The sequence below is a fragment of the Helianthus annuus genome, chromosome 1 (genome assembly GCF_002127325.2).
Source record: "Helianthus annuus cultivar XRQ/B chromosome 1, HanXRQr2.0-SUNRISE, whole genome shotgun sequence".
Taxonomy (NCBI): Eukaryota; Viridiplantae; Streptophyta; class Magnoliopsida; order Asterales; family Asteraceae; genus Helianthus; species Helianthus annuus.
The window spans coordinates 91009236-91081324 of record NC_035433.2 but is presented as its reverse complement, the minus strand read 5'-3'; the positions used below and the strand labels follow the sequence as shown (position 1 = coordinate 91081324).

Here is a 72089-nt window from a genome sequence, read left to right as displayed (position 1 = left end):
AAAAAAAAACAGAAAATTAAAAAACATAAAATAAAGAAATTGAAAAAAAATAAAGTTAAAAAAAAAGAAGATGATCTAGAGTCCATATTTTTCTCGAATTTTTTGGCGACGCATTTGCGCAAGGATCAACGCATCGCCTTGGAGGTGGTCGATAGGTTTGGACAAAAACTCAATGTCCTTTTCCATTTGCCTCGCCTCTTGCGTCTCGTTAAACTTTTTGGTTTCGGCCACTCGTTCTTTCATAATCTCATAACGTTGGTGGCCGAGGTCGCGAATGTCTTGGAGACGACGGTTCATCTCCTCGAATCTTCCTTTAACTCGAGATCGGAAGACGACTCGACCATTTTTTCCTGGTTCGCTTATCCTTTCTTCTACCGGCCGGTCGGGTCAACTCTTCTTGAAGTTCCTCGTCAACGTCCACCACCTCATTTAAATCGACATTGCGGGCATCCGATGTCGGAGTTGAAGGGTCAACGGAGGATGATGTTTTTGACCTTTTAGCTCGATGTCTACTACTAGACGTCATTGGATTAACTAGCGCCCACTTTGGACTTTTTCGTAGTAGATCCCAACACTTATAGTACGTGTTTCGTCCTCTCGAACTCCTCCAAAGTCCTCGTTAAAACCCCGACGTCACTTTCACCGCTCGGGCGAGTATCGTAGTTACGTTGGTAAACTTCTTGGAACGCGTGAGACTTGTTGTTGATGTCGGTCCATTTGCTAGAAATGGAATCTTTGTCCCGATGTTCGTCTTGACTCCACGTGCTAAAAAAGAGTGCACGAACCCTATCCCAAAAAACGGGGCCCGTTTGAAAGTTTGCTACAAATTAAAAAAAAAAGTAAAAATATAAGTTGTATGTTAAAAATAAAAGTAAAAAATAAGTAAAAAAAATATATAAGAGTTACCGGTTTCTTCGTCCTCCGAAATGTCGAGCCACGCCCGAGTAAACGTGAATTCCTCGTCCTTCGTCCATTTAATGGTATTTTTTGTACGTCGAGGTTCGTCCTTTTCCTTCTTCTTATGCGACCTTCTGCCGCGTTTCGATTTCTCTTGCACCGGTTCGGGTTGCATCTCCGGCACGACATCGACATCGGGTTCGGATTCGGCTTGTTGTTGTGACGGTTGCGACCCACCGGCTTGACCATAGCCGAAAGTGGGAGGCACAAACGGAATGGCGCCACTCAAGTAAGCCGCGTACGTTAAAAAGCTCGGGTCCATGTCTTGAAGGTTATACGAATGTTGCGGCTGGGTTGTGTTCGGGTTCGTGGGTTTTGCGGGGACACCAAAAGGGGGTCGGAATGGATGCATGATTGTATAAAAAATAGGAGAAAGTGGGTTTTTTTTATATAAAAAATAGGAGAAAGTAGGAGAGAAAGTAAGAGTTTTTTTTATAAAAAAATAGGAGAAAGTGGGTTGATATATATATAGTGGGTAAATTTTTGAATTAAAAAAAATAAAATAAACACATTTGACCGTTGGCAACGGTCCAATCTCGCCCCCCAATACATTTTCAGCGTTTTAAATAAAACGCCAAACACAATTTTTTTCGAAAATAACACCCGGAAACGCCGGGTGTAATGGGGGGGGGGTGTTATCCGGCGTTTTTTTTTTTTAATTTTTTTGAAAAACCACGCCCCATTACGGGTTGTCTTATAGCTTTAAAATACCTTGTGTATTGCACGAGTTAATATATATATATAATGTAATCGATTAACAAACACACTGAGTAAGCTATGTAGTTAAATGATGAATTTGATGTACTTTTACTACAATTTTAATTTGTTTTTTATTTATTATTAGGTTAGAAACATGTGTATTATACGTGTTAGAACCACTGAAATATTAGATGATTTTTAATAAGCGGAAAAATAAAATAAAAGAAATAATAAATAAATAACTAAGAGAGATTCGTGAAGTTTGTGATTTAATATTAATTTCTTATTTCTGTATCCTATTAAATATTAAATAATAATAATATTAACATTTATTAGAATAGATATGTGTGGGCGCTCGGGGGGGGGGGGAGAGTGAAAGTGCATTAATTTTAACGTTATTTTACTAATTTCGTGAAAATAATGTTAAAAGAGGGAGATGGTTAATCATACATCATGTGGTGGCGTTGATAGCCGAAAGATAAGGGAGTACATGCATTAATTGGCTTTTGTCTTAATTGCCGAGTGTTGTGTGCCTTATGTCCAAGGCTTGATACAAAACAACGATCAAGCTGGGGGTCTCACTAGAAACAGTCTCTCTATTCCTACGGGGTAGATGTAAGGCTGTCTACATCTTACCATCCTCAGACCCTACCATAACTTTCCTATCAGTGAGATTTACCGAGTATGATGATGACACAGATAGTCTTTATGATATGATTATTACGCTTTTAGATAGTGATGACGGGGGTAGCCCAAGACAAAATAAAATGACTAAAATACATGAGTGCTCAAAGGGTTAAAGGGTTCGAAGGTTGAAAAGTCGAGGAGGTGAAGTAAAGCAGTGTGAGAACAGTAAATAGTCACATCCCCGAATCACTTCATCAACCCACCAGCCGCAAAAGCAATGCAGGTCCACAGAGCACACTCTATTATCCAGGGGTCAAAAGGCTTTAACCCCCGAAAGGGTAAGCCCCTCACTGCAAGCAGGGTCACTAGTCAAATACATTCCTCTTTGGGAGATGCCTTCTCCTATATATTTGACACTTCACTTACTTCCTAGGACATTCCAGGTCAGCCTTGATTTCTCGAAATCTCTGGCCATACATCATCAGTACTTGCTTCTTGCAAGATACTTCCTATCACTTCCAACACACACATTCTGTTTGCTCCTTCACCCGAATCTGAACACATTTCAGAGGAGGATTCATAGCAAACAACAAGAACAAACTAGTGAGCCTCCTTCCACGTCTTGCAAACGTGGGGGGGGACCCCACGACCTGTGTTAGGCAAAGTTGAACCCTTCAACCCTTTTGCCTAACCAGCCCAGCTACTATTCTTGGTCTATTATTTGTTGCATCAAGTGTGTAGATTCATTTATTTTATAGTCTTCCCGGTTGTTCATTGAATTTATTTCAAGTTGGAATGTATAAACCTAACATCACTTGCGCACCATTAGAGACTTGGAGTTCAATAGATAAAATATAGGGACCAAAAATGTATAATGTGCATATCACATAAACTTTTCGTGTTATTAATTCTACAATTTTATATCAAAATTCACGAACTCAATTACAATTTTATTCTGTTACTATAGTTATGTATCCATAATAAGCTTTGAATATAGGCTTGTTAACTGTGATTTCAAGTTTTTCAATAAAGTATAGTGATCCATATGAATGCTAATGTAACACCAACATTCTAAAAACCCAACACAAAACTATTTTTATCATATAAAACTATATTTTCAAAAATGGTCTCAATGTTTTCAATTCAAAAGACAACGAGCCAAAACACACTTAATAAAAGTCACATGTTAACCTTGTACTAGATATTGGTTTAGGACTAAAAGTCACATGTTAACCTTGTACTAGATATTGGTTTACGAGTGTGGTACGATTGTTGGTATTATAACATTTACATGAATGGAAAGACCCATAACGAATCAAGGGTAACTTCATCATCGAAGCTAGGAACTTGATCAATAATTCATATAATGTAATCGACCTGAAATGTTTTAAACGTAAAAGTTTTGTCAATGTTAATTGATAACATATTACGTCAATAAATCCATTCTTTAAAATCAAATTATAAGACTCTTAGGGCGTACTTGTACTCTCTCTTCAAAATCCATTTTCAACGTATTAAGATTGTATTATAAGGAATGTTATTAGAAACCATGAACACACTATAGAGGTGGCCTATGGATACGCCATTTGGTTTACTCATATGTTGCTACAACAAATTTTCAAGCTATTTAGGCGAACACATGTTACCCTAACCCCAAAACTTCACATAGGTTCTTGTTCAACATATAACATTAAATTCTAGTATATTTAAATGATATACACCTTGCACACAATGCTTAAAGTTCGTAGACTCTAAACTTGCACAATTCTTGACTTGTTTTCAATAATATGAGATTGTTTGCTCCTTCACCCGAATCTGAACACATTTCAGAGGAGGATGTGACAACTCGGACTTTAGACTTGCTTTGATGTAACGTTTGTGCACGATATGTGATTTTATAAACCCGAATGATTAATTGATTTCATGATATATGTTATGTTATATGCATTATGTGTGTATGTATGTCGTATGTATGTGAACCGGCCACACAAAGCCCTTTGGGCCACTCCTTGTTCTCGGGTCCATTAGACAACCGTATGGGCTCGGCCCACTTCCCACTCGCATCACACACACAAAACCGGAACTAGGGGATTGTTTTACCACTTTTGCAAATCACACACACACACACACAAACCCTAGAAGCTTTGCTCTCTCTCTCTCGGCTTGCTTGAACCCGACGGCACCAAGGAGCACTCTTGCTCGGATCACACACCTCACTTGTAATCGGTTAGTGTATTACCTTTGGATTTGTGATTTCTGTTGTGCTATACGTGTTACATGATGTTATCCGGTTGGAATTGTATGATGAACAATAGTGGTTACAAGATAATATGTTAGGAATCGGGTTGAATGTTGATAAATGTAATCGGCTTCATGTTTGTTGTGAATCGGATTATTTGGATGATGATATCAGATTGTACGTGTGCTAATCGACTGATGTGTGTTCATGTATGGATGTTATGCTAAATTGTTAAGTAATGTGTATGCTAGTAATCGGACCGGATCATGCGAATTGTTAATGTTGTTCATATGGAATTAATTAGGGTTCTTATGATTTTGTGTTGCAATTATCCTATTTGATCGGTATCATGCTAATGATTTGTTGAAAATTTTGTTAATTGATCTGGTTACCGAAACTGACCAAACTGTTAGCTGAAATCACGGGATTTAATTGACTAAAGTATGGAAATCAGTTACACGTCCGGTTGCGACTCGGATTGCGAGTCGGAACCCCCACTCGAGACCAAAACCGCACGAACCGCAACCACGGTTGCGAGTCAGATTGCGACTCGTAACCAAACCATGATGAGCCGAGACTATCCGTTGCGACTCGCATTCAGCCGTTGCGACTCGTAACCCCGTTGCGAGTCGAGACCACCGTCGCACAGACACTGTTGGGCCTTCACTGTCACGGGCCCAATCTGTTGAGCCCAATGATTTGAGTTGTGAACTGTTTATTAACGGACTTGTATGTGTTTGCTATTTGGGCCGATTGGGAATCTGGACTGTTTTGTTATTGGGCTGCTTATGTCATTGGGCCGGGTATGATTGGACTTAGACAATGGGATTCTCACATGCTATGTTTTATCTGCTTACGTGCATACGTGTTTGCCATGACTATACGTGATTACTATATACGTACTATATACGAACCTGACTCGTATAATAACCATGATAGGACGTGAGTGACCATTTACTTGCTACTTGTACTTTCTGTGTATCTGCCGAGCAAACCAAGGTGAGTTCACACAGCCAAGGCATGGGATTCCCGGGTTGGGAATTGGGTTGGATATGTTATTATTGAAAGAGTTACTCGTACTTACGCATTCTCTAGACTATAGACCATCGTCCTCAGGTTAGTCAGGACACGTTACGTAAAGCCTACGTAACCCAGTATACTTGCCATATGTCTCCCGGGTCGGGAAGGACACGTTATGTAAAACCTACGTAACCCAATACCATCTACTGGCTTCCAGGTCGGAAGGCCACGCTGCGTAAAGCCTACGTAGCCCCACGCGTACCACTGTCCTCGGGGAAGGGCACGTCACGTAAAGCCTACGTGACCCTGTACGTTTTCCTGTTCTCGGTAAAGAAGAACACATGGTCGGAAGTTAGTCTAGTAAGTACCGTTAATGAGAAGCCCTCATTAACCAGGATAAACATGGGAAGCCCTCACCTTTATTACACACTAGTATGGGAAGCCCCCACTAGCTATACTTATGCATTACGTTATGAACTTACCTTCTGTGAACTCGCTCAACTAGGTTGTTGATTATTTGCTGCATGCCTTGCAGGACCTTAGGTATACTTGGGAGCTTGCACAGGGAAGGAGCAGGTCGTTGTGGGCAGATGGATCATGAACGTTATTGAACTTATAACTTTATTTGGATTTATTTTACATTGCTTCCGCTACTTAAAACAGTATTTGGTTTTGAAACATCAATCATGTCATGGTGACTTACGTTAATTACTTTTATTATTATTAAATGCTATGTTTGATATGATTGATGGCTTGATCCTGGTCAGTCACGCTCCCAAGCGGTGGTATTCCGCGAGTGGATTTTGGGGGTGTGACAGATTGGTATCAGAGCCATTGGTTATAGAGAACTTGGTTTTAATATGGGAAAACGTTTTTATTAAAACCGGACTATAACCAGAACAGTGCTCTCAACGATCCACAACGACGCTTCGCTCCACGTGCAAGACTCGACATTCTAGGTAATAAGGTTTATGTTTATTGCCTGTTTGCTAGAACTGTTTAGAACTTTGCTCGCATTACGCTTAGATACACATGCTTTGATTACATGAGAACACCTATATGCCTACGCTTTTCTGTCATCGCCCTACTCGCGAACCATTCTTACGTATGCTACTTGTTACTATGAAGATCATGTCTGGACGAATCAACATGACACAAGCCCAGCTAGAGGCTCTCGTTCAAGCTCAAGTTGCTGCGGCAGTTGCAGCAGCTCAAGCAGGTAGTATATCCTGCAGTATAGGCACACACTAGGATCTTTAGATCCTACATTAACTCTCGTATTTAACTTCGTCCTATTCGTACACAATAGGTCAACACGCGCAGCAGCCAGTCTGCACTTTCAAGAATTTCATGGACTGTCGTCCAAACTCTTTCAGCGGCACAGAGGGGGCAGTGGGACTCCTCCATTGGTTTGAAAAGTTAGAATCAGTATTCGAAATGTGCGAGTGCCCTGAGGCTCGCAAGGTCAAGTTTGCTACTGGCACTTTGGAAGGAATAGCACTGACTTGGTGGAACGCCCAAGTCCAGATCTTAGGGTTGGCAGCTGCTAACGCCACCCCATGGAACGATTTCAAGGAACTCATCAAGCGTGAGTACTGTACACGTGAGGATATTCATAAGTTGGAGGATGAGCTCTATAACTTGAAAATGGTTGGATCAGAAATCGAAGCGTATACTAAACGGTCCAATGAGCTGGCTGTTCTGTGTCCTACAATGGTGGACCCTCCGTACAAGCGCATTGAGTTGTATCTCAAGGGATTGGCGCCAGAAATTCAGAGCCACGTGACGTCGGCTAATCTCGAAAATATTCAGGAAATCCAACGCCTAGCTCACCGTATCACTGATCAGGCAGTGGATCAGAATAAACTGCCCAAGCGTGTTAATGCTACTGCTAACGTCACCACCTCAGTTACTCCTGCTACATCTGGCGACAGTAAAAGAAAGTGGGATGGGGATTCCAGCAAAGGTTCAGCATCTGTTCAGCCACAATCTCAGCAGCAGAAGATTGACCACTATCAGAGTCCCAGTCAGCAATCCTCTAGTGGTCACAGACAGAGGAGATATCAGGGTAGTCAACCCAGGTGCCACAACTGCAACAGGCATCACCACGGCCCATGCAACAAGGGTCGTTGTCAAAGGTGTCTTAAGATGGGTCACGAGGCCAAAGACTGTAGGAGTCCACGGCCTGCGAATCAGAATCAGCAGCCTCAGCAACCCGCTCCACAGAACCAGCAGCAGCAGCAGCAGCCACAGCGTGGAAACCGGGGATGTTTCCAGTGTGGGGCTGAAGGTCACTTCAAACGCGATTGCCCTCAATTGAACCAGAACCGCAACAACAACAACAACCAGGGCAATGGGCACAACAATGGTGGAAACAACAACAACAACGGCAATGAAGCTCGTGGTCGTGCATTTGTGCTAGGTCGAGGCGACGCAGTGAACGATCCCAACGTTGTCATGGGTAAGTTTCTCCTCGACAATATTTACGTTACTGTTTTATTTGATTCGGGTGCGGATACAAGCTATATGTCTGTGAAAATGTGTCAACTGCTAAAACGTGCACCAACACTTTTACCCACCAAACATGTAGTAGAGTTAGCTAGCGGTAAAAGTCTAGAAGCCACGCACGTAGTTCAGGGTTGTAATCTTATCCTAGCTGGTCAAGCCTTCTCCATTGATCTCATTCCCATAGTTTTGGGTAGTTTCGACGTCGTGATTGGGATGGATTGGTTATCCCAGCACCAGGCAGAAATCTTATGCAGCGAAAAGGTTATTCGCATTCCTCGTTCGGGTCAGGAACCTCTAGAAGTTCAAGGCGACAAGAGTGGTGCTGTGGTTGGCATCATCTCTTTCTTAAAGGCTCAGAAGTGCTTACGTAAAGGTCACACATCCATTCTGGCACTCGTTACAGACGCTTCAACAAAGGAAAAGAAATTGGAAGACATTCCAGTTGTACGTGATTACCCTCAGGTGTTTCCTGAAGACTTACCTGGTTTACCGCCTCATCGTCAGGTTGAATTTCAGATCGAGCTCGCTCCAGGAGCAGCACCCATAGCTCGCGCACCATATCGTCTAGCTCCATCGGAATTGGAGGAATTGTCAAAGCAACTGCAGGAACTCTTGGAAAAGGGTTTCATACGACCAAGCTCTTCGCCTTGGGGAGCTCCAGTGCTTTTCGTAAAGAAGAAAGACGGTACGTTCAGAATGTGCATCGACTACCGTGAACTCAACAAGGTGACGGTGAAGAACCGTTATCCTCTTCCACGCATAGACGACTTATTCGACCAGTTGCAAGGGTCGTGCTACTATTCGAAGATAGATTTGAGGTCGGGGTACCATCAGTTGAGAGTCCGGGATGAGGACGTCTCCAAGACAGCCTTCAGAACTCGTTACGGTCACTACGAGTGTCTCGTCATGCCATTTGGGTTAACGAATGCGCCTGCGGTATTTATGGACCTTATGAACAGGGTGTGCAAACCCTATCTCGACAAGTTCGTCATAGTATTCATCGACGACATTCTGATTTACTCCAAGAGTCAGGAGGAACACGAGCAGCATCTTCGCCTTATTTTGGAACTCCTTCGGAAGGAACAGCTGTACGCCAAGCTTTCTAAATGCGACTTCTGGCTTCGTGAAGTCCACTTCTTAGGCCACGTGGTAAACAAGGATGGGATCCATGTCGATCCATCCAAAGTGGATTCGATCAGGAACTGGCCTGCACCGCGTACACCGACAGAGATACGTCAATTCTTGGGTCTGGCAGGTTACTACAGACGGTTTATTAGAGACTTTTCGAAGATTGCACAGCCGCTTACGCTACTGACACAGAAGGGGGTTACCTATCGCTGGGGAGAGCCCCAGGAGACTGCTTTTCAACACCTAAAGGATAGACTTTGCAGTGCACCCATCCTCTCATTGCCAGAGGGCACAGACGACTTCGTAGTTTACTGTGATGCATCCATTCGGGGACTGGGATGTGTGTTAATGCAGCGCGACAAGGTTATCGCTTACGCCTCTCGTCAACTCAAGATTCATGAACGCAACTACACGACGCACGATTTAGAGCTGGGAGCTGTTGTTTTCGCGCTTAAGATATGGCGACACTACCTGTACGGTACCAGGTGCACGATTTACACCGATCACAGGAGTCTCGAGCATATTCTTAAGCAGAAGGATTTGAATATGCGTCAACGACGATGGGTCGAGTTGCTTAACGATTATGAATGCGCCATCAAGTATCATCCAGGCAAAGCCAATGTTGTGGCTGATGCCCTTAGTCGGAAAGACACTTTACCACGGCGCGTGCGAGCGCTACAGCTTACGATTCAGTCTAGCCTTCCAGCACAGATACGAGCTGCTCAGATAGAAGCATTGAAGCCCGAAAACGTCAAGGCTGAAGCCTTACGCGGCTCACGACAACAGATGGAACAAAAGGCAGACGGCGCCTACTATGTAACGGGGCGTATTTGGGTCCCACTTTATGGCGGTTTACGCGAACTTGTAATGGACGAAGCTCACAAGTCTCGCTATTCGGTACATCCAGGGTCGGATAAAATGTACCACGATATCAGCACCACCTATTGGTGGCCTAGTATGAAGGCCCACATTGCTACGTATGTTGGAAAATGCTTGACCTGTGCAAGAGTCAAGGTTGAATACCAGAAGCCAGCTGGTCTACTTCAACAGCCTAAGATACCTCAATGGAAATGGGAAGAAATTTCCATGGATTTTGTTACAGGCTTACCTAGATCCCAGCGTGGGAACGATACAATATGGGTCATAGTTGATCGACTCACCAAGTCTGCACACTTCCTGCCGATTAAGGAAACGGACAAGTTCTCCACACTTGCAGACGTATATCTTAAAGAAGTTGTCTCGAGGCACGGGGTGCCCACATCTATCATTTCGGATCGCGATGCACGATTCACGTCAGAACTTTGGCAGGCAATGCACAAGTCTTTTGGCTCACGACTAGACATGAGCACAGCATATCATCCTCAGACGGATGGGCAGTCTGAGCGTACGATCCAAACTCTAGAAGACATGCTTCGGGCATGCGTCATCGATTTCGGCAACGGCTGGGAAAAGCATCTCCCTTTGGTGGAGTTCTCGTATAATAACAGTTATCACACCAGCATTCAAGCCGCTCCATTCGAGGCATTGTACGGACGTAAATGCCGGTCACCCCTCTGCTGGGCAGAGGTGGGGGATAGTCAGATCACGGGTCCAGAGATTGTAGTGGACGCCACAGAAAAGATTGCACAGATACGACAACGCATGGCGGCAGCACGCGACCGTCAGAAAACCTACGCGGACAAGCGTAGAAAGCCATTGGAATTCGAGGTCGGGGACCGGGTTTTATTGAAAGTTTCACCCTGGAAGGGTGTGGTTCGTTTTGGCAAACGGGGCAAATTAAATCCGCGATACGTCGGACCATTTGAAATCATAGAAAAGATTGGCAAGGTAGCCTACAAGTTGAACCTACCAGCTGAACTCGGGGCAGTTCACAACGTCTTTCATGTATCGAACTTAAAGAAGTGCCTATCAGATGAAAACCTCATCATTCCTTTTAAGGAACTCACTATCAACGAGCGGTTGCAGTTCGTTGAGGAACCAGTAGAAATCACGGACCGGGATGTGAAGGTCCTCAAACACAAGAGAATCCCTCTTGTTCGAGTTCGTTGGAACTCCAAACGTGGCCCAGAGTACACCTGGGAACGCGAAGACAGGATGACAGAAAAGTACCCCCAGTTATTCGGGAACCAGGCAACCACTACTGAGGCTGAAGCTACTACTTCGGAATTTCGGGACGAAATTCCAGATCAACGGGGGGAGGATGTGACACCCCAGGAAAACCAGTGAACAGTACAGTTTACCTAGCTTCCTCAGTGAGTGCATACCAAATTTCGGGACGAAATTTCCAATTAGTTGGGGATAATGTGACAACTCGGACTTTAGACTTGCTTTGATGTAACGTTTGTGCACGATATGTGATTTTATAAACCCGAATGATTAATTGATTTCATGATATATGTTATGTTATATGCATTATGTGTGTATGTATGTCGTATGTATGTGAACCGGCCACACAAAGCCCTTTGGGCCACTCCTTGTTCTCGGGTCCATTAGACAACCGTATGGGCTCGGCCCACTTCCCACTCGCATCACACACACAAAACCGGAACTAGGGGATTGTTTTACCACTTTTGCAAATCACACACACACACACACAAACCCTAGAAGCTTTGCTCTCTCTCTCTCGGCTTGCTTGAACCCGACGGCACCAAGGAGCACTCTTGCTCGGATCACACACCTCACTTGTAATCGGTTAGTGTATTACCTTTGGATTTGTGATTTCTGTTGTGCTATACGTGTTACATGATGTTATCCGGTTGGAATTGTATGATGAACAATAGTGGTTACAAGATAATATGTTAGGAATCGGGTTGAATGTTGATAAATGTAATCGGCTTCATGTTTGTTGTGAATCGGATTATTTGGATGATGATATCAGATTGTACGTGTGCTAATCGACTGATGTGTGTTCATGTATGGATGTTATGCTAAATTGTTAAGTAATGTGTATGCTAGTAATCGGACCGGATCATGCGAATTGTTAATGTTGTTCATATGGAATTAATTAGGGTTCTTATGATTTTGTGTTGCAATTATCCTATTTGATCGGTATCATGCTAATGATTTGTTGAAAATTTTGTTAATTGATCTGGTTACCGAAACTGACCAAACTGTTAGCTGAAATCACGGGATTTAATTGACTAAAGTATGGAAATCAGTTACACGTCCGGTTGCGACTCGGATTGCGAGTCGGAACCCCCACTCGAGACCAAAACCGCACGAACCGCAACCACGGTTGCGAGTCAGATTGCGACTCGTAACCAAACCATGATGAGCCGAGACTATCCGTTGCGACTCGCATTCAGCCGTTGCGACTCGTAACCCCGTTGCGAGTCGAGACCACCGTCGCACAGACACTGTTGGGCCTTCACTGTCACGGGCCCAATCTGTTGAGCCCAATGATTTGAGTTGTGAACTGTTTATTAACGGACTTGTATGTGTTTGCTATTTGGGCCGATTGGGAATCTGGACTGTTTTGTTATTGGGCTGCTTATGTCATTGGGCCGGGTATGATTGGACTTAGACAATGGGATTCTCACATGCTATGTTTTATCTGCTTACGTGCATACGTGTTTGCCATGACTATACGTGATTACTATATACGTACTATATACGAACCTGACTCGTATAATAACCATGATAGGACGTGAGTGACCATTTACTTGCTACTTGTACTTTCTGTGTATCTGCCGAGCAAACCAAGGTGAGTTCACACAGCCAAGGCATGGGATTCCCGGGTTGGGAATTGGGTTGGATATGTTATTATTGAAAGAGTTACTCGTACTTACGCATTCTCTAGACTATAGACCATCGTCCTCAGGTTAGTCAGGACACGTTACGTAAAGCCTACGTAACCCAGTATACTTGCCATATGTCTCCCGGGTCGGGAAGGACACGTTACGTAAAACCTACGTAACCCAATACCATCTACTGGCTTCCAGGTCGGAAGGCCACGCTGCGTAAAGCCTACGTAGCCCCACGCGTACCACTGTCCTCGGGGAAGGGCACGTCACGTAAAGCCTACGTGACCCTGTACGTTTTCCTGTTCTCGGTAAAGAAGAACACATGGTCGGAAGTTAGTCTAGTAAGTACCGTTAATGGAAGCCCTCATTAACCAGGATAAACATGGGAAGCCCTCACCTTTATTACACACTAGTATGGGAAGCCCCCACTAGCTATACTTATGCATTACGTTATGAACTTACCTTCTGTGAACTCGCTCAACTAGGTTGTTGATTATTTGCTGCATGCCTTGCAGGACCTTAGGTATACTTGGGAGCTTGCACAGGGAAGGAGCAGGTCGTTGTGGGCAGATGGATCATGAACGTTATTGAACTTATAACTTTATTTGGATTTATTTTACATTGCTTCCGCTACTTAAAACAGTATTTGGTTTTGAAACATCAATCATGTCATGGTGACTTACGTTAATTACTTTTATTATTATTAAATGCTATGTTTGATATGATTGATGGCTTGATCCTGGTCAGTCACGCTCCCAAGCGGTGGTATTCCGCGAGTGGATTTTGGGGGTGTGACAGAGGATTCATAGCAAACAACAAGAACAAACTAGTGAACCTCCTTCCACGTCTTGCAAACGTGGGGGGACCCCACGACCTGCGTTAGGAAAAGTTGAACCCTTCAACCCTTTTGGCTAACCAGCCCAGCTACTATCCTTGGTCTATTATTTGTTGCATCAACAAGTTGGCGCCCACCGTGGGGCTACGCCACTATTTTTCTCCAAAAGACCTAGTAGTGTAGCTCCATTCTCCTGAAATTGCCATGTCAGAAAGTGGATCTCCCGGAGAAGTGAATCAAGTTCCTAACGCTTCTACTCCAGGTGTTAGTCAAGCCCATGCAACTACACCTGCTTCTTTCTCGACACCGGGAGGTACTCCTGAGTACCTAACTTTTAGTACACCTACTCCGTCCAGATCAGGGGTCCCATCCCCTAATGTTGGTGTCACTAGTGCCCCGTCGCATGTCGAACTTACCCCGAAAGGGGTCGCCAACAATTTCCTTGAGTTAAGGTCTCTCCTCAACCAATATATGAGTAGAGAAAGGGACAAGGGAGTGAGGATCCGTCTGGACTATGATGAGCCTGAGCCGACATTGTCTCCCGGACCTCCCATTCCTCATTTTGCATCTAGGGACGAGGCAGGTCCCAGTAATTCTCCAAATCCTAACCCGTACCTGTCTGCAAGGCCAAATCCTACAGTATACCCTCTCTTCTCGTCCCAACCTGCTCCAAGTGGTGCTCCACTAGGCCATGAGCTGACCCTTGACCAGCTCCTGCAGTCCCCAGTAACAAGTCTTCCACCCTCAGCGACAACTTCGTGGGAACAGGCCTTGTCGGTACTCCCTTTAGCACGAAGTGCTGTTATGAGCACTCCCTTGGGAGTTAATAGTTCTGTTGCACCTGGAAGCCTTCAAGGCTTCAACCTCATGCCCAAGATTATGGCCAACTTCCCGTGGCAACACTTTATTAATCATGTGCTAGCCACTCAAGGGAACAATAATGGTAACAACAATGTGGGTACAAGGGTTGAAGAAGATTTGGCCAAACTTTATAAACCAAGTAACCTTTCATGCTTTTCACAGCAGATAGCCGATTATGACTTCCAGACAAAGATCAAGATGCCGGCCCACATCAGAACATATGATGGGACGGAAGATCCTGAAGACCATCTTCAGATCTTTACTGGTGCCGCAAGAATCGAGAAATGGTCAAATGCTGAATGCTGTTTGATGTTCATGCAAACCCTTGTCGGATCGGCGAGAATCTGGTTCAATGACTTACCTGCTCGAAGCATTCGAAGCTTCGATGACCTCAGCAAGGGATTCCTAGCCAATTTCTCCCAACAAAGGCGATACGTTAAAGATGCTACAGTGATCTTTCAGATCAAGCAAAGAGATGATGAAAGCCTTCGAGAATTCATAAAGAGATACAAGAAGGAAGGTCTAACCTATGTGGGAGCAGATGAGAAAATAAGGGTGGCTGGTTTTATGAACGCCATTACATCTAAATACCTCACAAGGGATTTTAACAAGTCCCTCCCCAAGACTTTGGAAGAAGCTCTCGAAAGGGTTGAGGCCCACATTCGAGGAGAGGAGGCAGTAGATATCAAAGAACAAAGGAAAAGAGGAAACAACTGGCGAGGTAGCAGCCCAGCCAGAAAGAGAGGAAACTTTAACTTCTATGACAGACGCCAAAAGGGTTCAGACCATTGAAGGTCTGAAGGTCGTAACCCTTCCAGCAGGGAAAAAGGCATGAGTTTCACACCTCTCACCAAGACTCCTCAAGAAATCCTAGCAACAGAAGAAGTCAAGCAAAACTTTCGGGCTCCTAGGCCTCTCCCCAAAAGCAGAAAAAACGAGAACTCCACACAATATTGTGAATTCCTTGAAGAAAAGGGTCACCACACCAATGATTGCTTCCAACTTAAGAAAAGGATTGAAGAAGCTGTTAAGTCTGGGGAGCTTGCTCATTTGGTAAAAGGAGTAAGGGACAAAATGGCTGAAGGTAAAGGCAAGGAAGTCAATATGGTAGACTTTGATGGAAGGGTTCCATACAAGAGGCAACGGTTGGAAGCTTGGGAGCTTCAGTGTGTTTGTTTTCCCCCAACAGAGAAAGACCATCTTTCAAATCCTCTCGTAGTAGAACCAACTGTGGGAACATTACAAACAAGTAGGGCATACATAGACACTGGGGCAGCTACTGAAATCATGTTCGAGAAATTCTTCAATCGCTTGAGCGATGAAGAACGTTCAAGGCTTCAACCCTCTGGAACCTCCATAAAAGGTATTACCGATATACCCCTTAAACCTTTAGGGCAACTAACACTTAATGTTCATTTCAGCGAAGTTCAAAAAGAAAGAACTCAACCGCTTACCTTTGTGGTTATCAATATTCCCTCAAACTATGACGTGATCATTGGGAGGCCAGGACAGTGTGCATTTTAGATGGCTGTGTCCGTCGGCCATGGCACTATCAAATTTTCCACCGAAAGGGGAATAGCAACCCTTCAACCTTCTCAGGAAGCCTACATGGTTGAAGGTGAGGGTTCCAAAAGCGAAGAAGACAAGCAAAGGCTAATCATAAATCCTAAGTATCCTGAACAGAGAATAAGGGTCAATCCAAGCCTTTCATAAGAAACCCTCTCATATCTTGAAAAGTTACTAACACACTATAGCGATGTCTTCGCTTGGTGTCCGGAAGATATGACAGGGATCCCTCGGAGCATTGCTGAGCACGAATTAAGAATACCACCGGATGTCAAGCCCGTTGTTCAAAAGAAAAGAAGTTTGGCACCAGAAAGAAGTTTGGCTGCATGCCAGGAAGTTGAGAAGCTTGTGTCAGCAGGCATTCTCCGAGAGGTCAAGTACCAATCATGGGTTGCAAACCCAGTTATGGTCAAGAAGCCAGACAACTCTTGGAGGATGTGCATAGATTTCAAGGATCTCAACAAAGCTTGTCCCAAGGATTGCTATCCATTACCGGAAATTGATCTCAAGGTTGACTCCCTCACCGGCTATCCTTTCAAATGCTTTCTAGATGCTTACAAAGGGTATCATCAAATACTCATGAAAGAAGAAGATGAGGAAAAGACAGCATTTCACACCGGTAAGGGAAAGATGCCTTTTGGCCTCAAAAACGCCGGAGCAACCTACCAACGTCTAGTGGACAAAGCCTTTGCAAGCCAAATTGGTAAAAACATGGAAGCATATGTTGATGACTTGGTGATCAAAAGCAAGACAGAATATCAAATGCTCGATGACATTCAAGAAACTTTCAAGAACCTAAGAAATGTTAACATGAAGCTCAACCCTGAAAAATGTTCATTTGGGTTTGAGGAAGGCAAGTTCTTAGGTCATATTGTTGGGAAACAAAGCATCAAGGCCAACCCAAACAAGGTGAAAGCTGTTCTTGAAGCCAAACCACCAAAGACCAAGAAGGAGGTTGAAAGCTTGAATGGGAAGCTTGCTGCCTTGAAGCGTTTTACCTCAAAGTTAGCGGAAAGGTCTCTCCCCTTTTTCAAAACGCTCAAAGGTTTCACTGATAAGAAGGACTTCAAATGGACTGAAGAGGCGGATGAAGCCTTTAACCAAATGAAGCAGCACCTAGTTTCCCTACCTGACATGGCAGCCCCAGAAACAGGCGAGTTAATTTCAGTCTACCTTTCAGTTGCCGAATAAGCAATAAGCGCGATCCTCACCATTGAACGAGAAAAAAATCCAGGTACCCGTTTATTTCTTCAGCAAAACTCTAAAATTGGCTGAAACCAAATATCCTCCTCTAGAAAAACTTGCCCTAGCCCTAGTCCAAACAGCTAGAAGGCTTCGAAGGTATTTCCAAGCACACCCTATACAAGTGGTAACAGACCAACCTATCAGGAGTGTGCTTGAAAAACCAGAAAACTCAGACGATTAGCCAAATGGGCCACAGAACTAGGTGAATATAACATCATCTATGTCCCTAGAAAGGCCATCAAGGCCCAAGTCTTGGCTGATTTCATTATAGAAGTCCCTAAGCAAACCATCACTGAAGTAAACACTGCAACCTCTGAACCCTCTGACCTTGAAGCCTGGAAGCTTTTTACTGACGGGGCTTCAAGCGTTGAAGGATCAGGGGCTGGACTCATTTTGATCAACCCAGAAGGGTTGGAATTCACATATGCTCTCCGTTTTGACTTTCAGACCACCAATAACGAGGCTGAATACGAGGCACTGATCGCCGGTTTAAGGCTGGCCAAAGAGATGAAGGTCCAGAAGCTTGAAGTGTTCACCGATTCATTACTAGTCTCAAGCCAAGTAAACGATAGCTATGTTGCCAAAGAGCCCAACATGAGAAGATACAAAGAAAAATCCAAAGAATTGATGAACACCTTCCAAATGTGTACAATCAAACAGATTCCAAGGTCCCAAAACAAGAAGGCAGATGCCTTAAGCAAGCTTGCATCTCTTACTTTTGCTCACCTAACAAAGAAGGTGTTAGTAGAAGTGTTTAAAGCTCCATCAATTGATGAGTTGGAAGTTCAAGGTGTAGTCATTGACGAAGACCCAAATTGGATGACTCCAATCAAGAAGTTCCTTAAAAATAGTGAACTACCCAATGATCAAGTAGAAGCTGAAAGGGTTAAAAATTAAGGCAAGGCAATACGTACTACAAGGAGAAACCCTTTACAAAAAGGGTTACCTTGCCCCCTTGCTAAGATGTGTTGGTCCTGAGCAAAGTCAGTATTTGATCAAAGAGATTCACGAAGGCATATGCGGAGCCCATTTTGGAGCTAGGTCGGTGGTTGCAAAACTCATGAACCTTGGGTATTTCTGGCCCTCAATGCATTGTGAAACCGCTGAGCAATTAAGAAAATGTGACGCTTGCCAGATCCATGCACCGATCCCAAAAACTCCCAAGCATGACTTGTCGCAATAACCTCAGCATGGCCATTCCATAAATGGGGAATGGACATTGTTGGTCCATTTCCCCCAAGCAAAGGAGGAGTAAAATTCTTGCTGGTGGCAATAGATTATTTTACAAAGTGGCCCGAGGTTAAACCACTTGCAAAGATTACAGGCAAACAGGTCATCGACATTGTTTGGGAGAACATTATTTGCCGTTATGGATTGCCAGGGGTACTCGTCAATGATAATGGGAAGCAATTTGCTGAGAAGCCTTTCAGCATTTGGTGTAAAGAGTACATGATCAATCAGGTCTTCAGCTCAGTGGCTTACCCGCAATCAAATGGTCAGGTCGAAAGGACAAATCGAAGCATAGTGGAAGGTATCAAAACAAGATTGGGAAGGTACGAAAGCAACTGGCTCGACGAATTGCCTTGTGTTCTATGGGCCATAAGAACAACCGAAAAAACAAGCCATAAGAGAACACCCTATAGCTTGGTATTTGGATCAGAGGCTGTGATCCCAGCCGAGGTAGGAGTTGTAACACAACGAGTTGTCAACATGGATCCCGAAACAAACCAAAAAGAGACCATGTTGAACTTACAACTCCTAGAAGAAGCACGAGATCAAGCTGCAATTCAGGAAGCCAAGTACAAACAACGAATGGAAGCATATTACAACAAGAGAGTCAAAAATGAACGTTTCAAGCCAGGAGACCTGGTCCTTAGAAACAATGAAGCTAGCAAGAAAGAAAATCAGGGAAAGCTTGGCCCAAAATGGGAGGGTCCGTACACATCCTTGAAGCACATAAGGGTGGATCCTACAAGCTAGCAGACCCAGAAGGTAAAAGGCTTCCAAGGAACTGGAATGGAAAAACCTTGAAAAGGTTTCATGTCTAAACGGGAAAGACTGATTTGTATTTTGCAATGTTGCATTTCAAGAGTTGAACTATGAAAACCTTTTGTAAAAATGTCTCTTGAATGAATGAAGTTGTTTTATCAAATTTGTCTTTCTATCCTAAAAACAGGTTGAGAACCTAGCAAGAAACTCCATGGCAAGGGCCGTGTAAGGGGTTGAGCTCCCAGGCCATATCGCTCAATAGGTTCAAGGGTTGAATGGACCTATATAAGGGGTGAGTTCCTAGATCAATACAACTCCATGAGACTTATTATCAATAGCAAAGAAGTCTCATAGACAGGTTTGAACAGCCTACACCAAATGTTCCTTAAGCCTTAGAAAAATAATCAACAAACAGGCTTACGAAATCAAACAAAAATAAGAAAACAAATAGGATATGTGCTATGTCTTCTTGTTAAAAATACCAAGGCTAAGTGTCTGCAGCACTGAACCCTTTAAGGTATAAAAAACATAAAGACAACACAAACTCGACAAAGACAAAGCAAAGAAGAAAAGCAGAAATAGCTTAAGGAACAATGCGACAACTCAAATAAAGCTATCAAACCAAGCATAAGCCACAAAGCCAGAAAGCCTTCAAAGCTTCAAGCCTTCTAAGTGACAACTCGAAACCTCAATGGTTTCAGCCTACCTGTAGATAGCCAAAAAGCTTCAAAGCTTAAAGGCTTAAAACCAACCAAACTGCCTTGAAAAATAGGCACAATGCAGAAAATAGCTAAGCATAATACCATAACCAAGAAAGCCCCGAAAGACTTTCAATCATTCAAATATAAGTTAAAACAAGCCCTAGTGGCTTGAAAGTTAAGATATTGTTCAAATGGCCACACAGGCCTAACACAACCAACAGGAACCTTAAGGGTTCCTAAAAACCTAATATTGTTTAAGATTAACATCACAAACCATAAATTGTTTTTAAGTGCTAAGAAAGCTACGAATTTCCATTAAGCATCGGCAGAAGGCTTGGAGACCCCGGAACCTTCGCCTTTAGCCTTCTTTGCTTTCTTCAGCTTCTTCGCTTTTGCACCACCATCACCACCTACTGCTGAAGCCTCCAAGCTTGCATCCTTCGAAGCATCTGGTCCGTCTGAAGGGGTGTCATCACTATCCCCAGAATAGGACCTCTTCCTCGAAACAGAACCCAAGACTTCAGAGCATACTTTTTCATTAAGGCCTTCGGGTTTCAAATCCTGCAAAACAATAAGAGACTTACCAAAACAAACAGAAACTTGATGGATATAAGGATAGGTCAGCCTCTCCATCTGTTCAACGGAGCCCTTGAAAACATCGGAAGCCTCAGGACGAAATAAAGGAGACTTCTCCAAATGATGTCCAGACTCATGAAGCTTGTACCCGGCATTGAGGCCCTGATGTTTCCCCAAGTTAAGTAATTTTGTGTAAACTTCGCCAAGTGCGGAATTAAACTCCTTGTAGTGGAGAAGGTAGGTAACAACCTGTTGAAAGCCTTGCTCAATCAACCATTGATTATCACTGGTGGTTCGAGCAACTGCAGCTTTCAAACCTTCCTTCTCCGCATCAAAAGCCCTTTGTTGAACAAACAAAGCTTCCCTATTTGCCTTCAGCTTCTCCCGGTCGGCCCCAAAGATCTTCTTAAAATCACTCATTTCAATATCATGCTGCTTAGACAAATCATCAACCTTCTTCGACCATGCTTCTTCCTTCTCAGCAAAACCAGCTATCTCCTTCTTCATCGCGGCAATTGAAGCTTTCATCTTATCCTTTTTCTTGGAAGCTTCTTCATATTCCTGCATCCCTTTAGCAAAACGAGTGACACCTTCAGCCAAAAAGGCAGAAAGGTTGCAAGAACTGAGCATCATCCTAGAAATAAGATGATCAGCTTCCATCTCAGATATGGCGCTTCGAACGCCGGGAGGAGCAAAATGAGCCAGAGCTTCAGCACAAACAGCTGGATCTTTAAAATTATCACCAACCTTAACCCCCCAGTTAGGCACATAAATGTCTTGATCCTCTGAACCTTCGAAGCTCTCAACGCTTTTGACCGACGAACCTTGAATAGCAGGAGTGGTACCTTTCTTAATCAATTTCTTCTTCTTGCTTGAAACAATCAACTCCTTCTCCTTACCCTTGCCAACATCCATAGCTTGATCCGTTGATACCTCAATATCATCACTAACATCGATAGGCTCCGAACCAGAAGGCTGATCAACACCTTTCAGATGGCGTTGGGAACGACGAGTGGAACCTTTGGAAGCAGTTGCCTTGGTAACGCCTTTGACGTTCGGAACATTCACATACCCGGAACCCTCAAACCTATAATCAGAACCCTTAACAACCACATTCTCGCCGGGAGTAGCAGCAACATCATCAAAGGCAACATAAGAGGTATCATCGCTTTTAATGAAATCAAGAGCAGACATAACTGCAACACAAATAAAAAGCACATAAGCAAACAAAGAAAAAAGGAGCAAAAAGAGCAAGAAAAGAATAAATACATACCCTTCCCATCTCTAATAAGCACCGGATCCCGGTTGGCCTTTTCCCACAGTTTACTTATACCCAACAACACCAACAAATGCTCAGGGAAGGGACGAAGCCTCGAAGGGCACTCCCTAAGAGTTTCTAAAAAACGAGTGTTTATGTCAGAAGCAGAAGGCTCCGGTTCGTTCAGAACGGCATCTGGGCATCTCCAAACAAGTTTGAAATGAACAATCTCCTCCGACACCCAGAAAAACCGGTCCTTCCAGACCCCAAGTGTAGAAACCATGGACGAAATTAAACAAGTATCAACTTGACTGGTCTCAAAGGTGAACCAATCACCATTCTTAGCAAGCCGGAAGAAGCGACGGAAAGACAACAGAGATGGGTCATACCCGGTGGCCCGACACAAAATTTCAAAATGTAAAACCCTAGCCATACCAAGGGGGTGAATCTGACCAAAAGACACTCGGTAATACTCCAAAATATTCAATACAAAGTTGGAAAAAGGGTAACGAAGATTGGAGAACTCAAAATGACGACAATATAAGGCAATCATGCCAGGAGGACATTCATTGATAGATTTATCATAGGTCGGTGCAACCGGTCCATACTTCGTCCCTATACCCCATTCCATACAAAACAAATCGACTTCCTCTTGAGTCAATCGAGAAAAGGATTTTGCCATATCCTTACGAGCACCCATGATATGAACAAATTAACAAGAAAATAAGCAAAGCGAAACTGACCTTATATGAAAAAGGGGGGAAAACTTGAGAGAAAAATGAGCAAGTAATGTCTTCTAATAAAAAATATGCAAACAAATGAGATAAAGGATAATTATTAAAACGCAGAACTAATAACCGCCGCCTGACAAACTGCCACAGGTCTTGTCAACCGCCTTGTCAAAATTTTGAAATTCAAAAACACCAACCGTTTCCAACCTTCAAACCTTCGAACCTCCAAAGCCTTTGGACAGTAAAATACAGTATAAAAGTCAGACGTCTTTGAGCCCATTCCCCAAAAACCTCTGACTTGGGGGGCTGATGACGGGGGTAGCCCAAGACAAAATAAAATGACTAAAATACATGAGTGCTCAAAGGGTTAAAGGGTTCGAAGGTTGAAAAGTCGAGGAGGTGAAGTAAAGCAGTGTGAGAACAATAAATAGTCACATCCCCGAATCACTTCACCAACCCACCAGCCGCAAAAGCAATGCAGGTCAACAGAGCACACTCTATTATCCAGGGGTCAAAAGGCTTTAACCCCCGAAAGGGTAAGCCCCTCACTGCAAGCAGGGTCACTAGTCAAATACATTCCTCTTTGGAAGATGCCTTCTCCTATATATTTGACACTTCACTTACTTCCTAGGACATTCCAGGCCAGCCTTGATTTCTCGAAATCTCTGGCCATACATCATCAGTACTTGCTTCTTGCAAGATACTTCCTATCACTTCCAACACACACATTCTGTTTGCTCCTTCACCCGAATCTGAACACATTTCAGAGGAGGATTCATAGCAAACAACAAGAACAAACTAGTGAGCCTCCTTCCACGTCTTGCAAACGTGGGGGGGACCCCACGACCTGCGTTAGGCAAAGTTGAACCCTTCAACCCTTTTGCCTAACCAGCCCAGCTACTATCCTTGGTCTATTATTTGTTGCATCAAGTGTGTAGATTCATTTATTTTATAGTCTTCCTGGTTGTTCACTGAATTTATTTCAAGTTGGAATGTATAAACCTAACATCACTTGCGCACCATTAGAGACTTAGAGTTCAATAAATAAAATATAGGGACCAAAATGTATAATGTGCATATCACATAAACTTTTCGTGTTATTAATTCTACAATTTTATATCAAAATTCACGAACTCAATTACAATTTTATTCTGTTACTATAGTTATGTATCCATAATAAGCTTTGAATATAGGCTTGTTAACTGTGATTTCAAGTTTTTCAATAAAGTATAGTGATCCATATGAATGCTAATGTAACACCAACATTCTAAAAACCCAACACAAAACTATTTTTATCATATAAAACTATATTTTCAAAAATGGTCTCAATGTTTTCAATTCAAAAGACAACGAGCCAAAACACACTTAATAAAAGTCACATGTTAACCTTGTACTAGATACTGGTTTAGGACTAAAAGTCACATGTTAACCTTGTACTAGATATTGGTTTACGAGTGTGGTACGATTGTTGGTATTATAACATTTACATGAATGGAAAGACACATAACGAATCAAAGGTAACTTCATCATCGAAGCTAGGAACTTGATCAATAATTCATATAATGTAATCGACCTGAAATGTTTTAAACGTAAAAGTTTTGTCAATGTTAATTGATAACATATTACGTCAATAAATCCATTCTTTAAAATCAAATTATAAGACTCTTAGGGCGTACTTGTACTCTCTCTCCAAAATCCATTTTCAACGTATTAAGATTGTATTATAAGGAATGTTTTTAGAAACAATGAACATGTTGGAAATTGGGTGTGTGAATGAAGTCTCAATTTGGTGAAACTCCTTGTCCCACATCGGTTTGGGAACAAAAGAATAGATTGTTTATAAGGTAAAAGGTTTACCTCTCTAATATATCTATTTGTCATGTTTTACCACAACTCCTACCCCCGCGCGCGCAGGGGGGTGCAAAAAATGGGACCGGAATCAATTGAACTCGCGTGTGCCCGCACGTCCTGCGGACACGAATGCAGTTCCGAAAACCCGGGTCCGCGTGGAGCACCCTGAGTGACTGCTGTCATGACCACCGTTTTAATTTTTGAAATTGAAATAAATGAATGATAATTATTTCGGTTTTAAATTCTAACAGTTTTGGTCATGATTACTTTCTGTTCAATTCTTTTATACAGGTAATCTAACAAACTTAAACAGATTTTATTTACTGATTGTTCCTGTTTCTTTTCAGAATGGAAACCCCTGTGACGATTGTTGTTTCTACAGTCGTGACTACTGTCATGACTTCCACTATTGCTGTAACAACTGGTCTGGTGACACCACTGCCGAATGCAGTGTCGCATGCTGAGAAACCAGAGAAATTCAGTGGTGTGAATTTCAAACAGTGGCAGCAAAAGATGTTCTTTTATCTGACCACGCTGAATCTGGCAAGGTTCTTGACTGAACCGAAACCCCATGTTGAGGAAGGGGAAATGGATGCTCAAACTGTGAGCGCGATGCATGCTTGGAATCATTCGGATTTCCTGTGCCGCAACTTTATCTTGAATGGTTTGGTGGACACATTGTATAATGTGTATTGCAAAGCCAAGACTGCCAAAGAATTGTGAGAGTCTTTGGATCGCAAATACAAAACAGAAGATGTAGGCACTAAGAAATTCGTGGTGGCTAAGTTCTTGCACTTTAAAATGATTGACTCTAAAACTGTCATGAGCCAAGTCCAAGAGTTGCAGGTTATTCTTCATGATATTCATGCGGAAGGAATGATGCTCAGCGAGACATTCCAAGTTGCTGCAATGATCGAAAAACTGCCACCAAGCTGGGTTGATTTCAAGAACTATCTCAAGCATAAGCGAAAGGAGATGACCATTGAAGATCTTGTTGTTCGTCTTCGGATTGAAGAAGATAACAAAGTGGCCTTAAAAAAGACTGATGGCTCTGAAACTGTGAAGGCCAATCTTGTTGAACATGGCCAATCTTTGAAGGGAAAAAACAAGGACAGTGGAAAGGGTGGAAAGAAGGGTCATGGGAAACGCTCCAACCTTGGTCCGAAAGGAGGTGTTGGGAAAAAGAAGTTCCAAGGAACTTGTTATAATTGTCAAAAGCAAGGCCACAAGGCCAGCGAATGCAAGCTTCCCAAGAAGGAAAATGCTCGACAAGTGAACATGGTTGATGAAGTCGACAACCTGGTTGCCATGGTCACGGATCTCTCGATTTTGGTGACTGAAGTTAATTTGGTCGGGCAAAATAACAAGGATTGGTGGGTTGATACGGGGGCTACCCGTCATGTGTGTTCCAACAAAAGCCTTTTCAACACCTTCAAGGAGGTGACAAATGGCGAAAAGGTCTTTATGGGTAACTCTGCAACGGCCGAAATTAAAGGCGAGGGGAACGTGGTTTTGAAGATGACTTCGGGAAAGGAACTCACCTTGTCCAATGTGTTGTATGTTCCCGAAATTCGTAAGAACCTTGTGTCGGGATGGCAGTTGAACAAGTTTGGGTTCAAAATGGTGATTGAGTCGGATAAGGTCGTGTTGACCAAAAATGGTGTGTATGTTGGTAAGGGCTATGCCCTCAATGGAATGTTTAAACTAAATGTAATTGTCGTGAATGCAATGAAAGAAAACGCTACTAGTTCTACTTATTTGATTGAGTCTTCTAATCTTTGGCATGGTAGACTAGGTCACGTAAATTATAATTCCATTCGTCGTTTAATCAAACTTGATTGCATACCAACATTCGATATCGACTCAATTAATAAATGTGAAACTTGCGTAGAAGCAAAACAAACAAAATCGTCATTCAAAAAGGTTGAACGAAACACCGAACCCCTCGAGATGATCCACACTTAGATAAAAATGAACCGAGTTCTTCTAGACCGATTGAGGAAATTGTTCACGAGGGTGAATTTGAAAATGATGAACCTCGAGAACAATCTAAGACTGAGGAAGTTGAAATCAGGAAAAGTAAACGGCAAAGGACAGAAAAATCCTTTGGCCCTGAGTTTCTTACCTATATGGTAGAAGATGAACCTCAAACGTACCAACAGGCGGTGCATTCCTCAGAAGGACCTCAGTGGAGGGAGGCAATCAAAAGCGAGATAGACTCTATCTTACAAAACCATACTTGGGAACTAGTGGATCTTCCTCAAGGATGTAAACCACTAGGATATCGGTGGATCTTCAAGAAGAAGATGAAACCAGATGGAACCATCGATAAGTACAAAGCAAGGTTGGTGATCAAAGGATATAAACAACGAGAAGGTTTAGATTACTTTGATACATATTCACCAGTTACGCGAATAACATCCATCAGGTTGGTGCTTGCCATTGCCGCCATTAGAAATTTGGAAGTTCACCAAATGGATGTGAAAACAGCTTTCTTGAATGGAATTCTAGAGGAAGAAATCTACATGGAGCAACCCGAAGGCTTCACAGCTATTGGGCAAGAAAAGAAAGTGTGTAAACTTGTGAAATCCTTGTATGGATTGAAAGAAGCTCCAAAACAATGGCATCAAAAGTTTGATCATGTCATGCTTGATGCCGGGTTCAAAATCAATGAATGTGACAAGTGTGTGTATGTGAAGGACACATCTGATGGATATGTCATTTTGTGTCTATATGTAGATGATATGCTCATTGCTGGAAGTGATGACAAAATCATAAAATCTACAAAGAACATGCTAAAAGCAAGATTTGACATGAAAGACATGGGTCTTGCGGATGTGATTTTGGGGTCAAAATCACGCGAACCCAAAATGGACTTGTTTTAAGTCAATCCCACTATGTGGACAAAATTCTTGAGAAGTTCAATGCAAATGACTCTAATGAAGCTAGAACTCCACTTGACACAAGTCAACATTTAGCAAAGAATAGAGGTGAACCCGTAAACCAATTGGAATACTCAAGAATTATTGGTAGCTTGATGTATCTTATGAGTTGTACTAGACCAGACATAGCATATGCTGTGAGCAAGGTAAGTAGATACACGAGCAACCCAAGTTCAATGCATTGGAACTGTATCACTCAGTTGCTTCGCTACTTAAGATACACCCGGGAATACGGGTTGCATTATAACAGATATCCAGCAGTTATAGAAGGACATTGCGATGCAAATTGGATATCTGACACGAATGATTCCAGAGCAACAAGTGGGTATGTATTCACACTTGGAGGTGCTGCTGTATCGTGGAAATCGTCAAAACAAACGGTTATCGCGAGATCCACGATGGAATCAGAATTCATCGCTTTAGATAAAGCAGGTGAAGAGGCAGAATGGCTACGTCAATTTGTTGAGGATATACCAAGATGGCCTAAGCCGACATCGGCCATTTGTATACATTGTGATAGCCAATCGGCACTTGGCAGAGCTCGTAGCACAATGTATAACGGTAGGAACAGACATATCAGACGTAGACATAATACGATACGACAACTAATCTCTACAGGAATTATCACTGTTGACTACGTGAGGTCAAAGGATAATATTGCGGATCCGCTAACAAAAGGCCTAAGTAGAGAGTTAGTACAGAAGTCGTCCATGGGAATGGGACTGAAGCCCTTGAAAATATAACTTCATATGATGGAAACCTAACTCGGTAGACTGGAGATCCCAAGAGCTGAGTTCAATAGGAAAACCTAATTGTATGAATTAGTAAGGTCACTGTGGGGGATAACCCTACGCATATATATAAGGGAGTTTGGTGCAAAGTTTAGTAAACTTCCTAGTCCATTCCTAAAAGTGACAAGTGTGAGGCTAAGCCTATGGCTTTTAATGATTTGACTAAGGTAACCATACATAGTGAATCACCTATGTGAGAGAGAAGTGGGGTCGCTTCGAAGGGTGTTGTTGGGGCACAATACCTAATGGCTCTCGCAGAACCAGGCTCATGTTCATGACCATAACGAACATAACTATGAGGACTTGACTTTGTCAGGGAGAGTCTTGTGTGAAGTGCATTGTCGTCTACACAAACGGCAGACGAGTTCAAAGACATCGAGTTCTACTCAGAGCTAGTGGGCTAAGTGCATTTCATGAGCGAAGGTTCAAAGGGTAACACCTACCTATCGTATGCAAAACTCAACCGCTGAAATCTAATTGGAATAATGTTGTCTGAGATTGACCTCTATTCATGTGGGGGATTGTTGGAAATTGGGTGTGTGAATGAAGTCTCAATTTGGTGAAACTCCTTGTCCCACATCGGTTTGGGAACAAAAGAATAGATTGTTTATAAGGTAAAAGGTTTACCTCTCTAATATATCTATTTGTCATGTTTTACCACAACTCCTACCCGCGCGCGCGCAGGGGGGGTGCAAAAAATGGGACCGGAATCAATTGAACTCACGTGTGCCCGCACGTCCTGCGGACACGAATGCAGTTCCGAAAACCCGGGTCCGCGTGGAGCGGTTTTTGCACTCGAGACTCTTGACCACCGTTTTAATTTTTGAAACTGAAATAAATGAATGATAATTATTTCGATTTTAAATTCTAACAGTTTTGGTCATGATTATCAGTTTCGTAACCGACATACTAATGACCATTATGTGGTCTTTAATTCGCTGCAATCAAGAGCAGAATTCGGTTTCGGTTATGGTCTGGCACTATAAAAGGATGGCTAGACTGATCAGCTTAGACACACCAAAATACAAAGCTTTTCCTTTCTTCTCTCTCGTTCTCTGCAACATTCCGATTTCTTTTCAGGCAAGTACTCGAACCGGCGTACCCTGGGAACAGACGACGAATCTGTTTAAGGGAATTGTGTCAAACACAAGCCCGGTTCAATCGCTTACTGTTTCTTCAGTTTCATTACTTTCTGTTCAATTCTTTTATACAGGTAATCTAACAGAACACACTATAGAGGTGGCCTATGGGTACGCCATTTGGTTTACTCATATGTTGCTACAATAAATTTTCAAACTATTTAGGCGAACACATGTTACCCTAACCCCAAAACTTCACATAGGTTCTTGTTCAACATATAACATTAAATTCTAGTATATTTAAATGATATACACCTTGCACACAATGCTTAAAGTTCCTAGACTCTAAACTTGCACAATTCTTGACTTGTTTTCAATCATATGAGATTGTTTGATCTCGTTATAACGACTTAACGAGTTCAAGTTGCAAATCAATTTGCGTGAAACTCGTGGCTCATATAATGCCATACCCTCTCATTTTAGTGGTATTCGTTGATACCAACCCATGTGATATATAAAAAAATAAAACCAATCTCTATCGCTTGTAGTCATTATCATCATGCTATAACAAATAGTTGAACAAAACAATATTCATAGATGTACATATCCTAAAATCACTGGTGCATATTGTACCAATTCAGTGGTACTCGATGATACCAGAACATGCTGTTTTATTATTATTATTATTATTATTATTATTATTATTATCACATTGCATTTAGTGTATGCAAAGTTGCAAACCCAAGTTTTAGCACAGTTAGTCCAATACACAAGGATGTTCCATCAAGCATAATCAATGATATTCTTTGATATCAATCAAAAGAATTAACTACATTCTCACTCGGGGGCGGAATTAGTGTAGAAGAAGGGGTACCCTTCAACTCCGTCTTCATAGTGTAAAAATACCCCTCAACTTCGTCTACGTAGTGTAAAATTTTTCATCTGTTTCGGTTTTATACAAAATAATACCTCTGATCCTCAAAAAAAAATCAGGATGCTCCTAAACTTTTGAGCTAGCTCTGGTTCTCGCTACAACTTTAGTAATTGAGATTCATTTGATCTCACACGATTACTTTATAAAGAAATAATAGATTTTAATAATCTCAACTATTAGCTGTTGACCGTAACGGTCGCAACTTTAAAAAGTAACTAGTGGTGGTCCGGCTTTTTCACATATTGTAAACCAATTGACTTACTAACACAACCATATTTTCTTTTTATCCTCTTTTTCATTCTCTGTTGATTAATATCCACTGGTTTAACATATGTGAAAACAAGGACCACCACGGGTTACTTTTGAAGTTATGATCATTACCGATCAATAGCTAATATTTGAGATTATTACATTTCATTATTCCCTTTACAATGGGTACATGAACTACCTAGTTCTTTACTTGATCCGTTTGAAACCAAACCTTGCATAGTTCATTTCGATCACGATTTCTGTTCACCTCCCATTTAACATTCTAACCCTATGAGTGTAAACGAATCATTCAAGCATTAAACAAATATATAGCTCGACCCAACAAATTTATCTTAACGAGTTCAAATGTTAAGCTCGAGCTCGACTTATAAAAAACCTTTACTGATTTTTTCTCTCTTTCTAATCATCTAAAATATACATATCTGGTAAATTTGGTGGAGATGCATGTATGATTGATTACGTACGTACACTTACGTTTCCTTATACATCCAAGCCATTCATCTCAACCGTTGATTCAGTTGAAAACCAACACCATAAATCAACGGCAACAGTCATATCCACGTGGACTCTATTTCACTCCAACAAAAACGTGCAATGCTATCACAATAATTAACTCTCTTTATCGAAACGAAAAGTTATTTCTCTTATATATACACGTGGCTACCGAATAATATTTTACTTTATCTTGTACGTGTTGCCGCAGGAAATAACGCACCGTTAAATCCACTAACAGCGTTAAATCCAATCAAACTACATTTCACCGTTTGCATTGACGCCGTTGAACCGTTCGCCGGCGTGTAATTAACCGTCCGCCGGTACGGTCCAAACCACTTGTTCTGCATGAACCGGTTTTTCCTCCACGGAGGGAGGAGTAATCCTCTACTTCGCAGCGAAAGTCTGGTTGCGTCACTCAACAACTTCACGATCTGCTTCAGGTCTTCACTTTTTCCGACGAAAACCGCCGGTAACAGGTTCAAAATCCGGCGGAAGTTCGTCGTTGCTCTCGCGATATCAAACTCTCCGGCGAAGTTAACGTCGATGAAGTAGCGATCGCCGGAATTAGATCTAACAACGTCGATGAACTCGTAGTTTCCTGACGTCAGTCCGCCGCAGGTCTGCCACTTCGTTTTGCAGATCGCTGCATTGTAACCATTTTTTTGAAGAAATAACATCACGTTTCTGTTCAGCATCTGTTTGTTAGATCTAGAACGTTCGAAAACCTCCATAGCTTTCAAAACATTAGATAACAACACGTTTCTGAACCTATCAACGTTTTGAGATCTAAAAACTGAAATTAAGCTCTCGATTAACACGTCCGTACGATCGGACTCACATTCTGAATCCGAATCGGTTTCATTATCGTTCGTTTGATAACCGTCGTCATCATCGGCGTTACGATTATTATTATTATTAATATTGTTGCAAGTTTCGCCGTCGTCTTCGAGAAAAAAATCAAGCAGTTCAGAATCGTCATCGTGTGCGCTGTGTTCGCTGCCGCTGCTAACGTACGCCGGTTCACGCCGATCACGTCCGACGATCCGATCCTTGACTCGTTCGTCTAGCGGATCGGTGACTCGTTTTGTTCTAGCGAAAATCGGCATTTTCAGAAGATATTTTGTATTGTGAAGTTGTGTGTGTGTGAATTTGGTTTACAGGAATGAAGAGAATTTTATGAAAATTTATAGATGAAATGTGTGGATTTTACTCGAGAATATTCGATATTTGAAATGGATTAATTGAATAAAAAAATAAAATAATTTTATGCAATAATTCAACGTTATCATGACACTTCCTTTAATAAAGTGTGTGTATGTACTAAACAAGATTTGAGAAAATCAAATGGGAGTGCAGTAGCGTGTTGTAAGGTACAAGTTTATGTTTTGTTATTATGGTTTGTTCAATGTAGGCATATCCTAAGAAGAAAGAGTTTATTCCAAGAGTAACGAATAATGGTTAGTTGGCACGAAACGTTGCAATTTTAAAATATGTATAATTGTGACTATAATATGATTATATATTTAAGTATGTTAGTAATTTTATGAAAAATAGCAACATACATTGTGCCAAAAAATGTTATCTTCGAATTTAAATGGGGTCAAGAAGGTTCACTAACTTTTGACCATTGGAATTTGTTGAGTTTTATTACGCGGTGATAAAAATGTTATGATTCTATTACAAATCTTTTATGGATAAAAATGAAAATATGATAATGAAAACAAAAACTTTATATTGAAATTGAGGGTCCATAATCTATAAAGAGTTGATAATGTATAGCGAGAATTGTGTAATACAAAAGACGGTTATATACCTCTGCTTCGCTCTCTTTCTCTCGGTTATTATTATTATTATTATTATTATTATTATTATTATTATTATTATTATTATTATTATTAAGAGTATGTTGCTAAAATCATCCCTGAGGTTTGGGCATATTTGTCATTTTTTATCTAAAACAATTTTTTATACCATATAGTTTTCCACTTTTGGGATTTTTTGTCATTTTCATCCAAACGTCTAATTTGCTTTATTTTTTCTATTAAACATTTGGATGAAAATGACAAAAAATCGCAAATCTCATGAACGATTTTGGCAAAAAACTCAGACGTTTGAATGAAAATTGCAAAAAAAAAAAAAAAAACCCAAAATGAAGGACTATATGGTACAAAAAAAAGTTGTTTTGATTGAAAATAACAAAAATGCCCAAACCTTAGGACGATTTTTGCAATTTACTCTTTTTATTATTATTATTATTAGTAGTAGTATTATTTTTTCAGAACAAGAAGATATTAAAAGTGATAGTTTTAAAGTTGTAAACTTTAGAGTTGAGTTGATATAAAATGGGATGTTAACATTCTGGTGAAATTAAAGTCCGGATGTTAACATTCTGGTGAAATAAAGGTTCGGTCTTTGTTGTTCAACAAAAAACTAAATAATATTAATTTGTGAATGTGATGTGGAGAATAGATAAGAGATCACGTGTCGTTTGTACGAGGAAAGCGTGGGGCCAGCGTGATGAGCACGTGTCTGAGAGAGAAAAATGAAAATAAAGATGGGGCCCAGCCCAGGGTTGGCTCTTGGGTTCACCAAGGGTGGTGCAGTTTTAGAGGCTTGGGTTGCAAGAAAGGGGTCACCTCCTACACCTACTCTCCTGTCTTTGGGTCTTCGACTTTGATTTTAAGGGATACGAAATATTTAATTGTGATTATTGTGTTTTCTTTTCTGATCTGATCTATAATTTTATATACACCCACCCCAAAACCAAGAGGAAAAAAAGATACAATGTGAATTAATGAAAACAAAATAAGGGTGTTTATGGGTTGGTTTGGTTTATATCATAATTGTAGTAGAGATGTCGGTTAATAGATAATCATAATTGAAGAAACACGGAACTAATTATGAGGCTAATCAGTTGGGTTTATGTTTCTACCATGAGGGTTAATCTTCTAATGATTATCTAAGCTTCGTCTTGAACGTCTAATCCTGCAAAACAGAACACCGTTACTCGTTAAGAGGGGAATATGGGGATTTCCCTCTTAACCGGGCTCCGGCGTGAGAATAAGCGACTGCTTTGGGGAAGATAATTAAGTATTAAGAGTGAGAGTAGAGGGAATGGAATGTTTAACCTGTGAAGTGAGGTCTCTATTTATAGCCGGAGAGGTGTAAGAGGATGTGGGCTGATGGGCCTTGGGCCAGAAGGCGACAACATAGCGGATATGCTCCTTGTCTCACTGGTGTCGACCGTTAGTGGCTTCTAGAAGTTCTCCGGCGCTGGCGCACCTTGATTGGAGCCACGTGTCACTGTTGTCGACCTTGTTGTCCTTCTGCCATCAGCAGACGAGTGGGGATCGTGGGACAGATGTCTCTGCCCTCTGATTGGTGCCACGTAGGCGTCCTTATGTACTTTTCGTCTTCTGCACGTCAGACAATCGTGGCGCACGATTGAACAGAACCTGCAGGATGTCCATTGGCTCCTTTGTCCTGCCACTTGTACCTTTTGTACCTTCCTACTCTGGTCTTGCGCTGCAACCTTCATGTGACTCTTGCTGGGCATGAAACCAGGTTGCGCGGTTTTACCGGTAGTGAAGACTCTTATCAGATTGTTAAGTGTCGAAATTGTAGTTCTCTTCTGGCCGGACCTCGCGCCTCTTCATGGGATGTGGTGTTACCCGCGCAAGGTTGCCAGTAAGAGAATTGTTTGAATAAGGAGTATGGCCTCGCGCGCGGCCTTGATGAAGGTTTGCGCAGCTTTTTTGGGGCCATACCCCTTCAAGTCCCCCCAGTCCAGTGCTGCACCATGCGCAAGGCAAGTGGTTGGAGCTCTGGACTTAGGAAAAGAAAATTGCAGAGATTGCTCATTTTTTGTTTTGTAGGCGCGCGCGTATAGGTGCTGACGATTGTTACGGCGCGCGGATATCTTGAGTACCAGGTATATTGTGCGCGGATATCTTGAGTACCAGGTATATCGCGCGCCCCTCGGTAACTTCTTTGCTAAGTGTTAGGGAATTTGGGCGGGAAATTCCTCGAAATTTGAATTCTGACGGTTTGGTGAGATCGTCTCTGATTGTGACGTTTGAGTTGACTCCTGGCACGGATGTCATCATGCTGGTTTTGACGGTTCCACTTTCCGTCAGGAGAGTGAGGCCCACGCGCGCGTGGTAACTGTCACTCCGGGTTCTACGCCTTACGTGGCATCATCTCGTTGGCCATGTGTGCGGTAAATATGGCACGTTTACCCATCGCATTAAATGCGATGGGTATATATATCCGACGAGATAAGGAGGATTCATTCGTCCTATACTCTTTTCCAAATTTTTCTCTCCGATCATCTTCCTTTAGTCTTCAAATCTTCAAACATTCATAGAAGAATTTCAAGTTATCTCCTACCTGTCTTCAAGAGTGTTCTTGAATATTCAACTTACATCCAAGAACACCGATGGCTGAAGAACATACAGAAGAAAATCCCGGAGAGGAGGGGCCTTTCTCGGTTCTCCGGTGGGATTTAGGGTTATTTGAGCAGATCGTACGGAGCTTCCGGTTTCCACCGGAATGGGATGCTAGGTATCCTAGCCAGAACCAGACGGCCGCCGATGCGCCGCCGGGCTATATTACTTTGTTCGAAGATTTCTTCCACCAGGGTAATTTTCGCTTGCCGGCAACCAACTTCATGGCTCATGTGTTGCAATTTTATGGCTTTCATATTTCCCAGATGAGCCCTCCTGGGATGGTTAGGGTTCGACACTTCGAGTTCTTATGTCGAGCCCATGGTGTTGAACCTACTGTGGAAAGGTTCCGTGCCTTTTATCAGCTTATCAGGAATATGGGCTTCTTCTCATTTGCTAGCCGTGGAGCTGCTAAGAAAATATTGCTAAATCCTCCTAAGAGTTTCCTTGATTGGAAGCCAAAATTTTTCTATATTCGCGAAGAAGTGATCCCGATTGCTATGACCTTCCGCGCTTGGTCCGAGCCGATATTGAAAGAAGATTTGCCAATTCCCAAGCATGAAAGGTGGTATCAACAGCTTACTCCCACCCCTAACCGAGTATTTGGGGAGAATGTTCTTGTTGCCGCGCGCATGAGTGATCAATGGTTGCCCAACAGCCAAGAAGTCCCGATTTTGATGATCGACGATAGAGGTTAGTAATTTCCTTAGTTTCCTGAATTTCTTCCTTCGTAACTTTGTGTTTATTCATGCAATTCGACGTGTAGAGGCGCACTTGTATCAAGTCGCCTTCTCTACTTTTAGTGGTTCTATGGGCGTGCACCCGCTCCAGGCTGGAGAAGAATACTGGTATGCCCAGATTAGGGGTAATTTCATGTACCCAGTTGCTGATGCCTTCGCCGATCCGCCTACCGCAACTAAAGGTGCACATATACCTAACCCTCGACCCTTGCGCTCCGTGACTTCTATTGGGAAAGAGATTGTCTATCTTTCCAGTGAGGAGTCTGTGGGATCGTCAAATGGATAGCTAAGCCCGTGGTCTCAAATCTTTGCAGGTGTGTTGCGCGACTTGGGGATAGACCCTGAAGACAAGAAGAAAAAGCCTGTGAAAAGGAAGAAGGTTATCACCTTGGATCCTGAGGTGACCAGCAAGGGAGCTGGGAGTAGTCGCGCAACCGCTCCTGCTGCTGACAAAGGTACTCTCCGCCTTCGTCAAAGTAACTTAGAGGATTATGTTCTTATAAGTGACTCACTTGAGGGTTTGGCGCGCATAGGCGAGAAAAAGGCTGGAGCTGGAGGTTCCAAGAGCTCAGGGAGCGCGGGTTCTCGCAACCCGGATGCTGGGACCACCCCGTCTTCTGCTGCGCAGGAAGAAAAGGATGAAGAGGAAGTGCAGGAAGATCCTGCAGTGAAGTTGATAAGGAAAAGGAGTAGGGAGGCTGCGCTTGGGGCCTCCGTGTTGTCGAAGCCTGGCGATGCTCCTTTGATTGGAAAGAGGAGCAACTTGCGTTCGCTTTACAAATTCTCTCCTGGTTAGTATTTTGCTTTCTTGTACTTGTTATCCTCCTTTCTAATATTCTCTCTTAGCAGAGGCTGAAAAGACGACCCTTGAGAAGAAGGGTGTCACTATCACAGAGCCCTCAGAGCCGACGCTGAAGCGTCCTAGGGTTACCAAGGTTACCATCAAACCTTTCACGGCTCTTCAGTCTGAGAAGGAGAAACAAAAGGGTGCCGAGAAGCCTGTTAAGGAAAGGGAGGTTGAGAGAAAACGGGCTGCTGAGAAACTTCCTACTGGGCCCAATGAACCGGAGGTTGTCGCCACCCTCTCAGCTGGGAAGGCGCAGGGTTTGGGGCCGACTCCTGTTACTGGGCTTGACCAGCCCACCTCTGAGAAGGGAAAACGCGTAGAGGTGGAAAAACCTGTTGAGCCCTCGCCCACCGACGCCCCTGTTCAAACTGCGCAGGTAACTTCTGCTGGAGAAACTGGTCCAGCGACTAAGGAGCAGACTGCTGCTGCTGGTTTTGCTGGCGCGGGGAGGACCGGTGCGACGTCTCACTCTCCTATCGGCCCAATGGACACTTTGGGAGGCCTTTATTACAAGTCTTATATTGAGGAAAGCCGGGGAGAAGCGCTGCATCAGCCGCCATGGGGCTTGAAACAGAAAGATACTTTCTTGGAGTTCGCGCCTTGCCGAGACTGGCTTCTTAACTCCATTCCTCCTGGTGAGGTTAATCGCCAAAGGGAGCGAACCCACAGCGCGCTCTATCATGCTTATGTTGTTGGTGAAGCCAACACTCACGCTGCTAACCATCAGATCGTTCGCGAGTGGCGGACCATAGTTAGGGAAAGGGAAGAGTGGGAGAAGTACCGTGAGCGATTGCTGAGGCAAGTGAAAACTTTTGAGAAGTCGAAGGCCGCCTTTGACGAGGAGAAGGCGAAGTTCGAAACAGACAAAAAGGCTGAGCGGTTTACCAACTGAACACAAGAGAATTTTGCTTATGGGTTCACCCATAATTTATTTATGGGTTCCTACTGTGTTTTCTATATAGATTTTCTCTAAAAACAACAAATCGAATGGGTTCCTTGGAACCCGGTAATCTAACGTAGTCCGCCCCTGAATGACATGGGATTCATAATCACATCTTTTGTTTGTTTGCCAATGATAATCTCACCACGATCGCCACCATCACTATCAACTATGTGATTATGGTGTCCATGGCTTTATAGCCTAGTGGCATCTTGGGGGTGAGATAAGACTTTAGGACCAATATGTCCTGGGTTCGATTCCCACAAGGGGGGTTTTCCCATATTTATTGGGTTTCCTCCTGAAACAAGTATATAGGCATTATGCCTAGTGGAGATGGATATGATCGGGTGGTTCTGCTGGTGGCCAGTGGTCCGTCAGTTATCCAAATTTTCCGCTCAAAAAAAAATGTAGTGATTATGGTGGTTGATGGTGACAGTGGTGGTGATTGTGGGGGTTGATGGTGATGGTAGTGGTTGATGGTGATGGTTGTATTGTGGTGGCTGACGGCGATGGTGGTGGGATTATTATTGGCCAACAAGCAAAAGGTGGGATTATTAATCCCATGTCATTGCCCAGTCAGTATTCACGTCGTTAAAAAAGTAATGACGACAGAGTTTTTTTAACGGAGGTCTAGTGAGAAAAAATAGTCTAAAAGGTGGGACTATTGGCATGAATATTCCCAGGTGAGATTATTATTGGCTAACAAACAAAAGGTGGGATAAATAAAATCTAATTTCCCAATAATCTATGATTTAAAAAAATACATAGAGTCGGTTCGGTTTGGTTTTGGCAGATATGGAAACCCTGTTAATCATAACTACTACTTTTGGTTTTCAAAAGATCACTAAACCGACCCGCTTGTTTTTGGTACGGTTCAATTATAGCAGTTGTCGGTTTATTCAGTTATGAGTCATGGGCTGTTTGTTAGCCTCTTAATGACCATTCAGATGCTACCTCTTAATGGTTTAAAACCTCTCAATGAATAAGAGGTAACCTCAAGTCTGAATGGTTAAGAGGTAACCTCTGAATGGTAAATCATCACATATCACATTCTTCTACCTTATCACTCTATTTTATTCAATATTTTAGGTGTGTATTAGTATACTTTTTTCCTTTTTTGCATCTCTTCTTTATATTTATATGTATCTCATACAATTTGTTTTACAGAATTCAGATTCATCTATGTGTTTTGTTTTGGGAAATAGGACAATGCCCATCCTCATTTGTGAAAAGGGCTATGTTTTGGGAGCTTCGACACTAGCTAATACATTTGGCATGATTCACCATCATAAGATGACTTCAGTTGCATCTCTATGCATGCATGCATATGTGCATAAATGCTCGATGCTTGACGAACACCACATATGTTTAGTTAATTTTCACGTATATTTTTATTTTCGTTAAAATAAAAAAGTTTAGATAATGTGAGAGAAACCCCTCCTGCTTACGTAATGTATTTTTTCTCCTCTCACTTATAAGGTTATAGGATGTGGTCATAACCTTTATGATCACCATGATCCTTCACGATAGTGTCATGTCACTCACCTTTAATCAACCATCTAAAACTATTACCCTAAAGGTGTGGTCGTGACCCAAACCACTATCCCCATTATTTTAATTTATTTTTGTCTAAAGAAATATTAAATGAAATCTTGAAAAATGGAAATTAGGACCATGGTTGTCATGGTTAATCTATGGGAACCATGATCAGGGGCGGATCTACCCTTCAAGAAAGGGTAACCTTCGTTAGAGCAGGCGAGGTGGTGCGTGATACCACCCCATCACGCATTAATCCATCACGGAACACCGCCGCCGACCCTATCATCACGCGTGGAAAACTTAACGCGTTGAATGTATAACGCGTTGGAAATTCAAAAAAGGACCGTTGATGGGTGACCGTTGGGGGGGTAAAAATGAACCGTTGGGTATTTTTTTTTTTTTGAATGTTATATAAATCTATTTTAACCCAATACATTTCATATCAAAATTTATCCAACTCACTTCAAAAAATCATACAATTCTCCATTTGATTTCAAAAAATATTTTACAAGATACAAGGAAGGTTTAAGCAAGAGAGGTGGGGGTTCGAAAAAAAGAGGTTCGGGTACGAAGAAAAATCCCATAAGACCCAAGGTTCGAGCGAATCTTGGCGAGCCGGCGCGCTTTAGGTTGCAAGACGAACCCGACCAAGTCCCACCCTTTCAAACCCAACAATATCCACCCTTTCAAACCCAACAATATCCACCCTTTCAATCGCAAACGTATCAAAACCAACCGTTCGTCCCACCGTTTCAACCTCACCAATTTCAACCCCAAACGTATTAAACCCAACCCCACCAACTCGACCCACTACTTGTAACACCCCAAAAATTTATTTAAATATTAGAATAAGTGAAAAATGTATAAATTAAGTCATGGGAGGTGTTTAAGTCAACCTTTAATAAACTTCAAGGGGGGAAAGTGAATATTTTCAAACTAGTAAGGTTTAGTTGTGACAAAACCACAATCACACACACAGTACGTGTGTGGATCGACCAGGAGCAAGGAAGAACTAGGGTTTACCCTTGTTCTCACCAAATTCGCCCAACTGACTAGGAAAAATTGATGTTTATCAACTGCATGTAGTGAAAATTCGATCATCTACCCATACCCGGTGAAGTGGTAAGTCGAATTTCTAGATTTGGTAAATTGTAAAAAGGGGGTTTCGACCCAATCACGAATTCTTGAATATGATTGTGTTGTTTTGTTGTTAAGGAGACTCTCTAGAGTAGAAATCATGCTCAATTTTGATTAAATGAAAGAAAACTCTATAAACCCACTTGTGAAATTGTGATTATGAATAGAAAGATTAAAGGGATTATGATTATAGGTAATTTTGATATATAATTCAGCTTGTAATACCTGAATGCTAGATAAATTGATGTATACTAAAGAAATTGTAAGAACTAGTGTGTTAGAGATGACAATTAGGATGAAATAGCAAAGCCATGCTTTAAATGCTTGTACCCCATGCTTTATTAATGTAATGCACTCTAGGTGTTCGATGAAATGCTTCAAAGAATAATTATGTATAATTTTAAAAACATGATGGAATGAAAGTGGGGTACTAAATGAATGAGTGAATGTATTGATGTAGGTGTGAAGGAAGAAAGTTCAAACTCTAAGAAACCGGAAGGATCACAAGACCGAGGTATGTTCCGTTGCACACAAATCTTTGTTAAATTCTCTTTTTACTTAATTTGATATAGAACTAACCTTGCACGACAATCATGGTTGATAGCAAGTAAATAACAAATCCAATGTGGATTTGGGTATGCTAACGAAATTTATGTTAAGCGATACATTTTGACCGATTAAAAATTCAATCGTGTCAAGTAGAGATGAATGCCATCCGTTTGAACGGGTAGCTTCGAATGCCATAATGAATGTTGAAAGCTTAATCTGTTATGCGGATAGAATGATGAGTAATGTTGAAAGCAAATAACCCAATTAAACGGGTCAAATGTGTATGCTTAACTCTCAATGAGAGTGTTTATGCCAAACCCAATTAAACGGGTCGAACGTGTATGCTTAACTCTCAATGAGAGTGTTTATGCTAAACCCAATTACTTGGGTAGTCGTATGCGTAAAAGAATGAAGGTTCCTGTATGGATGGAGTCAAAACGAATGAATTATGATTTAACAAGTGTGATAACTAACCTTTTTAAAATTTGGTTGTTAATGTAGGTAAAACTCCACTTTAGGCGATTTGGAGATATGGAGCGAGCACATGTTCAAGCCTTATTATACCAAGCGCTTCCGCTAGTTTATATGAATACTTTTTGGGTCCATGTCTTGTAGTTTTGTTTAATCTTGTTAGAAGTCTACACTTGAAAACTTATTGTCTTTGTTTGGGGTAGTTTAAAGTTAAATGGGTCGTAGATTGTCGTTAGTTTAATATCTTATAAACAGGGGGCATGCTCGTTTTACGAACGGGTCATGCCCAAATTTTCTAAGAATTTCGTTATGTATTAAATTTGGTATTTTTATGTCTTTAAATTATTTTTATAAGTAGCCTATTTTTATTTTGGAAAAGCGGACCTTACAAGTTGGTATCAGAGCCAAGGTTTGAGGGATTCGAGTTTTTTTAACGCGATGCTTGAACTCAAACCGATGGCTCGTTCGAAAGTGTGCTCGCTCCAGGATCGCCAATGAGGTAATAATGTACGTTTTCGATGAATGCTAGTATATGTCACGAGTTTAAGATGTAAAGTTGAGTTAAATATCTGAAGTAACAATTATGGGTAGCGAAACAAGAAATTCCGGAACCCGAGGAGCTGATAACGGACCTGGAAATGGATTAAAACATAAAAAATGAAGTTACAGCGAAATGATCAGGGGAAGGCCGTCGCCGACGCCCTACCCGTCCGTCGCCGACGCCCTAGTTTGGCCGACGGCCTAAGTTCCTGCCTACGGGGTTTTTCACCCGACGCACATTTATAAGAGCCGTCGCCGACGGGCTTCCCTGCCGTCGCCGACGGCTAGCGTAGGTCCAGTTCGCTGATTTGTTTTGTTTTTCACATTCTAAGTTTCCGTATTATTTGAAAGCCTATTAAATTGTTACGAGAAGTCCATATAAGGCTTCATAGATGTGGGGAACCATAAATAGTAATTATGAAGGGATGGACTCGAAAGAATCAAAGGTGACGAGTCGAATGATATAAACGAATAATAAAAATTTAAAAAGCAAGTAAAGTCTAAAATATGGGAATGCGGATGAAGTAAACATGGATTAATGAACTATGACGTAATGAAAGCTTGTTATTTGTATTAAATGTAAATATGACATTGTGTAGATGGCAGATGCAAGCAACGTTAATGATGATAATGATACGGCTCGTCAAGAAGCATTTCACAATAGAGTCACGGAAGTGGCAGAAGGGGTTGTGCAAGCTAATCTTCCACGATTAGCTCAAGAAGTAGAAAGTCGGGTGTTGGGAGTTGTGGATGCCATGATGACTAGCAAGATTGAAGAACTGAAAGAACTGATAGAGGGATCTAAGGGCAAAAGCAAAGAACGATGGTGCACACATAAAGATTTTATGGCATGTCATCCGACGACGTATGACGGTAAAATCGATCCAATCGAATGTCAAAGATGGATCTCGAATATAGAGGCGGTGTTCATACGAAGTCGGTGCGATAAGGAAGATCAAGTAATGTTCGCTACCGGTCTACTAACCCATCAGGCAAAAGATTGGTGGGATGCGCACAGTAAGGAAGTAGGCGAAGATAGACTTCAAATTATAACTTGGCAAGAGTTTAAGGAGCCCTTCATGAGATATCATTGTCCTCAGTCGGCTATCGACAAGATTCAGGAGGATTTCTTACGCCTCCGGCAGAAAAATGAGTCGGTAAATGAAATATCAAACGCTTTCATGGATAAGATGAAGTTCTGTGGGGAATTGGTAATAACCGAAAGAATGAAGATAAATCGTTTCTATGGCGTATTAAAGGCAGAAATTAGAGAATTCATCACTCCTTCAAAATGTGAAACCCTCGATGAGCTCATTAATTTAGCACGGGATAGGGAGATTGAAATTAAAAGGCAAGAAGAGCGAGGTGAAAAGAGACCAAGTGAAAAGGGTGCAAGTTTTAGTCCATCTAAAAAGGGGAAGTTTCAGGATCAAGGAAGGAAGGGTAAGTCGAAAGGTGGAATTACTCCATGCAAGACTTGTGGGAAGCTCCATACCAGAGAGTGTTTGTTAGGCAAAAAGGGGTGCTTCAAATGCGGTAAGGAGGGACATTCGTCTTATCAATGCCCGAACAACCCGAAGACTTGTTTCAACTGTTTCGAAAAGGGGCATATCAAATCGGAATGCCCGAAGCTTCAGCAAGAGTCAAAGAAAGAAGATATGAAGCAAGAGGGTTCTAGGGCGAAAGGGAGAATGTTTCAAGTCACATCTGAAGAAGCAAAATCCCAGCCGAATGTGGTCTCAGGTATCTTTCTAATAAACTCCATACCGGTTTATGTTTTGTTCGATACTGAAGCCACTATGTCATTTATTTCGGGTGAAATTGTACAACATCCATCATTTAAGACTGAACGAATGCCAATGCCCCTAGAAGTAGAAATAGCCGATAGTAAGGTCTATATGTTACATGAGATTTGTAGAAATTGCAAATCCACCATAGAAGATGAGGAATTCGATATTGACCTTATACCCATGGTTTTGGGGGAATTTAAAATGATAGTGGGAATGGATTGGCTGGCGCGACACCATGTAGAAATTAATTGTGAAAATAAGACCATGCTTGTCCAAGCTCCAAGTGGAAGGCAACTGAGTATTCAAGGAGAAAGAAATGTGGAAACCAAATTGTGCACCCTTGTCCAAGCTTTCAAATACTTACTTAACGGGAATAGTGCATACCTAGCTTATGTAATAGATACCCGACAAACCCTCCCGAGGTTTGAAGACGTTGAAGTCGTGAATGAATTTCCGAATGTGTTTCCAGAGGAATTGCCGGGACTTCCTCCCGAGCGAGAAATAGAATTTCGTATCGAATTGAATCCGGGTGCGAAGCCGGTTGCAAAGGCCCCCTATAGGTTGGCTCCCACTGAAATGCGCGAATTAATGACACAATTACAAGATCTTCTAGATAAGGGCTTCATACGCCCGAGTGTGTCACCTTGGGGAGCACCTGTCTTATTTGTTAAGAAGAAAGACGGGTCGATGCGCATGTGTATCGACTATAGAGAGCTAAATAAGCTGACCATAAAGAACCGCTACCCTTTACCTAGAATTGACGACCTTTTTGATCAATTACAAGGGGCGAGTTGGTTCTCCAAGATAGACCTACGTTCAGGGTATCATCAGGTTAGAGTACGAGGAGAAGATATTCCAAAGACTGCGTTCAGAACCCGTTATGGGCACTATGAATTTCTAGTCATGTCTTTTGGATTAACGAATGCGTCGGCTGCATTTATGGATCTTATGAACCGAGTGTGCCGACCCATGTTAGACAAATCGGTAATCGTGTTCATAGATGATATCTTAATCTATTCGCGAAGCAAAGCTGAGCATGCAAAGCACTTGCGTGAAGTACTTGAAGTTCTCCGCAAGGAGAAACTTTACGCGAAATTCTCAAAATGCGCCTTTTGGCTCAAAGAAGTGCAGTTTCTGGGGCATGTAATCAACTCGGAAGGTGTGTTAGTAGATCCGTCAAAGATCGATGCTGTAATGAGGTGGGTTTCTCCGAAGAACCCGACCGAAATAAGAAGTTTTCTGGGCCTCGCTGGATACTATAGACGGTTCATACAGGATTTTTCAAAGATAGCCTTACCCTTAACAAAACTGACGAGGAAGAAAGAGAAGTTTGTGTGGGGTAAAGAACAGGAGGAGGCCTTTCAAACATTAAAAGAAAAACTATCACGTCCGCCGGTCTTGACATTACCGGATGGGACTGAAGACCTGGTGGTCTATTCAGACGCTTTACACCAGGGATTAGGCTGCGTTTTGATGCAAAAGGGAAAGGTTATCGCTTACGCTTCACGACAATTGAAGCCACATGAAGTGAACTACCCAACCCACGATCTAGAATTGGCAGCGGTGGTATTCGCCCTAAAGATATGGAGGCATTATCTATATGGCACGAGGTGCACAATTTACTCAGATCACAAAAGCCTCAAGTATTTCTTCGAGCAGAGAGACTTAAACATGAGGCAACGGAGATGGCTGGAACTTATTAAAGATTACGATTGTGATATCCTATATCACCCGGGAAAAGCAAACGTGGTGGCCGATGCGTTAAGTCGAAAAGAATATCCACCTCCCATCCAAGTGAAGTCCATGAAGATGATTGTTACGCCCCGTTTATTTGATATGATAAAAAATTCCCAAATAAAGGCTCTTGGAGCGGAAGATTTAAAGAAGGAAAGACTTAAAGGTGTGGTTGATAAGCTAAAAGAAAATTCGACCGGACTCAAAGTAAGGTACGGCCGAATTTGGATACCTCGTTTCTGTGAAGTCAAGGCAGCGCTACTTGAAGAAGCACACAAATCTCGATACTCGGTTCACCCCGGGGCTACCAAAATGTATCAAGACTTGAAAACCAATTATTGGTGGCCGGGTATGAAACGTGATATTGTTAAGTATGTCAAGAAATGCCTGACTTGTTCCCAAGTAAAAGCTGTACATCAAAAACCATACGGGGAATTACAACCTTTGGAAATTCCGGTATGGAAATGGGAGGAACTAACAATGGACCTGGTAACCAAGCTTCCTAGAATAAAAGGGGGGCATGATACAATATGGGTAATCGTAGATCGACTTACGAAAAGCGCACACTTTCTACCTATCAAATAAGCTTATTCTTCCGAGAAGATGGCAGAGATTTATATGAATGAGATCATATCCCGACACGGCGTGCCTGTGTCAATCGTCTCGGATAGGGATACTAGATTTACTTCTCGCTATTGGCAAAAGTTTCATGAGAGTGTGGGTACGAAGTTACACATAAGCACTGCATACCACCCTCAAACTGACGGCCAGTCAGAAAGAACCATTCAAACACTTGTCGATATGTTAAGAGCGTGTGTCTTAGACTTTGGGGGAAATTGGGATGACCACTTACCACTAGTGGAGTTTTCTTATAATAATAGTTACCATAGTGGAATTCGAATGGCACCTTACGAACTGCTTTACGGGAGGAAATGTAGGACCCCGGTGTGTTGGGATGAAGTGGGACAAAGAGAAATTGCTCCAATTGACTTGATATCATTAACAAATAAAAAGATTGAATTGGTTAGAGCTCGACTGAAAGCAGCCCAGGACCGACAAAAAGCTTATGCAGACAAAAGGAGGCGTCCTATCGAATTTCAGGTTGGAGATTATGTTCTATTGAAAGTGTCACCATGGAAAGGCATAATCCGTTTCCGCAAACGGGGAAAATTAGGCCCTCGGTATATCGGACCATTTAAGATCTTAGCCCGAGTTGGAATGGTTGCTTATCGCTTGGAGTTACTGCCCTCATTAGACGGGATTCACAATACTTTCCACGTGTCGCAGTTGAGAAAGTGTCTCACAGATGATACAACAATTGTACCTCTCGATGACATCGAATTGAACGAAGGACTGAATTATGTCGAAAGACCAATAGCCATTAAAGACTCCAAGGTAAAGAACCTCCGCAATAAGGCCGTTAGACAAGTATTGGTGCAGTGGCAGCACAGAAAGGGTTCGGAACTTACATGGGAAGCAGAAGACGAAATGAGGAAGCATTATCCGTTCCTTTTTGGTACGAAAATGTTCAAATTTGTTATATGCGCAGGTTTTGGGGACAAAACCTCTTTTAAGGGGGGTAGACTTGTAACACCCCAAAAATTTATTTAAATATTAGAATAAGTGAAAAATGTATAAATTAAGTCATGGGAGGTGTTTAAGTCAACCTTTAATAAACTTCAAGGGGGGAAAGTGAATATTTTCAAACTAGTAAGGTTTAGTTGTGACAAAACCACAATCACACACACAGTACGTGTGTGGATCGACCAGGAGCAAGGAAGAACTAGGGTTTACCCTTGTTCTCACCAAATTCGCCCAATTGACTAGGAAAAATCGATGTTTATCAACTGCATGTAGTGAAAATTCGATCATCTACCCATACCCGGTGAAGTGGTAAGTCGAATTTCTAGATTTGGTAAATTGTAAAAAGGGGGTTTCGACCCAATCACGAATTCTTGAATATGATTGTGTTGTTTAGTTGTTAAGGAGACTCCCTAGAGTAGAAATCATGCTCAATTTTGATTAAATGAAAAAAAACTCTATAAACCCACTTGTGAAATTGTGATTATGAATAGAAAGATTAAAGAGATTATGATTATAGGTAATTTTGATATATAATTCAGCTTGTAATACCTGAATGCTAGATAAATTGATGTATACTAAAGAAATTGTAAGAACTAGTGTGTTAGAGATGACAATTAGGATGAAATAACAAAGCCATGCTTTAAATGCTTGTACCCCATGCTTTATTAATGTAATGCACTCTAGGTGTTCGATGAAATGCTTGAAAGAATAATTATGTATAATTTTAAAAACATGATGGAATGAAAGTGGGGTACTAAATGAATGAATGAATGTATTGATGTAGGTGTGAAGGAAGAAAGTTCAAACTCTAAGAAACCGGAAGGATCACAAGACCGAGGTATGTTCCGTTGCACACAAATCTTTGTTAAATTCTCTTTTTACTTAATTTGATATAGAACTAACCTTGCACGACAATCATGGTTGATAGCAAGTAAATAACAAATCCAATGTGGATTTGGGTATGCTAACGAAAGTTATGTTAAGCGATACATTTTGACCGATTTAAAATCCAATCGTGTCAAGTAGAGATGAATGCCATCCGTTTGAACGGGTAGCTTCGAATGCCATAATGAATGTTGAAAGCTTAATCCGTTATGCGGATAGAATGATGAGTAATGTTGAAAGCAAATAACCCAATTAAACGAGTCAAATGTTTATGCTTAACTCTCAATGAGAGTGTTTATGCCAAACCCAATTAAACGGGTCAAACGTGTATGCTTAACTCTCAATGAGAGTGTTTATGCTAAACCCAATTACTTGGGTAGTCGTATGCGTAAAAGAATGAAGGTTCCTGTATGGATGGAGTCAAAACGAATGAATTATGATTTAACAAGTGTGATAACTAACCTTTTTAAAATTTGGTTGTTAACGTAGGTAAAACTCCACTTTAGGCGATTTGGAGATATGGAGCGAGCACATGTTCAAGCCTTATTATACCAAGCGCTTCCGCTAGTTTATATGCATACTTTTTGGGTCCATGTCTTGTAGTTTTGTTTAATCTTGTTAGAAGTCTACACTTGAAAACTTGTTGTCTTTGTTTGGGGTAGTTTAAAGTTAAATGGGTCGTAGATTGTCGTTAGTTTAATATCTTATAAACAGGGGGCATGCTCGTTTTACGAACGGGTCATGCCCAAATTTTCTAAGAATTTCGTTATGTATTAAATTTGGTATTTTGATGTCTTTAAATTATTTTTATAAGTAGCCTATTTTTATTTTGGAAAAGCGGACCTTACACTACTAGAAACCAACGCCGTCATCCATCATTTTGCAAACGTGTATCGTGAACCACAACAAAGTCTTGACGACGATGAAGATGATGATTACGTTCAAGAACAACAACAAGAAGAAGAGGAAGAGGAAGAAGAAGAAAATGATGACGTTCAAGAAATCGTCCCCACCGTCCGACAACAATGGACGAGCGAGGATGAGGTGTCCTTGGTGCAGGTGTATTTGCACATCTCGGAGAGCAGGAAACATGCCAACGAGCAAAGAAAGGATGCGTTTTGGAGACGGGTCATTAATCATTTTAGGCAATTTCCCGGTGTAAGGATACGAAACATGGACCAAATGACGTCGAAGTGGACGGATTTGAACAGGAAAATTAGTAAGTTCAACGCTTGTTTCATTCAAAAGGTATGTTTTTTATTAAAGTTTAAATCTTTTTTCATTGAAAACTGTTTTTTTATTAAAAAAAAACAGAAACAATTTTTATTTAAAAGAAAACAGAATATTAAAAAAACAGTTAAAAAAACAGAACAGTTTTATAAAAAAAAAAACAGAAACAGTTTAAAAAAAACAGAAATAGTTAAAAAAAAAAAACAGAAACAGTTTAAAAAAAATAGAAACAGTTTAAAAAAAACAGAAACAGTTTTTAAAAAATAAACAGAACAGTTTTATAAAAAAAACAGAAACAATTTTTTTAAAAAAAAAAAACCAGAACAATTTTATATAAAAAAAAACAGAACAGTTTTTAAAAAAAAAAACAGAACAATTTTTTTTAAATAACAGAAAACTGTTTTTTCATAAAAAACAGAAAAGTGTTTATTTTTTTAAAAACAATTTTTTTTGTACAACCGAAACCCACAAAGTAGAGCGAGCGAGGCGACAATCATGCGACAAGCCACCGAAATGTATTGCGATGTCTACAAAAAGAGGAGTTTTCCACACGTGGCGGCATGGGAAGTTGCGAGAAATCACCCGAAGTGGGTCCCCGTTGAGTTGGTTGACATGTGTGGTCCTACGGCTCCAAAAAAACGAGGAGGTTCGAAAAGATCAAAGACATCCGATTCGGGGAACTACACGACTTTCACGTCAGATAACTTGCCCGAAATGAACTTAAACGACGACCCCCTTGACGAACCCGATCAACCCGTTGACGACCCGTTGAAGAAGATACACCTACAAGTCCACGCCGCAAGAGAGGTGGTGAATCGTCAAGCAAAGGGAAGGAAGCGGTGGCGGAGTCGATCTTTAGAATCGAAGAGGAGAAAATAACCCGATACAAGAAGGCCGAAGAAAGAAAAGATATAATTATGTCCGCAAAAGTTGAATGCGAGCAGGCGTACAAGGAACACTTGAAAACGGTTGAAAAACAAAATGATTTAAAAATCTTGTGTGAAAAGCACAACCATCTCGACGAACCGTTTAAGTCAATTGTCATTCAACAAAAGCGCGAGATTTGTGCAAAGTTGGGTTGGGAGATGCCACCCGTTTAGTTTTTTTTTTCCAATGTTTAGTTGTTTTTTTTTTATTTTGCTATGTAATTTATTTTTTAAGTTTAATGAAATTTATATTTTAGTGTTTTATTGTTATTTTCTAATTTAAAAATGAAAATTAAAAAAATTTGGGAGTGATAGAATTCCAATTCCATCACTAGTGATACCACCCCTACTACAATTCTATCACTAGTGATAGAATATTGAGTGATGACATGGCATGATTTGATTGGATAGTGGGAGTGATAGAAATCTATCACTAGTGACCACCCCTCCTCCTCTTATCACTTGACGCTCTGATGGTAGTGTAAATTTTGAAAAAATTTAACGTTTTTTCGATTTCGTTACCCTTTTCTTAGAAACGTTGCCCCTACAATAATTTTCTAGATCCGCCACTGACCATGATGGATCAGATAAGAGGGTGATGTAGCTTCCTATTCATGTTCCTACATGACTAATCATGTTTCAATCATAAACCCCACACCCTTTAGGCACGTTTGATCTTCAAATAGACGGATGTGATTGAGTAGAGATTGCTGTGTCTTTGTATCAAAGCTATTTGTTATTTCCAAAATACTTTTATTTTTATTTTTATTATTTACATAATAATCATTGTCTTTTTTATTCTTAGATATAACTCATCTTGCACAAAAACAAAACTATAAAATAATAATTCAGTGACTCACATATCTTCTAGATTAATGATGAATAATTAATGGGTTGGACACTTAGACTTGGCTGTGATTTATAAAATTAAATAAACTTTTAAAACATTTAGGAACACGATATTTTACTTACGCATATATAGATATGATAAGTGAGATAAAGTAAATTTCATGAAGATGTAGTGACATAAGTCACTCAAAATATGTGTTACATGATCAAATACAAGGGTTACTAAAAATAAGAAGTTATACAAATGGTATCAAATGGACTTCGATTGACTTAATTCAAGCAACATTGAATCGTCTCATCAAACTCTACGATGTGAAATTTTAGGTTTTCACTTTTGAATGTATAGGTTATAGATTTTAGAATTTGTGTTTATTATAACTGTGTCTTTTCTATATTTGCGTCATTGCGACCCATTGTGTCTTTTTTTCTCGACATTGTGTTATATTTTGCTCGACATTGTGTCACCTTGTACGATCCATTGTGTCTTTATACATTTCTTATTTTTAGGAGTTTTTGTAAAATAACTTTAACCCATATAAATGTTAACAAACTTGATAATCATATAGAGGGAAATTATTATATTAAAACACTAGTAAATATGAAATCCCAATCCTCTAAAATAATTTTTAAAATAGTTTATAGAACCGTTTTATGCTACCCATCTTATAAATATTGATATCTATACATATAATAAAGTAAACCATTTGAAGGACACATGGCGCTTTCTAGAGTGCTCTCAATTGTTTTTTCCCGCTTAAATAAATGGATAAACAAAAAATTAGAGATAAAGAATGACTCCTATATATCCTTTTAATCACATAAATTATATCTTTTTATCTTTTATTCTTTTGTTTTTTATATTCATTTATCTTGATTTAAGTGTTAATCCATTAAAAACTAATTTCTAATAATTTATCTTTTAATTTGTAGATAATCTATACATATAATAAAGTAAACCAATGTGTGACACATGTCATTCATTGGATGCACCTATTTTTGGGTTTTCCCGCCTTTCTTTTATATTTATTTTCTAATGATTTATCTTCTAATTTGTAGATAATATTAAATAGAAAAATGTTTATCTGATAATTATAACCCATTAAAATTTGAAAAGGGTTTCACGTTTTTTTGGATTTTATTAAAATTCATCACTACATTATATAATTATAAGTTTGAATATATATGTTAAAATTAAAAATTATTCTTCAAAAATTCAGTAACATCCATACTCTATATATACATTTAGACAAAATGTTAATTGAATACAAAAAATATATAGGATATCATCAAATGTGTATCGATTACTTAAATGAGTATACACATGCATGGGCGGTGATAAGGGTGTGCAGGGAGGACCACCGCACAGGGTCTGTGATTTCGAGGGGCACGTGTTTTTTATAAAAAAAAACCCGATATCTATGTTAAATTTTTTTAAAATAGCATACCAAACATGCTCTTAGTGAGCCCAATACCCATCGGCATTAGCTTTAGGGCATGTTTGGCTAAGCTTTCTGAAAAAAATTATTGACTTATTGGCTTTTTGAAAAGTCATAACTCCATACTCTATATATACATTTAGACAAAATGTTAATTGAATACAAAAAAAAAAAATATAGGATATCATCAAATGTATATCGATTACTTAAAGAGTATACACATGCATGGGCGGTGATAAGGGTGTGCGGGGAGGACCACCGCACAGGGTCTGTGATTTCGAGGGGCACGTGTTTTTTATAAAAAAAAAACCCGATATCTATGTTAATTTTTTTTAAAATAGCATAGCAAACATGCTCTTAGTGAGCCCAATACCCATCGGCATTAGCTTTAGGGCATGTTTGTCTAAGCTTTCTGAAAAAAAATATTGACTTATTGGCTTTTTGAAAAGTCATAATCTACAAAATGATGTTTGACAATATGGGTGTATGGAGTTAATTACATAGTTAGTCCCTATGGTTTTCACAAAATAACATACTTAGGTACTAATAGTTTAAAATCACCTTCTAGGGTATTAACTTTTCATTTTGTAACGTTTGGGGGTACTAACTTCTAGGGTATTAACATAGTTAGTCCCTATGGTTTGCACAAAATAACATACTTAGGTACTAATAGAATGTGATTTTAAACCTACAAATAATGTTAATACCTTCAAACGTTACAAAATGAAAAGTTAATACCCTAGAATGTGATTTTAAACTATTAGTACCTAAGTATGTTACTTTGTGCAAAACACAGGGACTAACTATGTAATTAACTCGGGTGTATGTGAGAGGAAAAAACCAATAAGTCAATAAGTCACTTCATACTGACTTTTCCAAAACCCTAATAAGTCTATAAGTTGTTTCAAAAAACATAACCAAAGATGCTCTTACTGAGCCCAATACCCATTTTATTTTAAAATTAAATAATAATATTAGAACATTACCAAGAAACATATTTTTTCGAGCTCAAACAGGGTAAATGAATTCTTATAGACGACTCTGTACACATGTATGTGATTTTTTACTATTATTATTAGTTTCATTATTTATCAAATATATATATAAATGTCTCCGTTTTTTATTTGCATTTACAAGAAATATTTATTATATAGTTTAAATTGTTCAACCCGTGTAACACACGGGGAACTAACCTAGTATTAAATAAAAAAAATGTTTATCTGATAATTATAACCCTTTTATTGAAATTTGAAAAGGGTTTCACGCTTTTTTGGATTTTATTAAAACATGACTACATTATATAATTATAAGCTTGAATATATATGTCAAAATTAATAATTATTCTTCAAAAATTCAGTAACATCTATATCTATACTCTATATATACATTTAGAAAAATGTTAATAATTGCAAATAATGCTAAATAGAAAAATGTTAATTGAATACACATGCATGGGCAGTGATAAGGGTGTGCAGGGAGGACCACTGCACAGGGTCCCTAATTATGTCTCGGTCTTTGATTTGCATTTACAAGAAATATATTTACTATATAGTTTAAATTGTTCAACCCGTGTAATACACGGGGAACTAACCTACTATTATTATATATGAAGATTGAAGAAAATAATATAAGTAATTTTTTAAATAAAGATTCCAGTTTTTAGAAGACAAGAAAAAAAAAAAAAAAAAAAAAAAGAGAGAAGATAATGTTTTTTGTTGCAAAGAATTATGATTGCATCTAAACTTTCTTTGACATAAACCAGATAACTCCACTATGTCCTCATCTTGCCAACGACTCCTCTATCACACACACTTTAAAACAAAAATAAATGTTGTCGGGATAACTGGATTATTATATACATGTATATGTAGTTTGGTTTCTATATACTAATTCTAGTGTATTTAAATTTCAGGATGATATACTTGTATATTCAGAGCCAGAGAGTATTTGTGTGTGTTTAAAAATAAGAGCCTTATGCCTACTATTGTAATCACACAATACATTTAAATTTAAAATGTAAGAAGATTTGTTTTAAATTAATTTTAGGCTGGAGGGTATAGGTTGCAATCACCCATCCACCTCAAGGCTATTGTAGAGTATGAGAAAATTGGGGATCCATTCCATACCATGCTAACTATGAGAAAGAGCAATAGAGCCACATGACACAATGAAGCTCCTCACCTAGAGATGGCAATGGGTTGGGTTTGGGACGGGTTTAGGTAATCCCAACCCCAAACCCGATTAGATATGCTTGTCTCAAACCCTTTGGGTTTCTAGCGGGTAAATACCCATCGAGTATCGGGTATACCCGTGGGTTTCGGGTAACCCATTAATTTTAAAAAGTTTACCCGTTGGGTATACCCGACCCAAAACCTATCGGGTAACTACTAATCAGTTACATTTAGAATTATCACTAAATATATATATATCAAATAAGTATACTGCATACGGGATAAAATACCTATGTGTATAGAAAAAATGATGTATTATATATTTACATATTTAAAAATATAAAAGAATTTGTATTGGGTATACAATCGGGTAAACGAGTTTACTTTATCGGGTAACTGGGTCGGGTAAACGGGTATATCACAAATCCCAAACTCATCCCAAACCCACGAAAAAATAAAAACTAGTCCCAAACATGTCCCAAACCCGATTAACCGACCCTAAACCCGTCCCAGATGTGTCGTGTTTCGGATTTACCTATCGGGTTCGGGTTCAATTAGCCATCCCTATCCTCACCATACCCTGATGCCTTAAAAATTGATTTATTTTGGCTTGAATTGTGATATTTGATTTATACTATTTATTTATTCTGTTTATTCTTTTTGGAAAAACGTGTAGATAAAAATAGTTATAAGAATAAGTCAAGTGATGTGCACCTGAAGTGGTCATAAAAATGACACGGTGGCTTCTATTTAGAAATATATATATTTCAAGGTAAATGTCATATCACAATCATCGATAGGTGTATCGGGTCATTATTGTAGATGTGTAGTAATATTAATCATTGAGAAATTGATCTTCGAAGGTATAAGCATCAAGAATTTAACTTTTTAAATAAGATTTATAAAATTTATCAAGTAGAAAAGCAATCACTCATTTATTTATATTTATATTTAATTTCAAGAATAGTCATTTATATAAGTAATATGTAACATAACGGTAGTTTAATCGTAAACTTTGTTTTACTCAAATTATTTATTGCAAGTCGTCTCTCATTCTAAACACTCAACTTGGATTACCAATTGATAGTAACATGTCATTTAGTTCTAATTGGTATCACATAATGAACTAATTAATTTAACAAACATTATACTTATGAAAATCAAAATATCTATGCTTAGTGTCGTATATTACTTAGACCAGGTGTAGTGGTTTAGTGAATAATGTCTCTACCCTTGGGCCTTTTGCGCCACGTGGCAGTCCAGTCAGTATGTGTCCATTTTTTGGGCGTTATTGCAAAAGTGGCGTAGTGGGAATAATGCCCAATAACGCCCCTTCCACTCATTGAACAATTATTTTTTTAATTAAAAACTTAAAATACTTCATTAAATTAAAAAAAATAGAATACTAGAAATAAAAAAAATAAAATCCGACTAAATTAAAAAAAATACATTAGTTTTTGTCTTCGCTTTCTTCACCCTCGCCAACTTCGTCTTCCTAGTCCTCCGTTTCTTCTTCACCCTCAGGTGGTACATACCGAACCGACCATGTGTGTTGTACCAAATCAACCGTTAACGCGGAATGGTACGGTTCGTAACGCAACTCCCGCGCATTATTCACTCTTTCTTCCATTGAGGCCTGCGGATGCTCCTCTTGAACGGCTTCTGGCACATAATTCTGGCATATCGCCTTTCCTTCGTCTTCCAAAATCATGTTGTGCATGATTATACAAGCGTACATAGCATCTCTCATTTTTTGCTTGGTCCATGCACGACAAGGATTTCTCAAATATTGTAATCGTTGTTTAAGAACCCCAAAGCATCTCTCAATGTCTTTTCGTGAAGACTCTTGAACCTTTTTAAAGTATGCTCTTTTTTCATCAATAGGATCACTAAACGTCTTCACGACAATCGAATACCTAGGATAAATTCCGTCGCACAAATAATATCCATCAGGGTAGTAGTTTCCATTTGCGTAAAATGACGCTTTTGGAGCTCTGCCAGAAATCCAGTCCTCTAACAACGGAGATTGTTCAAAAACATTTATATCATTGCATGACCCGACCATGCCAAAGTAAGCCGACCAGATCCAAAGGTCCTGTGAGGCAATCCATCATTTTTATAAAATGGTAGTGTTTGTGAGAGAGTTTTGATGTTTAAATTTGAAGGAGTTTGTATATATATAGGTAAGAGGTTAAAAAAATAAATAAATAATCAAACTAGCCGTTACTAGCCGTTGCTAGTTTCTCATTGGCCAGTCAAACCCCCTTGCAGCGTGATTCAAAAAACGCCACATACAAAATCTTCCGAAATAACGCCCAATAACGCCGGTGTGTAGTGGCGATGGGGAGTTTTCCGGCGTTTTCTTCAAAAAAAATTTACAAAACACGCCCCATTACGGACGGTCTTATCATAAGTGTGATTGGGAGATTAAGATTATTCAAATTTTAGATTTAGACTCAGGGATTATCACATAATCAACTTATCCTTTAAGGCGAATCTTGCTTTCTTGAGATGGCCAAATTTTGAATTTTAATAAGATGCTAAGCTGATTCGGAAATTTAAAAACCGAATTCTAACTCAATATTATGTATGGTTTCAGTTTTTACCTGTTCGTGTCCGATACATATGGAACCTCCATTGTAGTCATTGAAAATCTATAAACATCTAATAATACCTTATGGTGCAAAGTCATTTAAGTTCATACATGGCATGGGGAGGCTTTAATTAATCTTCTTTTGTCATTATTAAATTATAGAGTAAATTGCAATTTACGTCCTTTAGTATGGAGGGTATAGTCAATCCCTCTAGGGTGTTTGAGTGAAATCCTACTCAGTAATATTATGTCATGTCAACTCCCCATTCTACTCCCCATTTTGCACTCAATCAGGGGGTATGGTCAATCACCTAGGGTGTTTGAGTTATATATTTTTTATTTTCTAAAAAGAGTTAATTGCTCGGATGGTCCCTGTGGTTTCAAGTTTTTTCACGTTTAGTCCTCACCTTTTGAAAATAGCAGGTATGCTCCCTATGGTTTGTCATTTTGTTACTCGGATAGTCCCTGAGTAGATGTCAGTTAGTTTGAAAATAGCAGGTATGCTCCCTATGGTTTGTCATTTTGTTACTCGGATAGTCCCCAGAGTAAATGTTGGGGGACTATCCGAGTAACAAAATGACAAACCATAAGGAGCATACATGCTATTTTCAAAAGGTGGGGACTAAACGTGAAAAAACGTGAAACCACAGGGACCATCCGAGCAATTTACTCTTCTAAAAATTATAAACTATGCATAAATAAATAAAACATATTTTAAACTAAATAAAAAAAAACACATTACATTTAAAACTGAAAAATTAAACCATAAAATAAACCTAATATTTTAAACTTATATTTAGAAATTGCATGGCCAATTATATTTTTGAGTAAACTGCCATTTTGGTCCATGTGGTTTGGTCACTTTTGCCACTTTAATCCAAAACTCAAATTTTTTGCATCTGGGTCCCTGTGGTTTCAGTTTTATTGACATTTTGGTCCAAAAATGAAATCAGGTCATATTTGCCTTATAAAATCCTGCTATTTTGTCATTTTCCGCAGGGGCAAAATGATCATTTCTCTTTTATAAATAAATACCATATTTTATAAGACAAATATGACCTGATTTACACCTGAGGAAAATGACAAAATTGCAGGATTTTATAAGACAAATATGATCTGATTTCATTTTTGGACCAAAATGGCAATAAAACTGTAACCACAGGGACCCAGATGCAAAAAGTTTGAGTTTTGGACTAAAGTGGCAAAAGTGACCAAACCACAGGGACCAAAATGGCAGTTTACTCTATATTTTTTTGCGATATCTCGTTTCCTCGCGAGAATAAATGGCAACATCTCGGGTGGAGCATGGTCGTGTGGCTCAGTAAATGTCTTCAAATCCCGATCATACATAAGTTGTTTCACCGCCTCGCGTTGTTCCGCCACTAACGCTATGGTGTCTTCCTCGCGTTTCTTTCGTATATTCGTCAACTCTATCGCCCGTGTTTTTTTTTTCTTCTTTCATAAGAGTGTATTGCGCGAGCTTCTCGGTGAGGGCCTCTTGGCTATCGTTTGATGATGTTGCGGGCCTCTTGTCTTTCCTTTTTTGTCTTGTTGGTGACGGGTTTACGTTTATGTCTGGTATATCGATCGGTGACTCAGTTCCCGGTGTACCCGAATCGGGCGACTTTCTTTTTTGTCCCGAACTTCCACTATCTTCACCCAACAATGGTACCGTTGCCCATTTGTCATGTTTACGAACGACCTCCCATGCCTCAATATGTTGAAAACCACTCGGATATTTTTTTTTTGAAATCACTTAAAGCCCTATTCATGACGTCAAGGTCGCTAACCCCACTACCACGAATACGATCCTACATAGATAACAAATATAAAGTAAAAAAAAAATTAAACATAAACAATGTTATGGAAAATATTTTTTAAATGTTATGGAAAATTAAGCACATTACAAATAAAATATTACCGCTTGTTGCCAAAGACCGTTGAAGTGGTTTATCTTAGTCAACATAGGGATCCATTTTGAACGTACTTGATGAACTGTTCGAGTTTTTCCGCCGACTGTTTCATTGTAATGGGCGAGAACTTTTTTCCAGAAACTGTCCCCTTTTTGTGCATTTCCTTGTTTCTTGTTTAAAGAACAATGAACCCATGCCTTGGCTTAGGCCTCTTCATGTGTTTTCGCCCAACTTTGACGCTCCGCCTTGACTCCCTTTTGTTTCGGGTCACTTGCTTCACCAATATCATCTTCTTCATCCTCATATTTTTCTTCGTCCTCGCCACTATCTACATCCAAATGTTGTGTTTCGGGGACAACCTCTAAATCATCGTAGATAGGAAGTGGGCGCTCGACATTCTCTCTTGGTGATTGAATTGGCGGGGTCCTAAACCCAAATGGATCGAACTCGTTTGTGAAGCTTGGGTGTGAAAATATTTGTGGTGGAAAAGTAGGTTGGATGAAAAAAGATGGTTGTGAAGTTTGAGGGTAAAAAAATTGAGGTTGAGTGGTTGGTGAATATCCGTAGGAGGTTTGAACCGGTGCACTTGGACCCCTAAAATCACCTTGTCTCGTTTGCGAAACCTTTTTTCTTGAATCCGATCCTCGGCTAGCGGAACCTTTTTTCTTGGGTTCACCTTTGTTTTGTTTATCATGGTGTTTGTGGGTCTAGAAAGAGAGATTTTTGAAAGAATTGTGTGTTCTAAATGGATTGAAAATATGGGTTTATATAAAAAATCTCCAAACGGTTAAAAAATTAACGTTCAAAAAAAGAAACGGTCAAAAAATTTAATGGGAAACGGTCAAAAAATCATATCCATCACACTCAATCAATTCGGTGAACTTTCACCGATTTCCATACTCTCTCTCTCTTGGTCATCGAACATCTTCATCAACAAGGTATGGTCACCGATCGGTGAGTGTGAGTCACCGATCCACTCCCCGCACTCTATACCCTCTACCCTTAAGTTTGAGTCAAATTACATGTGTTGTCCTTTAACTAACGAAATCAGACGGTGTCATTTTTCCCTAACCCAATTAGTTTTTTTAACTCTCAACACGTGCCACTCACATGAGGGCACAATGGTCATTTTCACTCAATATCTAGAGTAAAATTGCATTTTACGTCCTTTAAGTTTCAAGTAAAAAACGTAAAATGCCTGAACTTTAGTTGAAACTTAAAGGACGTAAAATGTAATTTATTTTAGATATTGAGTGAAAATAACCAGTATGCCTTCATGTGAGTGGCATGTGTTAAAAAATTAGTTGGGTTAGGAGAAAAAGGCACTGCTGCCTGATGAGAAACAATAACATAAAGGACGTCCAATTTATTTTGTTGGTTAAAGGAGTGTCTTTTGAAGAGTGTAAAACATGAGTTAAGCATAAGGAAGAAGTCTTCGTGCCTAGAAAAAAGAAGAAAAATAGGTAATGGCATGGGCAAAACTTTTTGGATCGATATTTGGGTTGGAGGAAGTCTTCTAAAAGTGGAGTTTAATCCGTTATATACATGGAACATGGACATATCGAGCCGAACGCAACTAAGCTTGAGCTTGAGTGTTTAACTTAAGTGAGCTTGGGTTTGAGTTTGATTGTTTCAAACTTTATGCCTAAAGCTCAAGCTCGACTCATGAGTAATGTTACTAACTTGAGCTAAACTCGTTTACTTCATGATTTTATGTATACTGACACACACTATACAATGTAATAGTAATATATTATTTATTCGTGGTATTATTGACAGTAGATTTTGCATACCTCATTCGTACATTCTCATCACCCTTAATTAGGTTTGAAGTTGATGTTGAATTGAGGTCAAGATGTGGAAAATTGTTTATTTCTCGTTATAGTTGATTTGATCTAAAGATGTTCCTAGCAATTTAGTCTATCTGAATTTGAATCTTATTTTGCTCATAGACCATGTTATGTGGTGTGGGCTTTTAACGCCAGCGTTTTGAATGGCGTTGTGATTTGGGCTTCAAATTCTCCACCGGCGTTGAGGGCAAACGGCTAATGATGTGTTGGCTTGTTATTGGTGGTTTCAAACAAGCCGTTCAACGGCTAGTTTGACCTAGTTAATTATTTTTTTAAATAACACTATATATATCATATACTCACCCCATTTTTTAAAAACCACACACCCAAACATCTATTTATCTCTTCCCAAATATATATTCTCTTCCAATTTTTATAAACTTTTATAAAAATGGAAGGCTCAAATTCCTCGTGTTCTTCTTCGTCATCGTCTGAGCTTGAGAACTTTATTTTCTTCTCGTCGTCTGAGCGGATTTGGTTGAACACGTCTGGAGCATTCCACGACACGACCTTGACGAAGACGATAATTAAAGTTTATGTAATTTTATTTTAATTTTATGTAATTTTTTTTAATGTTATGTAATTTTTAGATTTATATTGTTTATACAATTTATATTAATGTTTTTTATTTAAATTTAATTGTTTTTTTTAATTTTAGTATAAAATAATGACAAAAACTAGGTGTCACGTGTCAAATAACGCCACTCTTCCACGCCCCTTTCCACACCCTCCGTTTTTGCACAACGCCCCATTTCTGACGCACGCTGACTGTCGAATAACGCCCCAAATTGAAGCCCCCACACCATATGGTTTTATAGTTTTAAAAACAAGTTGTTACTTTAGTAACAAATCTATCATTATATTCTTATGTAATGCCTTGGCTTCAGTAACGTAGAACATCTCAAAAAGTTTGTCTCAAAAGTCAATTTAGTCTCTTTTTGTATTGCTCTTACCTTGGTGTTTCCTAATCCTGCATAGTTACATGTTTGTAATACGAATTATACGATTATATGATAATTGATAAAGCAAGTTCTGTTTGATCGATGGTATTAGGTTTGTAATACTCCTATGTTTTCTATGTCAAATTATAAATTATAGTATTATCTGCGATGTGTGGTTTTTAAAATTACTCTTCTTTTTTATTTTTTTTTACGAAAATGCATCAAACTTAGAAGTCGGCTTAGGCGTCTAAAAAGGTTGAGCCGCATTACCAAGCTTGTTTATTTAGAAAGCTCTAATTTGGACCTGAGTTGGCATGATCTCGCTTAACCTCGAATAAATTCAAGCTTTTAATTAGTCGTTTACAAATAACTCAACTCACATATAATGTGGTCCATGCAACAACAGCCCTTCATGGCTAATGTCTAATGAGCCCACATAAGTTTTCCCTACAATGCTATGGGTCCAATGCCTCTCTCGGACCTAATGGAAATAGATTCTTATTGGGCCTGACTGCCTGAGAGTCCACAAAAGTGAAGTGCACTTTAAATAAAACACAGCCGTAACCAACTCTAATTAAAAAAAAAAAAATGACACGAAAAAAACGAGTAAGAAAATAATGAGGTTTTGGCTTGTCATATCAATCGTGTTGAAACAAGTCATGTTCGAGTTAATATGTTTAACCCATTTAATTAAACTGTTAGTGATTGATTCACGAGTTTAACATGTTCATTTAATTAAATAAGTCGACTTGTCAGCTGACATTATTGCCGCCCTTACCCATAGATGTATATCAGTATATGGGTAAAGTACATAACTTCTTTTAGGTATTATTAAGACTAGGTTATAACCCCGTGTATTACACGGGGTTGAATAAATAAATTATATATATTAAATAATAAAATAATATATCTTTAAACCTCATTTATTGTACGAGTTGAATAAATATAATTTTATATATTAAATAATAAAAAGTTATATCTATAAGAACCATATTGTACGGGTTGAATAAATGTAATTTTATATACAAAATAAAAAAGTTATATCTTTAAAACCACGTGTATTAAACGGGTTGAATAAATGTAATATTGTTTACCAAATAATACTTTAAAACCACGTGTATTACACGGGTTGAATAAATGTAATATTGTTTACCAAATAATAAAATAATACGTCTTTAAAAAACCTCATTTATTACACGGGTTGAATAAATGTAATTTTATATACCAAACAATAAAAAAATTACATCTTTAAAAATATGTGCATTACACGGTTTGAATAAATGCAATTTTCTGTACTAAATAATAAAAAAATATATATCCTTAAAAAACCCTGTGTATTGTACGAATTGAATAAATCTAATTTTATATATCAAATAATAAAAAGTTATATCTTAAAAAACTTCATGTGTTACATGGGTCGAGTAAATGTAATTGTGTATAGTGAAAATAGAAATATTTAATATATTAATACAAAGTTTGGGTTTCTTGATAAAATAGATTATTCTGTTGTTGTAAAATTTGTTAACGAAGTCTCTATAAATTTAACCATTTATTTAAAACTATGTAAATGTATAAATGATAAATAATATTAGTTAATTTTAATTTAAGTTTCGTAAAATTTATTTGATACCAAACTAAACAAAATGTTCAAATATAATTAATTTAAATAAATAATATTATAAATGAGAAGGAGATTAAACTAAATAATAATTATCCATAAGATATTAAACTAATAATATTTAGTAGGAGGGTTATCTATAATATAAGATATTAAATTAAATAATAGTTAGTATGAGGGTTATCTATAATTAATTAGAAGGGATTAAATTAAAATAATAATTATCTATAAGAGATGGTCTGATATGATGAAAAGTGTCCCTAAAGTGGTTATATAGTAAGATTATAAACGATTACAGATAAGTATATATTATTTTAAAATTTAAAATATTAGTTGCTCACGTAACTTAAAATAAACATACCTAGAGGCTAGAGCCCATTAACATTAACTTAAAATAAACATACCTAGAGCCCATTAACATTATCTATACTATATAATAAAAGAAAACAACTTTGGACACATGTCATTCATTGAAGCCATCTATTTTTTAGTTTTTTCATATTTATCTCTTACTTAATTATAAATAATTAATATTAATTAAAAAATAATTATAAAATTAAATTTAAACAATTCGTATAGGAGATAATATAATCTTTTGAAATATTTATTAGATTTCAAAATTATTTATCTTGACATTAACAAAAAAACCTACACTAAATATAAATTAATATAATGTAAAGAGTTAAACGTCATTTTAGTCCCTATGGTTTGGGCCATTTTGTCAGTTTAGTCCAAAAGTTTTATAATACACAGGGTTTATAAAGATATAAAAAATATAACTTTTTATTGAATGGTATATAAAATTACATGTGCTCAACCCATACAATAATGAGGTTCTTAAAAATGTAACTTTTTTCATTATTAATATATAAAATAAAATTTACTCAACCCGTACAATACACAGAGTTCTTAAAGATATAACTTTTTATTATTTAATATATAAAATTACATTTATTCAACCCATGTAATAAAAAATATTTTTAAAGATATAATTTTTTATTATTTGCAGGGCCGGCTTTGGGCCCGGCAAACCCGTGCCGACGCCCGAGGCCCAAAATTTCAAAGGGCCCGAAAAGTCTTTATAAGCTTGTATATATTTATTAAATTATATATTTAGTACATTTGTCCGTTAATTATGCAGTGTAGCGGCAAAAACCATCTCAAAATATTGTAAAGGTCTCAAGTTCGAGTCTTTGCTCCATCGCTAAGTTTTATTTTTGTAATTCATTTACCCTTAACCATAATTTTGGGCCCAGTTCTTTTCGTCGCCCGATTTTTTTAAGAGTTTTCGGAGACGGCTCTGATTATTTGGTATGTAAAATTACATTTATTCAACCCGTGTAATAAACGAGGTTTAATTTTTTTTTTATTATTTGATATATAAAATTACATTTATTCAACCTGTGTATTACACGGGGTTCTAACCTAGTAAAACTTCTAAAATAAAAATATAATAAAACTGGACAACTGGTTATTGGGCAAATTTACGCAAGCCCAACAATTTAATGTTCACTAACTGTTATATGGATCAAGTTTGGTAACTGCAAACCTAGAGGTGCACATACGGGGTTTTTAATACCCTGACCAGGTTTTGACTTTTTGGATATTTACCATACCTGAGTCGGGTTCGGGTTCGGGTTTGGGTATTGGGCAGAAAATCTATACCCTGTGTACCCGGGTTTGGATAGGGTTCGGGTTCGAGTTTTCAATACACGGGTATTAGAGTACCCTATTTCTGGGTCCGGGTAGGGTTCGGGTATTAGTCGGGTAGGGTTCATGTATTGGTTGGATATGGTTCGGGTATAGATCGGGTTTTTCGATTCATTTATTTGCATAAAAAAAGAAATATCATGGAAACCTTTATTTATACAAATTGATCCCTTGAAATCTGTACAAAAAAGATTCACACAAGCTCTAAACGTTCTGTTGTACACAACTGGTCTAGGAATTACGAAAACCCGGTTATGGGTATTACGAAATCCCGGGTACGCTAAAAACCCGGGTACAAACCGGGTACGAAAAAACTCGGGTTTAGGTTCGTGTATTGAACAGAATGTGCATACCCGGTCCCTACCTAGTGTCGGGTTCGGGTTTAAAAAACCCGGTTTTTCTAATACCCGGGTTCAGGGTTTTTTTTTCTGGTTTCGGGTTTTTTTTGCACCTCTATGCAAACCTACAATACTATATAATTTAGGAATAATTGCATGTGTACCCTTAAAAACCCTCCTTAATTGCATATTTATCCAACCTAAGATTTTAATTGCATATATCCCCTTCTTTTTTTAAATTCCATTGAATGACAATATTACCCTTTCAAAATTGAAAAAAAAAACCTATAATGTTTTCGCAATAGACCAAAGGCAATCTTCCAGATTCAAAGACAGGCTATACACACGATTCCGGGGATCCAGGTTCATCAGTTGCCGATTCCAGGTGCAATTGAGCGATTCCGACGAGCATCTGCACGCTATTCAGGTGCATACATATCTCCTCTTTTTTCATGTTAGGGCTTTGTTATAACATTGATATCTTATTTGTTGTTTTGATTGGACGAGAAATATCGGTTGTAATCAAAGAAAGAGGAAGATTATATGAATTAGTTTTGAAAACAATGGTTGTGAAAGGTGTTATCCATTCAAGCTTTCGAAAAGAATGATTATAGATGTTGAAGATGGATATTTTATATTATGGAAATTATGGCTTCTGTTGCCTAATTGTTGAAAATGTGGAATGCTTCTATTAGTTACTATACAATCTGCATTTTCTAATATTACTGTAACTATATTGTTCCAACTGGACATACCTGATTATCTTTGAGATCTTGAATGAATGAATGAATGAATTTATTTGAAATCGTGTAATACTTGCTTACAGATGACTCCAACTTGTTTTAAAAATGGGTAGTTAAAAAGTTGGAAAATATTAAAGATTTAAATAAGGGTAAAATAGTCATTCTATATTTTATTTTTTATAAAATAAATCAAAATGGGTAAATTTACAATTGTTTTTAATAAGGGAGGGGATATATGTAATCTTGATTTTTGGTTGGGTAAATACGCAATTGATGAATTTTTTAGGAGGATATATGCAATTGACCCTATAATTTAATGTTCATTACTAAAACCTTATGATATTACCCCTGTTTAAGGCTTACGAGCAACCAACCTTATGATGTTAACCAAATGTTTTTTAATGCTTACGAGCAACCAAGCTTATGATGTTAACCAGACGTTTTTTAAGGCTTACGAGCAACCAATTATAAGACTCGACAGTTTCAATAGATAGTAATCTCGTGTCAAAAGTAAAAGTCTCGTATGGTTATCAATACTAGTATGGTTACAAGAAACCATTTACTAGCAATCACGTGTCAAAAGACGTTGCCGTCGCGGAAACCTCCGAAATTAGACCATTGCATAATTGCAAAACACAGTATTCCCTTCTCCATTTCAAGTGGCTATGCTGGCGTGACTTTCCAACAATCACAGACAATATATCAAGCAATAGTGTGAGGATATGAACAACATCTAGAAGGGCAGCTAGGGTTTCTTGGTGGTGTTCAGCTGCGATAAGCCAATCTTGCAGTTTCAGTGGCGGCACTAAACAGTGACCAAGAACATCAGACGTAGCAGCAGCTAGGGTTTCTGTGGCAGACACAGGCAACGATGACGATTTACGATTGCTTTCCACTGTGGCGCTATGAGTTTTTTCGACAGCGCTTCAGTCGCATGTACCATATGCGTCAACCACTTGTACCCTCGTCTTAAACTTTTTTTATATATGAATCACGTGTCCTAATTAAACAAAGTACTATTTATGTCCACTTGATTTTGTAAAATAATAATAACTAGAATTGCGACCCGCCGCAATACGGCGGGGATTCTTTAGTTATAACTAAGTAGATCTAGAACCCGCACGTTATGTTGAACTTGTGAAACGGGAAGAAAATAGACAATGTAAAACGTTCGCCCACACACGCACGTTGCGTCCCGTACCAAATAACACCAATGCCACACCACCGCTCGCGACCACCAACAATGGAAAATCTCATAAAAACAAAATAAATAAAAAAGGAAAAAACAACACCGAATGAAAAAACAACACCGAACGAAAAAAGAAGTAAAATCGTTGAACCATGCACGCCTGTTGCGACGTGTTAATGCAAATAAATTAAACCGAAACGAAACATAGAAAAGAATAACGAAGTCGATCTAGGACCGCCACGTTGCGACGAACCTGTCAAACATGGAAAAATAGACGCGTTGCGATGGGTCTGTCAAATGGGAAAAATAGACGAAAAAACGTTGAACCCCCCACACACGTTGCGGGGTGTTAACTCGCAAAATTTAGAACGAAACGTAAAACGGAAAGCTTGCAAAAGGTGAAAAGTATAGAGGAACAAAGTTGAAAATAGAAAATGTAATGGTTAAATTGAAAAAGATAAAAAGTTTTAGGTTAAAAGTGAAAAAATCAAAAGGGTTTTAATGTAAAAGATGAAAACCTTTAGGTTTAAAGTGGAAAATCATTTTTTTTTTGAAATTTTCCGGATGCTTGGTGTACAACTCTTTATGTCTAAATTTGTTGCTTATTTGTAGTAATAAAATAATAATAATAATAATAATAATAATAATAATAATAATAATAATATAATTGTTATTAAATTATTATTATTATTATTATTATTATTATTATTATTATTATTATTATTATTATTATTATTTCGCATTGCATCCGTGGTTTGATGGTGTTCCATGTACACGGTTTCGCACGCCTCCTACGGTCTACGGCATCAACAGGACACCGACCACAACACTTTGATTAAAAAAATATACATTTTATCATTTATATACATTGTTTTTTATTGTAATACTAGATAGGCAATTTAATAATTGGTTTATAGGGTGAGGATATACTAGGAATTTTATTTTGTTAGAAAGGCTAGGAAGTAATCTTGACCATCAATTTAATTAATCAATGGGTGAAAGTGAACAAAAAAAAGAGGCGCGTGAGTTAGTTTGAGGGTATTCTAGTTCATTCAACTCAATAGTTTCTCTCTCCTCCAATTCCCCATCGTTTTTAAAACGTTAATAACTTTTTCATACGACAATATTTCTTTATAAAAATTACACCATAAAAACGAGCGTTTTTTATCTTTAAAACGAGCACACTATTGCTATACTTTTGAAAAAAAATTTGAAAACCCAGATGCGTAAAACGCAATGGATCGAACAACACACTATAACCCAGGTTCTAAAACGCAATCGAGCTTCATATGGTCGTGATTATGTTTTAACATGGTCATGCCTCTATTCTAACATGATCATGTTTATGTTTTAGCATGATCATGTTCTCTGCACTCAAATTATGAAGAAAACGTACCTAAAACGCAATGGGTTTCACATGGTCATGTTTCTCTTTTAACATGGTCATGCCTTTGTTTTAACATGGTCATGCTTTTGTTTTAACATGGTCATGCCTTTGTTTTAACATGGTCATGTTTATGTTTTAACATGGTCATGTCTTTGTTCCAACATGATCATGCTTCCCTTTTAACATGATCATGTTCTTTGATGTTATTTTACACTCCAGTTCTAAAACGCAATGAAACTCAAAATCAAGATTTTGCACTACAGATTCTAAAAAGCAATGAAGCTTTAACATGTCCATGTTCATGTTTTAACATGGTCATGCTTTTGTTCCAACATGACCATGCTTCTATTTGGCATGATCATGTTCTTTGCACCCCAGGTTGTAAAACGCAATGAAACCAAAAATCAATATTTTGAATGGAGTTTTAACATAGCCATGTTTAAGTTTTAACATGGTCATGCTTTTGTTCCAACATGCCCATGCTTCTATTTTAGCATGATCATGTCTTTGCTTGTAAAACGCAATGAAACCAAAAATCAATATTTTGCACTGTAGTTCTAAAAAGCAATGAAGTTTTAACATGGCCATGTTTATGTTTTAACATGGTCATGCTTTTGTTCCAACATGACCATGCTTCTGTTTTGGCATGATCATGTTTTATGCACCTCAGGTTGTAAAACGCAATGAAAACAAAAATCAATATTTTGCACTGTAGGTTCTAAAAAGCAATAGAGTTTTAACATGGCCATGTTTATGCTTTAACATGGTCATGCTTTTGTTCCAACATGACCATGTTTCTATTTTAGCATGATCATGTTATTTGCTTGTAAAACGCAATAAAACTAAAAATCAATATCAATGAAGTTTTAACATGGCCATGGTCATGTTTTAACATGGTCATCCTTTTGTTCCAACATGACCATGTTTCTACATGTTCTTTACACTCCAGGTTGTAAGACGCAATGAAACAAAAATCAATATTTTGCACTATAGGTTCTAAAAAGCAATGGAGTTTTAACATAGGTTCTAAAAAGCAATGTAGTTTTAACATGGGTATGCCTTAGTTCCAACATGATCATGACTCTGTCCAACCATGATCACGTTCTTTGCACTGCAGGTTCTAAAACGCAATGAGTTTTAACGTGGTCATACCTTTGTTCCAACATGATCATGCTTCTATTTTAGCATGGCCATGTCTCTGTTTTAACATCCAGAAGAACAAAAATGAAAAGAACTCTAACTAAAACATAATGAGGTAAAAAACGCAATTGAGGTTTGATAACTAAAACGCAATGAAAATAAAATATAACATAACTTACAAAAGAACTCTGATTAACGACAGTGGACGGAAAAAGAACTCTAATACACCGTGGGGAAACTGGTGGCGGTGGAGCGATGGTGGAATGATGGTGTCAGATCTAAAAAACCCAACAGGTGGTTGAAGGTGGTGGTTTCAGGTCTAGTTTCCGGCAAGATGGTGGCGATCGTAGGTCGTGGTGGTGGTGGTGGTGGTGGTGGTGGAGGTGATGGTGGTGTTGTGGTAGTTTATAGTTTTGAAAATGGTGGATTTGAGTATGCGGGTAAGAGAAATGAATTGCAGATGCTAGGTTTTTTTTGAAGATGGTGAGTTTTGACCAAAATACCCCTCCTTATGTTTTTCATCTTTGCCACATGTCATCCTCTTATTGCTTCCTATCCTTCCTAGCGAAATTAATCTTCCTATTTGATATTTTCCCTTGGTTTATACAGTAAATGCATTTATAGAATTAGGAAAGTAATCAATATTACATATTTGAGTAATGAGTATTCTCCCAAAAGTAATTTCCAATCTATATATATATATATATATAGAAACGGGATCAGGAGAAAACGCCAAAAAGTGTGAGAACGGTGGGAACGCATTCTGTCGAACACGTAGCGCGGGGCATGATCAGGGTCTGAGAGGTTTTTTTGTCTTTTTAGTATTCTTCTCCTTTCACGATTTTCGCGTTTGACATGCTTCTTTATTTTTTGCGTGCAAGATAATTTTGACGTTATGTAGAATTATTAATTATTTGGCGTTTTACTGTTTTTCTCAGATTTCTTCTCGTTGAATTAATTCTTTTTGTGTCACATAGTTAATTTTTTGGCGTTATGGCTTTTTCCATGTCATTTTTGGCGTTTTGTATCTTTTTGTTAATAATTCATTACCACAGATTAATATTTTATAAAACTACAATAACACTAAAATCAAAATAAACTAATAGTCTTCCGTAGGTGGGATTACATCAGAGATGTACCCATCGCTTTGTTTATCACTTTTTTCAGATTCTTCCTCATTAAATTTCATTTTTGCGTATAACGCCATTAGCTCGTCTCTTGTTTGCTGCAGCCTATTCTTGAATATCACTGCATCCTTGGATTTTGGATTGTTTGAAGGTGTTAAATCACAGAGTTGTTCAATGATAGATAGCAACCATGTTTTCAACATTTCTTCCATTGGCCTTGAATATTGCACCCCGTTTTTATAAATCACTTCAAGTGTTCCTTCTTCCCCATGCAATACCCAACTGTTAAGTTTTGGTATATGAGTATCTTCAATATCATCATCATATTTATCATCTTCTGCTGGAAACTTTCTCTCCAGTCTTTTTATTACAGTTCTCGTTCTTTCACAATCGTTGTCTATTGGAACCCCAAGGGCCAGGATATCCTTCTGAACATTTTCATTCATTCCCAGCATGACTTTTATTGTCCTCACCTTTACCCTTCTTCTGTCAGAGAGCTTTATGATGAATCGTTTCTCTTTCCTTTCAAATCTCCATGCAATAACCTTAGCAATTTTTAAATTTTTTGGCGTTTTGGAGAATATGTGGCGTTTTAGTTTTTTGGCGTGTTTGAGCTAGGGTTCTCAAGGTCTTCTTTTATATTGACTTTTTTTTTCCCGCGTATGACAGGTAATTATGGCGT

At 39.1% G+C, this 72089-nt stretch overlaps 2 protein-coding genes across 3 annotated transcripts; one reads left to right on the top strand and one right to left on the bottom strand.

The window, feature by feature from the left end:
- Window positions 1–30828: 30828 nt before the first annotated feature.
- LOC110873340 lies at window positions 30829–32241 on the bottom strand. The gene has a single exon (XM_022122267.2). The coding sequence runs from the start codon at window positions 32149–32151 to the stop codon at window positions 31231–31233; it is 921 nt and encodes a 306-aa protein (XP_021977959.1). The 5' UTR covers window positions 32152–32241; the 3' UTR covers window positions 30829–31230.
- Window positions 32242–40477: 8236 nt separating this feature from the next.
- On the top strand, window positions 40478–49047 carry LOC110938434. 2 transcript variants are annotated; one of them, XM_022180770.2, is made up of 5 exons: window positions 40478–40678; window positions 41154–41207; window positions 42853–43996; window positions 48146–48199; window positions 48736–49047. In XM_022180770.2, the coding sequence occupies exons 3-5, from the start codon at window positions 42853–42855 to the stop codon at window positions 48750–48752; spliced, it is 1215 nt and encodes a 404-aa protein (XP_022036462.1). In that variant the 5' UTR covers window positions 40478–40678; window positions 41154–41207; the 3' UTR covers window positions 48753–49047. The 2 variants fall into 2 exon arrangements, 1 of the variants encoding a protein (XP_022036462.1); XR_002591404.2 differs by lacking the exons at window positions 42853–43996; window positions 48146–48199; window positions 48736–49047 and adding an exon at window positions 41744–42049 and having other exon boundaries at window positions 40526–40678.
- Window positions 49048–72089: the final 23042 nt, after the last annotated feature.

Coding starts and splice junctions, on each gene's coding strand:
- LOC110873340 (XM_022122267.2), bottom strand. CDS start 32,151: ATGCCGATTTTCGCTAGAACAAAACGAGTCACCGATCCGCTAGACGAA.
- LOC110938434 (XM_022180770.2), top strand. CDS start 42,853: ATGGCAGATGCAAGCAACGTTAATGATGATAATGATACGGCTCGTCAA. Junction 43,997..48,145: donor CCAGCCGAATGTGGTCTCAG/GTATCTTTCTAA, acceptor GTATTGATGTAG/GTGTGAAGGAAGAAAGTTCA.